This window comes from Hippopotamus amphibius, chromosome 7 (assembly GCF_030028045.1).
Source record: "Hippopotamus amphibius kiboko isolate mHipAmp2 chromosome 7, mHipAmp2.hap2, whole genome shotgun sequence".
NCBI classification, from domain to species: domain Eukaryota; kingdom Metazoa; phylum Chordata; class Mammalia; order Artiodactyla; family Hippopotamidae; genus Hippopotamus; species Hippopotamus amphibius.
This window is the reverse complement of record NC_080192.1, coordinates 71,809,276-71,878,481: the sequence shown is the minus strand read 5'-3', so window position 1 is coordinate 71,878,481 and position 69,206 is coordinate 71,809,276. Positions and strand designations below refer to the sequence as shown.

Below are 69,206 nucleotides of genomic sequence, written 5' to 3'. Positions count from 1 at the left end.
AATTCCCAAATACCAGCTCTTTCCACAGCCGCCAGTCTTCGCCACCCCTGGGACATTTGGTTCCTGGCTTCTCAGGGGCTCTGGGTGCCAAAGACCAGGCTCTGATCCCTCAGAGCTTTGCAGCTTTGAAGGAATGTTTGCAGGCCTGGAGAGGAGAGTTCTGGAGTGGGCCACGCCCTGGGGGGTTAGAGGTGTCCACAAGTGGCCCTCCCACCCTGGATGTGCCCTGTGTCGAGAAAGCCCCAGCCCCTGCTCTGATCCACATGCCGTCTCCTAGCCCTGATCAGCAGCCCATTTTACCATCTCCTTACTGACCCCAGGCTAGGCCAGGCCCCTGGATCCCCGGGGGAGACATCAGATCGGTAGCCTGTGAGAATATAGCTCATATTCAAACGATGCTTCCTCCGTCCTGAGCACCTTACGTTTACTAGCTCAGTCCTCCCAAGCCCTCCACGAGGGGGCCACAGTCTTACCCTCATTTTCCAGATGTTCCCAGGATCACACAGATGTTGTTCTTAAAGCCAGGGATCTGAACCTCCAGGCACCAGAGCCTGCCTCCCAGAGTGGCCCTCCTGATGTAATACCAGACACACACCATGCTGGGCTGCCCCAAGGCCCAACTTTCCGGCTTTACAAAATTGAGTTCCTGATTCTTTAGGAAACAAGCACTTCTCTACAAAAGCTGCTTCAGAAATTCCCAGCCCCAGCTCAGAGGTCCTGGCATTCTAGGTGGTGAGGCCGGGCTGCCGAGAGCAGGAAGTGAGGCCCTGTGGGAAGTCCCTGTGGTTGGGGCACCAGGATGGGGCCCTGCCCAGCTCCAGCACCCTGCAGATCAAGGCCCGACTTCAGGCCCCATGAGCTGAGCCAAGGAACATGCCCGGGGGGCAGAGACAGGGTTAGGGGACAGTGAACTGCTCCTCCCAGACCCCTCTGGAGAGGATCCTGAATGATGGATGCTTCCTTGAGTGACTGGTCTGTCCTTCCCCGACAGAGAAGACAGGCTTGAAGGTGGCTGGATCAGAATGGGGGCAGCCACTAGGCCAGCCTCCCCTTCACCTGCGCCCTGAGCCATTGCCTAGAGCAAGGCCCTGTTTCAATGCGCACAATTCATAAAGCATTCTACAGTCTGCCCGTGGTTCCTTCTTCCAGGTAGCTCCTCACTTGGGGCAGGGCGGGGAGTGACTGCTCCCTTTGCGGTTACCAGAATGAGGCCTGATGAACAGAAGGGACACATCCAGAGTCACACAGCTCATTAGCTGCAGACCTGGGAATGAGACCCAGGACTCGCAGTCTTGCAGGAAGCCCCTGCCGCTGCTCCCATGCACCAACCTGGGTGGTTTTAAAGATCCCTGAGTTGTCTGCTCGCTGCTGGCAGGGTCCGGGATGTGAAGCTAGCGAGCGAGTCGGTTCTGAACGGCAAAGAGGAGGAGAGAGTTGAGAACACAGAATCTTCCAGAGAAGGCGGGGAGAGGGTATCTGGCCCTGTGGACAGCATCATGGCAGGGTCGATCAGCATCATGCATGGGGCCTGAGGGTAACTGGAGGTGGGTTTGGATGCCCTCTGCTCCGTAACCATATGGGTCTCAATCCCACCATGATGATCCCACCCAACGACCTGTGAGCTTGCTGTTCCACCACCTGGAATACTCTTCCCCTTCCTTAATCATTCAGGTCTCAGCTCAAATGTCATCTTCTCAGAGAAGCTTCCCCTGACCACATTCCCTGAAATCACACCCACCCCAGGTCCCTTGAAAACCTCATGTTTTTTCTTTCCCCTCTAGCACTTACTACCATATGAAGTTAGTTTATTTACTTGTTTTTTGTCTGCTTTCCCCATTAGGACATCAGGGACCTTCTGTGGCTTTTCCCTGAGGCCCAGAAGAGAATCTGGCACAGGGACAAGTCCACCCACATTGGCTACATGAAGGGTGCATGCAGGCACCAATTGGTGGTCATTGGGGTTGGGTGGGCATAAAGGTCCAGCCCCTCTAAGCCAGCTCAGCTCCTCACACGTGACCTTCAGTTTTCTGCAGGTAAGAACCAGTTTGACTTCTGTTAGTCTGAGTCACCTTTCTGGAAGCTGGCCTTGCCCACCTCCTTGCAGTGGCCAGCCCTGCGTGGGTATGTGGGAAGGCAGGCTGGGGCTCCTCCTCTCACCCTTCTCAGGGAATCAGGGAGGAGGGAGAAGCTCTGCCCTGGGAGGTGCTGGTGGCACAGGTGGGGCGTGGCTGCTCCTCCTTCCTGTGCCACTCAGTCTAAAGCCAGAGGCTGGAAGACCTTGGGAGACCTCGTCTTCTACCAGGCCCTCCTGATGGCTTTAGGTAAGCTCCTTCCACTCCTATTTTTCCCTCTGAAAAGTGGGAATGAAACATATTTACCAAATACGTCTCAGAGTCCAAGAGACTCTGAAGAGCAAGCTTCAAGGGGAATGTCAAGGGCATGGATCTCCAGGTCTGTCTGGGAGACCTGGCCATTGTGTAGGCAACAGCCTCCATGGGGAGACCACGCAGATGCTCTGAGGCAGGGACTGCAAGTCCCGTGCATGCTGGGTGAGCAGGTGAACCAGGGAAGTATGCCTGCTGTGCAAAAAATCAGGGGACACTTGGAGTCCATTGGTCATTTCCCACTGTTGATAGAGATATGGAAAATTGGAGAAATGTTTCTGTAAGAAGAGAGAAAAAATAGTGTGAGCTCAATGAGAAATTCTAATAGAATCTGGTCCTTAACCATAGATCTGAGGGATAATAGGGAAGGGTAAGTACTGTGGAGAATTAGGGGCTGTCACTAGTCAGTTCCACAGGTGGTCTTTCCATTAGAATGCAGGCCCAAGTGGCCAGAATTTCTCATTTTTCTTTTTTATTTTTGGCCACGACATGCAGCTTGTGAGATCTTAGTTCCCCGACCAGGGATGGAACCCATACGCCCTGCGGTGGAAGCACAGAGTCAACCACTGGACTGCCAGGGAAGTCCCAGAACTTCTCATTTTTTCAAAAAGAATCAGATATTCTGATTCTGTGATGTGTAGCATTCTGATTAAATAAAACAATAAAGTGAGAAAATGAGATATTCAATCTATGCCCTACTGGTTTTCAACCTCTGGTTAAGATACATGTAGGGCAGAGAAAAGACCTTAAGGTTGGCGGTCTGAAGGTCCAGTTTTTACTTCTAAGTTGGCCTCTAATGGGTAAATTATTTCTCCTTGCTGCGTCTCACTTTTCTCAATGTCAAGAGGAGGCTGGCAAACTGGGGGTTTCAAGGACACAGTAATACTTCCACAGTGCTTACTACTAGCTGGGCACAGTTTACTTCATTTAATTCTCACAATAACCATATGAGGAAGGATTATTATGTTTCACATTTTCAGAAGAGGAAACTGGGGCATAGAGAGGTTAAGTAATTTGCCCAAGGCCAGACAGCCAGTATAAAGGGAGGAGCTGGGGCTTGACAGCAGACAGTCTCCAAATCATTGGATATGCTCTAGGGCCACAGAGGCCAAATGAAATCATGGAGGGAGAAGTGCTTTGTAAACCACAGCAGTGATTCCAGGAGCAGCAAACCTTCCCCCTTCCTCCAGTGAGTGTAACAATGTCCAGCGTGGTGTGTTAAACTATTAGCCCATGGTCTTATGTATCTTTCAAACTCTCAGAACCAGACGGTGATGTGCCTGTGAAGAAATCACTATAGTTATAAAATGTTCATTTCAAAATATTTTAAGCTGGCACATAGTAGGTGCTAAATAAAGTGTATAACGTGGATTGGATTCAATTCAGGAGACAATTGCATGCAAGTCCAGTGAAGACACCATGTTTCCTGGGAGGAGGAACCACATTCTCCATCTAATGCCAGGAGGATGGGTGGTACCACTGATGCCAACCAGAGAACAGGGCTCTGAGAAGAGAGAACCCAGAGAGATTCATGGTTTGACAGAAGAGCTGGGAAAGTGAGGACAGAGACAAGGATGAAGATGGAACCACCCTGTGTGTATTCTATGTTACCTTGGACAAGCCATTTACCTCACTGGACCTCTGTTTCCTCCCTACACTGCTGACTTCATAGCTAATGTGTGTGAAGGAGGGGGAGGAGGAAGAGGAGGAGGAGGTGAAGACAATGACAATGAAAAGGTAAATCCTTTTTACAACCTAAGTTTGAAAATAATTTTAAGCTACTGGATGGTGACCATATCTTGATTACATAGTTGGAAGAAATTAAATATGAATGGCTTAATTAAAAATGAACTTGATTAGAATGAGAGATATTGATCAACATTGTATCTACTATAGTCTCTTTTCTTGAGTGGAAGACCTACTAAGGTTTTGGGGTACTCTGGTGTGCTTTACCTGTGTGTCTATTCATCTAGTAAAATGGACACCATCTCTGCTACTAGGCTAACTGGCAAAGTACAATGATTGACAGTTAACTGTGCCTGCAATTTGCAGCACTAGCCACCAGATGGTGCCAGCATCTTCTAAGGGTTTGTATGATAAGGCGATCATCTGTTTTCCAGGGACTGAAGGATTTCCCAGGATGCACTGCTTTCAGTACTAAAACCAAGAAAACCCTGAAAAAACTAGGGCAATTGGCCACCTTAGTTTTGGTTATGGAACCAGGTAAAGAGGTTTCTCTTTAACCTGTGTAAGGTCTTAGAATTATCCTTTCTTTGCTAGCAAAAAACCTCCTAAAATTTCCAAACAGTTATGGAATAAATCATTGCTCTATAAGATGTGAGTTCAAACCAAAAGGAACAGCATAAGAACAAATTCTTGTTCCTGTTAACTGTGCATTGAAGCAGAGAGGAAAAAATGTCACCTCCCTCTCTGGCTGGACTGCAGTGCAGGAAGAACTGTGTTCAAATCCTGGCTCAGCCAGGATCTGGGGCAATGATTTAATTTCTCTGAGCCTTGATTTCTTATTCTACAAAGTGAGTGTAAGTATATCCCCATCTTGAGAGTGGGTGCACATATACCTGCCTTGCACCGCTATTATGAAGACTAAACAAAATCTGTAGGAAAGATTAGAATATAGGGGCTAAAACTCTGCAGGCAAGAAACAAAGTTGTCCCCTCCCTCAAGTTCCTGTCCGCCCCCCCCACCTCGTCTCCTCCTGCCTGCAGAGAAGCTGCCTTACAAAGCTAATCAATCATCAAAGCCCAGAAGGCAAGAGCAAACACTACCTTGGAAAACAGAAGATAACTAGATAAATAATGGCTTTCAATGCAGATCCACACCAAACCCAGAAACTGCTGGAACAAAGATCATCTTGGAAAACTCTGAACCTCAGAAAGCATTCACAGTGAGTTTACCATTTACATCTGGGAGGAGAGCAAGCTTCTTGTAAAGCAGCAATCAATCACAGTTGGCTTTACAGACAATTTCCTGACCTTCACCAGACAGGACAACCAACTTGGTCACTCTGATGACTGCAGCTTAGTGGGCAGAGATGCCCAGGAGAATACGGGTCTCCAAATGTGACCTGCTGCTGTAGGGAGTTTCTAATCAACTAATGGATTTGGTTAAAACTAACTTGGCTGCCTGGCAGGGCTGGGTAGGTGGAGACTGACAAAGAGAAGATAGCAGATTATATACTACAGGGGCTCGTATTTCTTGTCCTTTTTCCTCCTCTTGGTATTAATATCTTTATTCATCTCTCAGAGAGAGTAACCAGAGTCTTCATACCATTATCTTAGTAAAAATTTGCAAAGTTTGGACAACAGTACTGCCTGTATTGTGTGGTATGCGCTATGACACTCAGACATTCAAGAATTGGTTGAAGATTCTAAATATGAGATTAAACCATTACAACGTAGGTTGCACACCTGTCCACTCAAAGCCAGCTGCTTAAATGGTCCCAAGAGTACTTGGATGACAACAAATGCAGCTCCAGGAAGCACAGCGGAAAATGCACCAAGATTCATTGATGTTTCCTGATAAACTGGATTTATAGGTAGGGATTGTTTTTTGGGAGGGGGATGGGACTCGTGGGGTGAGCCATTTGGGCTAGGTGGAAGAAGACTGGAGTTGGGAAATGTGGGGACAATTTCTCTCTAGAAAGATGAAAGAGCAGTCAAATCTCCCTGCCCCCTTGGGGTGCTGGAGCCAGCAAGATCCCATGTCTTCCCAACTTCGAATTCATTGATGTGGGTGGCTTGAACTCGTCCATGGTTGCATATTTACACCCGAGAAATTGGCAAATGCTACAAGTCAGAACTCCTTTTGGAGATCCTGCTGTCAACATCCACTGCCAAGATCAGTGACACAACACTGCCCTGCTTTCAGGTTCAGTCACCGTAAAGCTCAGTCCAAGTCTCATCCATCTGGCCACTGTTCCCAGGATGATGTTAATAATACAAATCTGATAATGTCACCCTCTGATTCAGTTTTCTTTTAGATTAAATTCTCTGCTCCTTGGAGTGGATTTAAAGACCCCTGTTCCTTCCTCAACTTTTCAATCACTTCTTTCAGCAGACTCATGGGGCTCGGAGGCAGGGAAGGATACAGTTTGTACTTTATCTCCCACTTAGTAGGAGGGCCGCCCCACACACCCCAGGTTTGGGCTGGGACCCTTGGAGCATTAGGAGTGAACAGAAATGGAGCAGCTCAAATGGTTCACGAAGTCCAGTTCTGAGTCATCTTCAGCCCTGTTTGGGTGAAGTCACCTGGAGCTGCAGTGCTCCTGGCCTCACTGCCCAGTGGAAGCAAAAGTGAATTGTCTCTGGGTACGTACAGCATCCTCCAGAGCCTCAAGTCATCCCTACAGTTTTTGCTACACGGTATCTAGAAGTTAATGAAAAGTAATCAGGCATATGCAAGACAATGTGTGCACCAGAGAAAAACAGATAATAGAAGGACACCCACCTGGGATTCAAACAATGGAGTCAACAGGGGCAGCCTTTGTAAGAACCAAGAATGAATAATAGGATCAAGTATGTAAAAGACAAAATTGCAACTTTTGGCAGAGAACTAGAAACTCTATAAAATAGGAAGCAAATGGAAATCCTAGAATTGAAAGATGCCATTAACTAAAATTGAGAAAGAGCTTGCATGTATTGAACACTTCCTATGTGGGCAGACAGCATTGAACACTTCACAGGCATCAACAGTGATGGTCTCCATGGAGCCTGTCTCGTGTCACTTCTAGAACTCAGACTTGGCCTGGCTGTCCTGTTTCCCTTTAAGTGGTTCTTAGTCATTTCTGTTGTCAGCCGTGTCTAGCAGGGCAGGACTCGGCACGTAGCAGGCACCAGGTACAACTGTGATGCCTGGAGCTTTGGGGAAGCACGAGGTGCTGACTTGGAAGGCAGAGTCCACTTTGTGGCGTGGTCATTAACCTTAATTCAGGAAGGGCTGAGCACCAGAAGTGAGAATATGTTTAGTCAGAGATGCCCCGTGGATGGACAGAAATCACAGGGACACAGACTGATTTGATGAGACGGAACCAAGAGTAGAACTGTGGCCAGAAGTGTGAGGAAAGGAAGGGGGATTCTCCTCCCCACTTCCTTCCTTCCCACCCCTGCACCCCTCCCCACCCCTCCCAGGAGTGAATCCCTCCCCTTTGGAGTCAAGCAGGCTTTGCAAAGTATGTTGGTGGGATGGGGGCATTGTGACTGCCCCCTCTCACTTTACCTGGGGTGATGAAGCAGACATCATAGCTCCCTATTGTTTGAGCAGTTCCTCTGTGCCACGTTCGGGGCTAAGTACATCACGTGCAATGTCTCCATCCTCAAAGCAACCCGTGACAAGGCTTCCTTCTATTATTAGCCCCATCTAATGGATAATGAAACTGAGACCCGGAGAGCTTTGGCCCGTTGCCTGGGTGGCCCAGCTTGTAAGTGACACAGGAGGATGCAGCCCTATGTCAGCCTGACTCCATAGCCTGGCCCCAGGGACTCCCGCCCCCATGCCCAGAAAGGCCTGTCCAGCCACTTTCCAGGACACAGGGGCGAAAGGGCACAGATCTGGGAGATGGGGTGGGGTGCAGACCCAGGGCCTCTGGTCTCAGGGAGCAATCTGTCTCCTTGAATTTGGGCTGGAAACAGAGAAGCATTTACCCAGGCACTACAATGTGGGCAGAAGCTTGACCCCTAGGTCTCACCTTAGCAAGTCACTACTCTTCTTCAATCTTTAAAGACAATCTTTTTTTTTTTTCTTTTTTGGCCATGCTGCACAGCATATGGGATTGAACCCGTGCCCCCTACAATGGAAGCACAGAGTTCTAACGACTGGACCACCAGGAAATTCCCTTGAAGGAGAATTTTTGAGGGACACTGATTTAACAGTCAAGGAGGACTTTGGAAGTAGCCTTAGAAAGACAAGTAGGAGAGAACTGATCCCAGGGGGTGACGAGCTGCCTTCCCTTACAGCAGGTGTGATGACCAAGTTTCGTACCTGATGATTAATAAGTGTTCCAGAAATCATACACCCCAATTCAGCAAATACTGGAAATGGCAAATAACCAAGCAGGTTCATGCACATCACCTCCTTTAGCCAGTCCCCCCAAAAACAAACAACCCCCCCACCCCCCCACCCAGCCCTCAAAGGTAGACATGATTTCTTACATGTGTTTCAGAGGTGAGTAGGAGCCCTCACGGTCACATAGCTTGTGAGAACAGAGCAGGGAATGTGCCTACGTGCCGTTCTGTCCCACTCAGGGAGGTGACCCAACTTTTGCAGAAATGTTTCCTTTGCCCTGGAAAAGGAGCTCATTAAAGATCTGAGAAATTCATCTGCAAACTTCTTCTTTAGAAAAATCTTTTATCAAGGTATCATTGACATATTACATTATGTGTTTCAGACGTACAACATGGTTACACAATGATTTTTTGGCTTGTGATGAGAACTTTTAAAACCCACTCTCTTAGTAACTTTCAAATATGCAGCGTACCCTACCTCTTTGACAGATTTCACTGTCATTTGGACACAGCCTCTGATTGGTTCGTTGAAAATAAAATCAGACTCCTCAAGATCTGCTGCTGTAAAAAGGATGACCCCTAGGTGGGAGTCAGGAGACCTGGATTTCTGGCTATACCTTTGCCACGGACCAACTGTGTGACCTTGGGCGGGTGCCCTCCTCTCTCTGGGTCTTTCTGGGTCATCTTTAGAAATAGTGATGGGGTGACGTAGAATGATGCTAAGCACCCCCCGAGTTCTCAAAGGCTACAATTTGCGCTTCTGCACGAGCGTTACATTCTCCTACCATTTAGATCATGTAAGACCTGCTTCACCTCTTTTCTGTCCATAAATAGGAATATGCTTTCTTTTTTTCCTGTCTAGAATGTAATAAGAAAGGAAGTTAATGTTTCTTATGCCCACTATGAGCCAGAACTTTTGCCTTCCAATCTTCCTCCCTCCCTCCCTTCCTTTCTTCCTTCATCTACCTATGAAGACGACATAATCAGCCTCGTACTGAACGTGAGGAGGGAGAGCCAGACACCCAAATAAGTGACTTGTTCAAGGTCACACAGGTAGCAAACAGCAAGTGCTAGAGGTAGGTTTTGGATTCATTTCCATCCCACGCTGAGTTCACTCCATTTTCCTGAGACCATAACTTCAAAGACGTCAATAACAGGAATAGAGTTGGTTTCAAAGCCCCTCTCGGAAAGTTTTACTCTAGAGCAGGAGGCAGCAAACTCCAGGCCAAATCCAGCCACCGCCTGTTTTTGTAAATTAAGTTGTATTGGAACACAACTAGCTTTGTTGGTTTACAGATGATCTAAAGCTGCTTTTCAGCTACGACAACCGAGTTGAGTAATAACGACGTATGGCCTCACAAATCCTAAAATGTTTGCTATCTGGTCCTTGACAGAATGCGTGCCAGCCCCGATCCAGAGTCCAGAAAAGCTATCCCTCCTTCAAAGAACACAAAGTGGCCTGAGTTGTCACGTGTGCTGGGAGCCCTGCCACTTGGCTTCTTAGGAGAGGGAATGTTTCTACTCAAATCTTGTTTTTTCAGTCGCAGGGTACCTGTCGGGCAGATGAGGGGCTTTGGTGTTCACTGTGCTCTTCTTCCCAGGAACTTGGTGAAGGGGAAATAGAAATCTCAATTTTGGGGAAATTGCACAGAGGAAAAGGGGAGGGAATGGGTTACGACATCCCATTGCGACACTCAGCAGGGTTGAAAGTGACAACAGCAAGGTTTCTCGTTTTGGAAATGTGAGGGCGTTTCCGTTTCTCACAGTGGGACAGGGTGGCCGCAGCCTGGTCTGGGTGAGCGACTATTTTCTTTATAAGCAGCTCCTCTGGGTCTGGAATGGCAGTCTCCCGTTGCCTCGTGGTCACAGGATGGAAGTCTGCAGGTGTCTCCACGGTTACCTAATCTCTCTCCTCCTTTTCCTGTTCCATTCAGAGACAGCCTGCCACCCCTTGGGAAAGAGACCCTGTGAGATGCAAGCCTTCAGGTAAGGCCGACCCCAAGGAACTGGGGCTGGATGGGTAGGAAATGGAGACAGAATGCAGCCACCTGGGGATGCCAGGCTCCGCGACGTTTGGGCTGGAAAGGGATGCTCGTTATTCTCGTTAAGAGGCTGCCACATCGTGGTCTTCGGGGCTTGTATTTCAAAATATCCCAGTTGTGCAAAGCTTGGAGGCCTGGCTGACTTTCCCAGACACCCTGGCAACTTGGTGACAGACAGACACGTGCCCGGGAGCCATGCTGGGGTTTGGGTCCAGCAGAGCATGCTGGCGAAGAGGCAGAGAGGGGCGCTGTGGGCAGGGCACAGCCCAGAGTTCCAGACTGATGAACAGTGCCTGTCTGGGGCCTCAGTTTCCCCATCTGTGACGTGGGGTTAATGCCAAGCCTGCCTGCGTTACGGGGTTGTTGTGAAGGTCAAATGCATATGTAACAGTGTGACAGTGTTTTGTAAGGAGTAAAGTGCCTGAACTATTATGATTGTTAAAAATTGGGTCAGGAACTCTGTGAGATGTCATCATCCCTGCTGTAAACATAGAAGGCTGTTATGCTGATAAAAACAGAGTGCTGTCTATGTGTGGCCTCTGGGCCGTGATGTCCCCGGATGTGTTGGGGTGACCTCACTCTCCAGCTCTCTGAGTTATTCTAGCTCGAGGCTACAGGCTGGGACTCTGCGTGCCTGTGTGTGTCCCAGAGAAGCCCCTTCCCTTCTCAGGGGTCTGCCTCTGCCTCCTTCCACCTGCTGGGGGCTCTAGGAGAGGCTCCAGGGATGTTTAATCCCTTCAGATGGGATTCAATTCATCCAGGAACTAACAATAATCACGAGAGGTCAGATGCTCACTCACGCGAAGAACCTGACAGTTTGCGTGACCCCTTCTCACTGGGCTCAGGGGCTCCTCACAGCCACGTGCGGAGGTGGGTGTTGCTCGCCCCCTCTCAGAGATGAGGAGATGAAACACAGGTCCAAGGGCACGTGGCCGGGCGGCCGGGAGCGGGGCGTCTGCGTCCCGGCTGGGGCTCTGTTTACTGCATATCACAGCTCCCAGCCCTGCTCTCAGCCGGAGGGGCCCTTCACCAAGCAGAAAAAACTAGGAGCCAGAAGCAGGCCGCTGGGTGAGTTGGGAAAGAAGCTGACCTGTTCCTGAGGACAGCAGCGGCGGACAGACCCAGCGCAGACCCCTGGCTGATGGAGGGCAGGCTCTGGGGACAGGCCTTCACCGGCTAAGGCTTGGAGCCAGTTAGCGGCAAGGGGCTCTGACCCTCAGAATTCCTAACTCTGTGCCATGGAGGCCACTAGTCTCAGATGACTCTTTACATGTACATTTAAATTCATACAGTAGAAGGAAAAAAAAATTCGGGTCCTCAGTCGCGCCACATTTCAAGAGCTCAACAGCCGCCTGTGGCTGGTGGCTACCATATCGGACATGCAGACACAGGACATTTCTGCACCCAGGAAGTTCTGTTGACAGCGCCACTCTAGAGCCTGCTTTGCTGAAGGAGAAGGTGGCTGCCCTGGGACTCTGCGGATGAGGAGCAAGGCCAGGAGATGGGGAGAAGGCGGGTGCACGGCTTCCCAGCTGTGGGAGTTGGGCCTGTCTCTTTTGTCTTCATATTCAAAATATGTGTTTTATTTAAATGTTTTTAAAGTTGTTGTTTATTTTATTTGTGTTGAAATTTTTATTTTTATTTTTAAAATTTTTATTGGAGTGTAGTTGATTTACAATGTTGTGTTAGTTTCCGATGTACAGCAAAGTGAGTCGGTTGTACATAGACATATATCCACTCTTTTAACCAGCATTGACCTCAGTCTCCACATCCATGCTATGGGTGTGTTGAATTCTCCACCTCTGGCAGAAAGTTAAATGCAGATTCAGCAGACTCTGGGGAGCACAGGAAGGGGCTGGGCATGCAACAGCTGTCCACTAGAGCTGGGTCCATCTGCTTTTCAGAATCTGGGATGTCAACCAGAAGACCTTCTACCTGAGGAATAACCAACTAGTTGCTGGCTACTTGCAAGGACCAAATACTAAATTAGAAGGTGAGTAGTTGCTAGGAAGGCCAATGCTGTGCGGGCACTGGTCACACTGTCTGGGGTCTGCAGCACTGTGGCCTGATCCTGGGAGCTTCAGGTGCCATGTCCTAATCCCTGTTGGTGCTTTGTGGCCGAGTTTGAAGCTTGAAGAGGCCTGGCCACTGTAGGACATGTACAAGGGCAGCCTCAAGAATTTGGAGAGGGGTAGAGCCTAGGTTGGGAGCCACTACCTACAGGCACCATGGTCCCGGGGCCACAGCTAGGAGGGCAGGGCCCAGAAGGCAAGATCAGCCTTTTCCTTCCTCCGGGGCCTAGGAGACCCCTGTATTCCCAAGTGTCCAATCTCTCACTCCCACACAAAGGTAATACACCATCAGCGAGACTGGGTTATGTCCCTTAATCACAGACACTACATTTAGTGATGTTCCAGGTCCGTGTCAAGCTGGATGAACTTGAACAAGGTTCACCTGCTCTGTTCCTCAGTTTTCCCTTTAGTAAAGGAAGGGCAGCTGGATGATGGGATGTGGGATTCTTTCAGCACTAGCTCTCTAGGGTGTTTTCACGTCCCTGCTGGCTGGCTTAGTATTGTAGGATGGCATTATCCCCATCCTCTTGTTCTCTGCCCCCGTGTCACTCTTGGGGTGTGAGACCCACGTTTCCTATCCTTTTGTTAATTCTCCTAATGAGGGTCTAAACACAGAGAGGCTGAGATGCTCACTCCCTCATGAGGGCATGGAGACCACCGACCGGAAGAGGCAGGTTCAAAGTCACCCAGGCTTCTGTGGACCAAGCCCTGGAGCTCCACTCAGGACCTCATGTGCTGTTTTCCCAGCCCGTGGGCAGCACACCTGTTGGTCTAGAGCACAGGGGTCCTGGGGAAGGGAGGGAAGGGTAGAAATCACCTAGGGCAGAATCTAGGTGCTTTGGTCCTTGAGGAGCAGCTAGTGTGCTTAGCTTGATCTTCTGTTTGGATGCAGACCAGGAAGATGGGGCCTCACTGTCCTTCTGACCTTGGGGCTTTAGTTAGGTGGGTGGAAAAATCCCCAGGGAGAGTCTATGCTGCTGTGTCTTCACCATCTCTGCCTCCTCTTCCCTACAACCTGAACTTCCCCTTTGTTCTACCCCAGAGAAGATAGATGTGGTGCCCATCCTGCCCCACGCTATGTTCCTGGGGATCCATGGGGGGAAGCTGTGCCTGGCCTGTGTCAAGTCTGGTGATGAGATCAAGCTCAGGTTGGAGGTAAGGACTCGTCTCAGATAACAACCACCCTAAACTCAACAGCTTAAAACAAAACGAGCACAGTGTGTTCTTCCTCATGAGTCTGTGGGGTGACTAGGATCAGCTGGGCAGTTCTGTGCCACGTGGTGTAGCTGGGGTCCCTTCCGCAGCCACGTGCAGCAGGCAGCCTGGCTGGGACTCATCCTCCAGACTCTCTTCCCACAAGTCTCTCTGAGTTCAGCTGTCAGCTTGAGCTTCCTTACAACATGCCTGCTGGCTTCCAAGTGGGATTACTCCAAAAAGACAAGCCTCAATGAGCAAGCGCCTATTAAACATCTGCTTGTATCATACCGCTAACGTCCTATTCACCAAAGCCAGTCCCCTGGTTAAGCCTAGCCTCAGTGATGGAAGGGACCCCGAGGGCGTGGACTCTGGGAGGCATGGCTCCTTTGGGGACCTCAATCTCTGTATGCTGCTCCCTTGCCCAAGGGTCTCCAACCCACTTGGACTTGCCTTCTTTTGGTAAAGCCAACCTTTGGGACCATTCTCTTCCAACCCTTATCTACTCAAACCCATGAATTGGCATCCCATTCAGGGCTCTGTACTCCCATGCAATATATATGTATGTATATATATATATATATATATATGCACCATGTGGCTTGTGGGATCTCAATTCCCTGACCCGGGATTGAACCTGAGCCACGGCAGTGCAAGCCTGGAACTCTAAGCACTAGGAAACCAGGGAACTCCCCTGTGCAATATTAATGGGCTGCCAGCCCTGAGAAAAGAGGGTTTTGTATCTAGGGATTGTTGGACAAAATCTTAACCTAAATGTGAGTGGCCGTAACTGTGGCACTGTCCCTTCCGTCCACTAGTGGACAGGCACTTTTTTGGAGAGTGACTGCCTGCTCTGTGTGGAGTAGGAATGACCAGCATATGGTGTGTAACATGTTGCATGGACTGCGATACACTGCCCACCTTCTCCACTGCCCCCTCTCTTGGAGGTACAGACACGACAGAGTCCTCTGCAGGCCTTGGCATCTGCCAATGCTGCCCTGTGTTTATCAAACGTAGTGACCCAGGGCTGGAGTGGCCAGATTTCTCCAAATCAAGGTGTAACCATGGGACAGCTTCTTTGTGTCACGGCTGTCCTAAGAGACCTGGGGCACTTGGTGTTCTGCCGTGGTCTCCAGGCCACCATTTCTCCAGCTCTTATTCTGGGCAGTCACGGGGCCAGTCCTGCAGGGTGGGGTGCAAGGACCTCTCCGCTCCTCGGCCCTCAGCTGCTCCTCTCTTGGCCTCCAGCCGGTGAACATCACTGACCTGAGCAAGAACAGGGAGGAGGACATGCGCTTCGCCTTCATCCGCTCCGACGACGGCCCCACCACCAGTTTTGAGTCGGCCGCCTGCCCCGGCTGGTTCCTCTGCACAGCGCTGGAGGCCGACCAGCCTGTGGGCCTCACCGACAGGCCCAAGGAGGCCATCAAGGTCACCAAGTTCTACTTCCAGCAGGACCAGTAGTGGTGCTCAGCCTCCCTTGGCCCCGCTCCCAGCACATCCATGACTCCAGAGACGCCTCTCCATCCTGCCTGGGGTCTCCTGGTTGTCGCGGGGCTCAGCAGAGTGGCCTTGGCCGAGGGGACCCTCGGAGGGAGAGACAAGAGCCCTGGGAAGAGGACTCTGTCTCCAGCCTCCTCCGCTCACCCAGCCTCTATGCTGCCTCCATGAGGCCTTTCTAAAGTGCAGATGGAACCATAGCCCTGCTCAAAGCCCTCAGGGTCGCCTTTGCCTTTCGGGATAAAGTCCAGGCCCCCTGGCCAGTCCTGGCTCCTCCTCCTCCCTCACTCCATCTGCAGGCCCCAGATCCCTCAGGTCACTCACTGACGTTCCCGCAAGGGGCTCCTCTTCCTCCTTTTGCAAACTGGTGCTGCTCCAGGGGCAAGATTTTTAGAGTCTGTGGCAAAATGGAAAATAAGGATTTCCTGGTATTTTTCTGAATTAAGCCAACTTTGAAGGAGAGCCCTTTATTTGGAGATGATGTCCTTTCTGGAAGGGGGCAGAAGATTAAAATAGTCCTATCTTTAGGAAATGATGGTGAAAGGCGGTGATAGCTTTTCCTTTTTTCTTTCTTATTTTTGTGATGCCCTAACCTGTAAAAAATGAAAAATTAGTGGACTAGGTTGGTCCCCTAGTTGTTTCCTTTCTGGAATGCTCTTGGAAGTCTAGACCCCTTGGCCCAGGCCCCAAGCGCCCTCTCCACTCCAGACCTCCTGCACATCCCTGCAGTGCTGTCCTCTCCCCCGCCCTCCCATCAGCATCCCCAGCTCCCAAGACACAGCACAAATATGACTTCTCCTGACCTCCTGGGAGGAATGAATCGCTCCTTGACCATTTTAGCACCTCCGACACTCTGAGACTTTTTTGGAAGATGTTGTGCCTCTGTCTGTCTCCCCACCAGCCCGGGAGCCTCTGAGAGCAGGTCTCAGGTCGCCACAGGGCTGATCACAGGGCCTGGCCCTCAGCAGGTGCTCCGTGAATGGGTGTTGTCTGTGTTGAGTGGAAAGTTTCCTAGTCTCTGTGACTTAAGCTTTGTTTTACAATAAAACCTTGAACACTCACCTACTTTGCGGGCTGTGTCTGTGGCCTTGCTGGGCTTGGGGCAATGAGAGCTGGAAAACGGGGGGTGGGAGTGAGGGGTGGGCCATGGGCCTTTTACACCCCAGGGCCGGGCATGGGTGCCTCTCCTCTGAGTCCTTTCCTCTTCAGGCCTCACTCTCCTTGGGTAAGAGGAGAGCCAATCTCTCTGCCAGGAAGGTGTGCGGCACCGTCGTCCATAGTAGCCTCCAACCCAAACATCCACCCTAGAAGGATGAACACGTAAATCGTGTACATTCATACACAAAAGACAATGCTCGAAAGCAAAGAAAATGGATAAACCACAGCCGGCTGCTGCCACAAGACGGGTGAACCTTACAAACATCGTGTGGGGTTCAAGAATCCCCAAAGTGGGCGTAGAGCACGATTCCATTTACAGACAGTTCAAAACAGGCAGATGGAGCAGGCGTGGGGAGGGATGCAGAGGCAGGTGTGCACACAGAGAGCTGCCCTGCCTGAAGTTCGGGAGGCAGCTGGAGGGGCCAGGCAGCGTTCTGTGTCTTGGCATGGGTGTGGTTAGGGGGTTTTCTGTATGTATGTTATACTCACAGTTTCGAAATGTCTAAAATTAAAAAGCCTTGCCACCCCCGCCCCCGCCCCATCCCGGGATGGGAGGGAAGGGGGCACCTGAGACATGGTGAAATTAACAGGTGGAATGTTGAATTTGGGCCCATGAGATGGCAATGCAGGGCTGTAAGAATGACTGTTTTTATCAAACATACCTCGGCTAAACAGAGTCAGTCCAGCAAGGGACGCTGTGCCTTCTCGAGATTCTGCTGACTTCTGGGCTGGGTCTTGGGAGTCCTAGAGTCAGGCCCGGCTGGGCCCAGAGCCTGCTGTGTGATTTTGGCCAAGTCGCTTCCCTCCCAAAGGCCTGCTCCCTCCTTGTCCCAGGAGAATGTTGACTTAGATTGGGGTTTTCCAAACAGAGCTCCTGGGACACCTCTCTGAGCTCCCTGGAAACAGAGCCCATAAAAAGGAGGCTGAGAGGCCAGGCTCCATCCCTAAAACCCCGGTCCTATCCAGCCCTCTGCTTCCCAAACTGGACTTCCACTGCAGGGCTTTATTTGAAGAGGAGATGTCATTGCTAACAACAGACGAACCTGAGCAGGTTAAAAGGCAGCTGGCTGGGAATTCCCTGGTGGTCCAGTGGTTAGGACTCCATGCTCTCACTGTTGAGGGCCTGGGTTCGATCTCTGGTCAGCGAACTAAAATCCTATTAGCCGTGCAGGAAGGCCAAATAATAATAATAATAATAGTAATAATAATAAATTTTAAAAAGACAACTGACTAGAGAAAGTCTTTGAGCTCTCGCCTAGATCCCGGATACTAAGACCATGATGAGGTCGTCCCACATCTCAGCTTTCTCTTCCTTGTGTGTAACATGGAAGGCGCCACCTGCTCCTTGGGATGATACAGGATGAAGTGAGACGATACAGGATGAAGTGAGACGATACAAGCCAAACGCTGTGTGTGATAAAAGTGTGAGTATGGCTGATATATTTTCAATCTTGGTAAAAAGAGGAAGTTCAAGACAGAAAACCCTTCCAGGCTCCAAGGTGGCAATAGCTGCTAACATTTGTGAAGCTCGATAGCCATCCTCCCCTCATGGAACAGGAGGTGAAGCCCAAGGCTCAGACACCAGGCGGTTGGGTCAAGCAGCCAGCTGTAGGTTAGTAACAGGCAAGGCAGCCATACAGCTTTGCACGCCAATGAGCCCCAGGACTCTGGAGACACTTCCCAGCTCTCCTGTTCGCAACTGTGCTCATGGATGAGTTAACGTCATGGAGCCTCAGGCTCACCTGGTGGCACAGTGGTTAAGAATCTGCCTGCCAGTGCAGGGGACACAGGTTCGATCCCTGGGCCAGGAAGATCCCATATGCTGTGGAACAACTAAGCCCGTGAGCCACAACTACTGAGCCTACATGCTGCAACTACTGAAGCCCACACACCTAGAGCCCGTACTCCACAACAAGAGAAGCCACAGCAATGAGGAGCCCGTGCATCACAACGAGGAGTAGACCCCGCTCTCCACAACTAGAGAAAAGCTCGTGCGCAGCAACGAAGACGCAAGGCAGCCAAAAAATAAATAATTTTTAAAAAAAGAGAGAGGAAGAGCTTTAAGCTGCGCTCCTCCTGCTAGAACGCTATCTCCACACACGCAGAGCTTTCATCTGTTTTGTTCTGTGATTTTTCCCAAGTACCCAGCTTGGAAGACACTGAGTGCTCCATAAGTATTTGGTGAATAAATACATAAAGCACTGACATCTCAGTAGGGATTAAATATTGCATTGGTCAGAAAATCTGAGCAGAGGCCTCGGACCAGGGAAGTTTGAAAAGAAGCCTAGAAAAAGGGAAAGGCCTCGGTGTCTAGGAGGCTTGAGAGATTTGGAGGAGGATCAGGGGAAAAGATCTGACCACCAGGTGGCAGTAGCACACACAACCTTTACTGGGTGATGCTTTCCAGGAGGCACCTGAGAGCAGAGGTCTGTCCAGAGGCTACATAGTAGCGGGTCCCTACGTAGATGGAGAGGAGGGCACAGGGCTCCTGTGCGTAGGTGATGTCACTCAGTAGCACAGCAGGAATCTCTGGGTCAGAGAGCTCCAAAGGACAGCAGCAGCTTGAGGGCTTTGTGGCCTGGGGCTCATTCCTGGCTAGCAGATGTTGAGTACCCGTTCATGGGGTATGCAAAGCAGCTGGGCTTGAAATGGCTCAAAATATGCTGCTTTGGGTGATCCTTAAAACAACTGGATGTGGAAACATTGGAGTTAGGCAGTGGTGGACTTCTGAGTTCACAGATCTCGGCCTGAGGTGTAGAAAGCACAGCACCAGGCCAGGATGCAGAGGCCATCCTTGGCTCATGGCGAGAACACTGGGCACGGGACATGGCTCGGGAAGGCCAGGCCTGGGCGGCATGTAAAGTCAGGCTTCTGTACAATTCGGAGCCAGGCAAGGGTGACTGGGAGGCTGGGGGCTCAGGTGAGAGAGAAAACTGTCTAAGAGGAACGCAGCCTTTCTGCCACGTCTAGCCTGGCTCACTCTAAGATCACAGAATGGCAGACAGGCTAATTCAAAATTTTGAAACTGAACACACATGGTTCCCGTCTTTAAGACTTTCACAGTCTAGTTGGGGTTTCCCTACTAACTAGACGGTCACTTTGGTCAAGCAAACCCTTCTTGCTAGACCTCAATTTTTTCATGTAAAAAAGGAAAGGATTAGATAGATCTGTGGTTCTCATTAGGTTCACAAGCAGAATTTTTTTAAAAAATGATGCCAATGCCCGGCTCCACCCCCAGAGACTGGTTTGGGGGTGGCCTAAGGGTGGGACCAGGACATCAGTGTGCCAGGGCCAAGATCCCCTGGACCAGAAGGCTCCTGCCTCAAGGACCCTGAAGAGAAGTCAGCTCTGCTGCTTCCTCAGAGTGACCCCTGCCTGGTATCTGGTGGCATCTGAAAATGCAAAGAAGGGAGATGGTCCTTGACTTCAGAGAAAGGATCCTTACCAAGTCAGCAGAATATTTTGACTCTATTTTAATTTGGGTTGAAGATAGTGTTACTGAACTGAACTTGGGTCCTCTGTTCGCCTGCACATAGTAAAGCCAATTTACTGATACCCGGTTGTGGTGAAGGAAAAGTGCAGTGTTTATTGCAGGGCACCAAAGCAAGGAGTCTGGGTGGCTGATGCTCAGAAGGTCTAAACTCTCTGAAGACCTTCAGGGAAGTGTTTTTAAAGACAGGATGAGGCAATGTTCATTGCAGCACTATTTGCAATAGCCAGGACATGGAAGCAACCTAAATGTCCATTGACAGAGGAATGAATAAAGAAGATGTGGCACATATATACAATGGAATATTACTCAGCCATAAAAAGGAATGAAATTGAGTTATTTGTCATGAGGTGGATGGACCTAGAGTCTGTCATACAGAGTGAAGTAAATCAGAAAGAGAAAAACAAACACCGTATGCTAACGCATATATGTGGAATCTAGAAAAATGGTACTGATGAACCTAGTGACAGGGCAAGAATAAAGACACAGATGTAGAGAATGGACTTGAGGACAAAGGGGGAAGGGAGGCTGGGAGATAGTGAGAGAGTAGCATTGACATATATACACCACCAAATGTAAAATAGATAGCTAGTGGGAAGCTGCTACAGAGCACAGGGAGGTCAGCTTTGTGCTTTGTGATGACCTAGAGCGTAGGGATGTGGAAGGTGGTGGGAGGGAGGCTCAAGAGGGTGGGGGTATGGGGATAAATGCATACATATAGCTGATTCACTTTGTTGTACAGCAGAAACTAACACGACTTTGTAAGGCAGTCATACCCCAACAAAGATGTATTGAAAACAATAAAGACAGGTGAGGGAGAGGGTTATGGGGTGTGTGATCAGCTCATGGACATTCTTCTGACTGGTTGGTGGTGAGGTAACCAGGAGTCAGCATCCTCAACCTTCCGGTTCCAACCCACCTTGGGTCTATGTACCTGTGGTCAGCATGTAGTTAGTTTCTTCCACCTGGTGGGGGTTTTAGTATCTGCAAAACAGCTCAAAGGACATGGCTCAAAATATTAACTATAGCCCTTAAGGAAGAACTAAAAGTCCTTGATTGTATTTAATGGTTACACTATTATTATTTTGTTTTGCTTGATTGTTTTCCTTTGTTTCTGCATTTTCTAACTTCTCTTGTTAAGTTTCTTCTTTGGAACTTGGGGAAGGCCTCAGAGGCCAAAGTTTTTCTATAAATACGTGGCAGGCAGAGGACACAGGAGGGGGGGGTCTATCCCAAGAAGGCCCCATAGACTCCCTATGGGGTTACAAATCTCCCCTTTTCTTTGATACCCCTCAGTCTTGATGAGGGAGAGGTTATGGGACAAGAAATGGAATAAAGTTGTGGATAGAGAGGTTACTCATAAACTCGGCAGAGATACTCAGTTTTAGGTGGGTTTGGTTTCAGTAGAAGAAGCTTTTCTATTTTCTCAGTCTGATTAAGACACTCTGAGCTTAACTTTTTGGGGACATAGATTGTTCTATAATAGTAGGTGTTAAATCGGGGCAAAATTCTTTGCAGATCTTTGGGAAACCAAATAATTTTGTTTTTTCTCTCCATACAGCTATGAAATCTCTAGGTCATAATGGCAAATCTGAATGTGCTTCATATTAAACCCAGCTCTCAGAGAAGTTTGGAGAGAGAGTGAAATACTCTGTGTCTGTTGGGATTCTTAGCCTGAGAAAACTTAAATAGAGGGATGTTCAGCTTTCAAAAGAAAGTTTTGCCTCTGGGTCTGCTGCTGTTACCCAGACTGAGGGGGTTAAACACGCAGTTCAAGAAATGTCCACCGGGGGTCAGCATTTTCCTCAAGATAATTCTATTATTCTCTTTCATCTTAGTTTTGGGAAAAATCTTGAGACAAATAACTATTTCAGTTTATGCTCTCAGGGATGAAGATTTCGTCTTTCAAAGATTCCTTAAGAAAAAGCTGGTTTTTCACTCCAGGGAGAGTTTATTCTCATTCACCCATCAATTGAACTGTAGTTTAGTCCTGATTCGGGCTATTTACATGTAGGGTCCGACCCCTGGCAAGTAACCAGCAAATGTTGTCTTTTATCCATGTCTGTTCTCCAAAGGGTGTGACCTAAGAGATCCTAAGGGTCTTCTTACACCTGCTTCAAAGCCAACATACTGTAGTCTGTTTCCAGCTGAGGACCTCTTAGCTGGATGATGGATTGACACGTGGAATTAACCCCACCCGACCCGCACCTCCAGCCAGGAAAGAACACACACCCACCTTGCCAGAACTCAACACAGGAACCCCAGCGGCATGTCTGCAAGGGAGATGTGCACTTTTTCATGTTGGTGGGTGGTGGCTGGAGCTCTCGATAACAAATAAACAGAAAGGCCAAGACCCTCCTGACCACAAGAAGTGGATCCACAGAGTGGACAGCCTCACCTGCATCCTCTCCCCAGGGAAAGTCCACGCAGAGTCAGATGACTCAGGAAATCTGACTTGGAGTCAGAGCAGAGGAATGATGTTGGTGGCCAGTGAACTCAGAGTGTTGCTCCTGTTACTCCACCTCCACTCTGAGGGTCTCCCTGCAAAGGGAGGGGAGGTCCATGTCCTGGAGTCAGGCACCCCCTTCCATGGGCTATGATGGAGTCACTCTGCCACTTTCTTCTCTCTCCTTGGCAGCATTCCTTATGAGTCGTGGATGTTTTCTTTCCTTTTATCACAGGCCATGTGGCTGGAGCACAGGGACAGGGGAGAGGTGAGCAGAGGCTAGATCCTGCTGGGCTTGGCCAGTGATGGCTAGGATTGTAATGTGTCCTAAAGGCAGGGAGAAGCTTTGGAAACTCTGCACCCTACCTCTTCACCATCCCACACCTTACTCTGGAGGGCCTGCTCCCCTCCTCTGCACCACCTAATTCCTACTCAACTTTCAAATTCAGGCTCTTGGGCAACTTTTTCTGTGAAGGCACTGAGGACCATCCATACCAGCCCACACTAAGCCCACTTTCTTGAAACTTCCACTAGGATTTGTGGTCCAGAACCCTGATTTGCATAGTACTGATGCGGCCTTTCCAGGTGTGCATGTTTTAACCCTCTCCTGAACACAAGGTAGGGACTCAATGTTTTGCATTTTGCAACCCCCAGAGCACTTAGCCACTTACCTGAACCCGATTATAGGTTTCTCCCCTGTCTGGAAGTAGAGCGTTCCTATGAAAACTTTCATAAGCCTGAATGGTATAAAATGAAGAAGCGATTACCTTAGGACACATCTTGCTAACAGATGCACAAGATAAATCAAGATGAAGCGCAGATGCTCACAGACACAGTTCAAGGCTATGGTGCCTTGATGCTGAGATGCTGAGTATAGTTCCTGGGGAAGGAGCTTAGGGGTGCTTAGGTGCTACTCCTGCTTCTGGGGTGCATGCTGCCTCTGTAACGGCTGGCTGCAAAACAAATGCTGATGTTCTTTTTTGCTTTTCTCCTTTTCTCGTAAAAGCAAAAATCCTCTTTGGATTCCATCGGCAAAAACAGGTACTAGGTAAGTCTTTTGTAAAAGAGAAGTGGTGTAAAGCACAAACTTTTGAAAAGTGGGGGATACCTGTAAAACTTATTGCAAACACATTCTGAAGTGTGTTAATTTCATGTGCATTTCCCATTTACTCTTCCCTTTTCTTACAAGACTTCGCCCTGGAGATCTGCCTGCCTTGTTTCATCTTCTTCACTGATACCTCTGCACAAATGGCACGTTATCCGAGAGGTCTTTTTTGACTACCCTGCCTAAAATAGCATTCTATCCCCCAAAGCTACCAGTATCTCTTTCATTCGCTCTCTCTGTGCCCTGTTTATTTTTCTTTCTAGCAATGATTATCTTCTGAGATGTTATGTATTTTCTTGTTTGCTTATTTAAGTCCATTCCCCCACTACATCTCAAGCTCCACTAGGGCAAGGACATTTCCCCACATCAGTGCTTGATTATTAATTCAACAACCTTCTTCATGCAGCAGGAACTCCGTGTCACTTCAGGTGATGGAGACGATGCACAGAGCGCCCCCTAGCGAGCCTAGCCAGGAGTGAAAACCAGTTCAAATACATACGCTAATTGGCAGTGTTTTCCCATAGTTAATTTGTATTTCCAGTTTTTGTCTTCTTTCTTGTGTGTTGTGGGGCGAATTGAGAAAATTACGGTTCCTTCTCCTGGGGTAGACGTGGGGGCCTGCGGAGGTTAATTGGGTGTCTCTATGTCCCTGTTGTGAGAGCCACACAAATCTCAGTAGAGCTACTTAAGTTTCCTGAAGCTCATTTTATTCATTTGGAAAACCAAAATCATAATACTTCTCAGAGTCGTTTGGACAATTAAATAACATATGTGAAAGTACTCTGTATAAAAACTCTCTATAAAAACCGTTTTAATAATGTTATAACCCAAGTGTCTCCAGATGCCTTCAGCCTGTGGAAGCAAAGCAGAACATGCTACCTGAGTGTCGTGGTCCTGATCCAGCTCCTCTGAAGCCCCTCACCATCCATCCCCAGCCAGTATTTCTGGATGACCAAGTGGGGGACCCTCACTCATGTCTGTCAGAACCTTCGCCCCCAGTCTCCCTCCACTTCTCTCCTCTCCTTATCCATCAAGGTCTGTGCCAAGGGCAGTCTCTCCAGATAAGCCCAGAGTCTCCACTTCTCCAGGTGCCCAAGTGGGTTCCAAGAAAGGGAAAGAAAATCTATTTTCCCAGCTCTTGTACCACAAGGTGACACTGTGTCCCCAAATAGCACTCGATGCTGCCCTTATGTCCCCAGTGAAAAACCTGGCCTGTCATCATTTGTTTCAATAATATACACATTCCCAAGGAGAAGCAACATTTTGCAGGTATAGTAAAGTCTGATCCCATTTTAGAGAAGAAACACAAGGAAGCTGTGTGCAGAGATGGGGCCCCTGGTCTTCTGTTCATAGTGCTGCTATGAACATCAGGGTGCATGTATCTTTTTGAATTAGAGTTTTCATCTTTTCCAGATATATGCCCAGGAGTGGGATTGCTGGATCATATGGTAGCTCTATTTTTAGTTTTTAATGGAACCTCCATACTGTTCTCCATAGTGGCCGCACCAATTTACATTCCCATCAACAACGTAGAAGGGTTTCTTTTTCTCCACACCCTCTCCAGCACTTGTTATTGGTAGACTTTTTGATGACAGCCATCCTGACCAGTGTGAGGTGATACCTCACTGTAGTTTTGATTTTCATTTCTCTAATAATTAGTGATGTTGAGCATCTTTTCATGTTGGTCATTATTTTAATTGAGCAGTTTTTTTTTTATTATTGTAGAAGTTGAATATACTCTGAATACGATTTTTTTGTCAGATATATATTTTTATAAATATTTTTTCCCAATTTGGAATTTGTCTATTCACTTCCTAACAGGTTATTTTGATGAACAGAATTAAAAATTTTTTATCAGGTTGTTTATAAGTTCTTTTTATCGAGTTGTAAGAAATTTTTGCCTCCTACAAAGTTGCAAAGGTTTTCTCCTGTTCTCTTCTGGATATTTTACGGTTTTGGTTTTTATATTTAGGTCTATGATCTATCTTGAATGAATTGTTACGTGTGGTGTGAGGTAAGGCACAAGATTCTTTTGATTTCTTTTCTTTTCTAACAGCTTAATTGAAATATTCACATGCCACACAGTTAAAAGTGTGCATTCCAGTGGTTTTTAGTATTGTGATGATTAATTTGATGTGTCAACTAGACTAGGCTAACAGATACGTAAACCCAGATAGCTGTAAAACATTATTTGAGAGCGGGTCTGTGATGGGATTTCTGGAAGAGATTAGCATCTGAGTGGGTAGACTGAGTAAAGGAGACAGCCCTCATTATTGCCAGTGGACATCATCTAATTTACTTAGGGTCTGAATAGAACAAAAAAGTGTAGGAAGGACAAATTTGCTCTTTTCTTGAGCTGAGAGATCCATCATCTCCTGCCCTTGGACATGGGCTCCTCTGGTTCTCAGGCCTTTGGACTCAGACTGGGACTTATACCAATGGGTTCCTGGTCCTCTAGCTTGCAGATGCCAGATCGTGAGCAAATTCCTATAATGAATGAATGAATGAATAATTAAATGCATAAATCCTCTTGGTTCTATTTCTCTGGAGAACCCTGGCTAAAACAAGTATATTTGTGCAACCATCACCAGGATTCCATCATTTTTATCACCCTAAGAAGAAACCCCATATCTTTTAGCCGTCACTCCCCATTTCCCCTCTCCCCCAGTCCTAGGCAACAATTAATCTACTTTCTGTCTCTATAGATTTGCCTATTCCAGACATTTTATATAAATGGAGTCATGCAATATGTGATCTTTTGTGTCTGAGTTTTTTTTTTTGAGTAGCACATTGATATTAATTTTATTAGTTTACATTTTTCCACATTTAATATATACAGTTTAGTTTCATAGTTCTTTAGGAGTTAAGAGCATGAGGAGTTCATACCAAGAATTCTATTTGAAACTATTTTTAGTACAACATTATTATAGTTTATTGTCATGTTTTATATATGTGTGTGTGTATGATTTTATTATACCATTCTAATAAGAAATAACTGGAGAGAAACCCTCAAAATTTTTTTTCTTAAGGTCAGCTCTACCCATGAAATACACTAAATTTATCAGTATTACAAACTTCACATATAAGAATCTTACAACAATGTGGTTTCATTTAGCTTCCCCTCCTGTACTTTGTGTATTTCTTGTCATATACCTTACTTCAGCATGTGTTGTAAATCCCCCAAAGTTTTTAGTTTTTATCTAAATCGTCAGTTGACTTTTTAAAAAATTTTGTATTTATTTGGTTGCACCAGGTCTTAGTTGAGGCAGGCAGGCTCTTTATTTGCAGGATGCGGACTCCTAGTTGCAGCATGCATGTGGGATCTAGTTCCCTGACCAGGGATCAAACTCGGGGCCCCCTGCATTGGGAGGGCAAAGCCTTAACCACTGTGCCACCAGGGAAGTCTCCTGTCAGTTAACTTTTAAATCATTTAATACAAGAAAGAAAATTGTCTTTTATATTTACCCATATATTTATCATTTCCAGTTCTCTTTGTTTCTGTCTGTAGATTCTAATTTTTAACTTGTTTCATTCCTGTCATCCTAAATAACCTCTTCACTTTTCTTGCAGTATGAATCTGCTGGTGGCAAAAACTCTCAGGTTTTGTTTATTTGAAAATATCTTTATTTGGCTTTTTATTTAAAACATGTTTTTCACTAGATACAGAACTATAAGTTAGTAGATTTTTTTCTTTCAGCACTTAAAATTGATGTCCCATTGTCTTTTGGCCTGCATTGTTTCTGATGAGAAGTTAGCCATTATTCCTATCGTCGGGTCGCTGTATGCAATGTGTATTTTTTCCCGTGGTTCCTTATAAGATTTTTTCTCTTTATTTCTGTTAAGTCAGTAAGTGTGAAAAAATCTGAGATTTGATTTTACTCTGCTTGTAAGCCAGCAAGTTAGGATGTCACAGTTTTCACAGATATTGGCAGAAGATTTGAGATAATTTATGACTCATAGCAGTAGGAATATTGGTGCCTAGGTCCCCCTACCCCAATTCCCACAGGGCAACATGATGAGGGCCAGATGTTGCCTGCACCCAGTGGGCCATGCTATAGCAGAGGAACCCCAGTGTTGGAATGCTCTGATCTTATGTAGAAGGTGACAAAGTTGCCCGTCTCCCACCTGGCAAGTAAAGACTGAGGTGTCTCTTCATTCCAGGATAATAGAGATGTTTCCCTATCTGGAACAGATTTATTTATACTCCATTTGGTTATTTTAAAAATAATGGGGATCATATTTCTGCTGAAATTCCCTCTTTTCACCCATTACATCCATCTTTTGCTATAGGTTCTCTAACACCTTTATCATAATTTTCATTTTTAATTCTCTGTCCTCTGATTCCAACATCTTATTTGTCTGTATGTGTGATATTGTGGTATAATAAGAAATACATATTTGGTCTTTGCCCCTGGTTTCTGACACAGAACTCCTAAAACTTCTTGTAATTTCCTGAGTGAGAGGGTGATAGGAGCATCTTTTATTGTAATATTTATGTGTGTGTGTGTGTGTGTGTGTGTGTTTGCCCCCAGTTTCTGAAATAGCTCTGCAGTGACAAAGTTAAAAGGAGGGTTTTTTGTTATTTATAACAAGCAACTTTCAACAACACCTGAGTTTATGTTAATAAGGTGACTTTTGAAAAGCTCCTACTGATGGGGGCTGGTTGCCAGGGGAACCAGTCATGTGATTAGAGGGTTGGAACTATCAGTCCTATGCCTTGACCTCCAGGAAGCAGAGAGGTGCTGGAGATTGAATTCAGTCACCAGTGGTCAATGATTTAATGAATGGTATGCCTACATAATGGAACCCCCATAAGAACCCTAAATAGCTGGGTTTGAAGATCTTCTGGGTTGGTGAACACATCCATATACCAGGAGGGTGGTTGCCTGGAGATGGTAGAGAAGCTCTGCACCCTTTCCCCATGTTTTGTCCTATGTATTCATTACACTTGGTTGTTCCTGAGTTATATTCTTTATAATAAACTGGTGACAGTAAGTAAGGTGATTCCTGAGTTCTGTGGGTCATTCTAGCAATGAACCAGCCTGAGGAGGGGGTCCTGGGAGTCCTCACTTTACAGCCAGGGGGTCAGAAGCAGGGGTAACTACCTGGGACTTGTGATTGGCACCTGAAGTGAGGGGCAGTCCTGTAGGACTGAGCCCTTAGCCTGGGGGGTCTACACTAACTCTGGGAAGTGTCATAATTAAATGGTGGGACACCCTGTTGGTCTGAAGAGTTGGAGAATTGCTTAATATGAGGGGGAAACCCACACATTTGATGTCAGAAGTATTGAGAGTGTAGAGGGAAACAGTTTTCCTTTAGTTAGCAAGTTTTTTTGCTTTCAGTGGGTATATTTTAATTGTTCCCTCCCCCCCTTTGACCACAGTTCACATTTTCTGTTCACAATGTCTACTATTTTTTTTAGTGTTGTTGTGTGGTAGACACTGTGAATGATGCATTGTAGATGCTCTGGATTCCTTTATATTCCTCTGAAGAGTGTCACATTTTTTTCCAGCAGGAAGCTAAGTTACTGGAAACTCACCTTGGTTTTGTGGGGGCTTGGTTTTAGATTTCTCTTGGTTTGTCCCTAATCCTGAGGTATATCCCTTAACCCTGGAATGCAGTCTTAACTCAAGTATGGTCATTCTGAGGTTTCAATGGACAGTCCAAAATGTTTACCAAACCCCTCTAAGATGGCAGGACTTGAGTCCAAATTCCCCAGCTCTAATCTCTGCTCAGCTATTGCTTTCCTTTGGGTGGACTCTTGCCCCATGCGTGTTCACTCAGGAGAGAGCCAAGGATGTGAGGGGAGTGTGCAGACAGATGTTGGACCTCTCCTCTTTGTGTATCCCTCCTGTCCGGGATTTTCCCCCTCGTGGAGTGACCCCTCACCTCCCAGCCCCAGTTTACATCACACCACTGCTTATCTCTCCTGCTAGGCTGCAAACTTTTGGAGTATTTGGCTCACCTTCTATGTCATAGTGCCTAATTGGTGTCTGGCATACATACAGTAGGTGCACAATAAATGTCTGTAGCATTAACAAATGAATTACTAATAAGCTGTAGGATTGCTGACCTAGCATCAGGGGCTCATCCTAAAAAGACAAAGCAGCAGCCTTGTGCGGTGGTGGAGAGCGTGGCTTCTGGCTCCTGATGGTCTCTGTGGCCTTGGTCAGGTTACTTCAACACTCTGTGCCTCAGTTTCCTCATTATATAGAAAGCTTCCTACCTTGTAGGGTGGTTATAGGATTAAGTATTGAGACAGGTAGAGAGCTAGTGCCTGGCATATCGATAACACTCATAAATTAAATATTAGCTGCTGCTGTTGCTTGTAGAGGACCTGCAGCATCCGATAGAGATGGACTTCCCCACGTTGTCAGTCTCTAAGGAAGCAGAAATATCACTGGCTATACTAAAAATATGGAATCACTTAACTTCGATTTTCACATATAGTGCCTTATATGGTTACAGAAATAGAAACCAGAGTGGCATCAAGTGGACATTGAAAAATAAGAGCTTCTTGCCAATATCACTGCATCTGAGGATATGTTTGCGAAAACAAATTTAAGTTTCAAGACACAACTATTTGCCTACAAACCGCCGATCCCCAAACCAGCTAGTGAGAGTTCACCGTAAGTCAACAGTTACAGACAGCTGAAATGCTGAGCTCAAAGAATGCAATTTTTTCTTGCGCCTACGAAAGAACCAGCACAGAATGGGTTTGGAGGGACTCGGATTTTGACCCGGCTCGGGGCGTGCACACGTCTGGGGCTGGCCTGGGTTTCCGGCTGGTTTCTGGGCTGGAAGAGGACACGGGATAGGGGGCTCGGGGTCCCGGCGGCCCGGCGGGGACAGCGCAGGTCGTGCAGGAGGCTCCCGCCCGGCCGGCCCAGCGCCGCCGCCGTCAGACCAGTCGGACGGCTTTGCCCGCCCCGCCCCGCGCCGCCGGCCCGGCCGCCTCCCTCCGTCTCCGCGCCGGAAATCCAGCGCCTCCCGCGAGCCGCGCGCCCGAGCTGGACCAGCCCGGCCCCCCGCGCAGCCGCCGCCCCGCAGCCCCCACTGTCCCCGGCCCGCGCCTGGGCTCCGGGCCATGGGGTTCCGGGGCGGGCGGGTGGCCGGAGCAGGAGACCGGCGGGACACGGGTAAGGGCAGGTGGGGCCCCCGCGCCGCCCTCGATGGGGACAGTGTGCCGCGCACTGGGGGCGCCGCCGAGCGGGGGGCACCTGCGCCGCCGGGAGAGCGGGAAGAGGCTCCAAGGAGCGAGAGCGAGTGTGTGTGTGTGTGGGGGTGGGGGTCCTCAGAATTCAACCTCATCAGGGGGCGGGGCCACGGACAGCAGGGGGCCGCTAGGCTGTGCCCCACTGGGAGAGCCAGACTGACCCGGCCTGGGGTGCGGTGGCTCCACCGGCTCCTCCAGCTGGACGCGGTGCATCTGGGTGCAGGAGGTGCCCTTGAAACCATCCAGCAATGGAACTGGGCGACACCAAGGGCCTACTCCTTCTCTCCCATTGGCCTCAGTGGCCCCTGGGCCGGGGACCCTGCCAGGCCCTCCTCTCTGCTCCCTGCTTGCTGGGAGCCTAGCAGGCCTGGCAGGCGCCCGCCCGCCCGCCCCCGAAGCGCACTGGGATGGAGAACCCAGCTCTACCCCATTCCCTCCGATGCTGGCCCCTCTGCTTGGCCCTTCTGGGTGTGTCTGGTCAGAAAACACCAGAGATTCCTAAGAAGGTAAACAGCGTCTGCTCAGCTGACAAACTCATATTTCCCCCTAGGGTTCTTTCTGGCCCTAGGATTGAGTTTAGCTTCTTTCAGTAAAACCGTGGAGCCAGGGCTGTGAGTTCCTTGCAGGTGTTTTTTCCCACTTTGCTAAGTGTGCTCACCCAGAACCCTGTGTCCGTGGCCTGCATGTCTAGGTCAGGTGGGCAGCATCCACATGAAGGCCAGGGCAGCTGGGAGCTCCACCTGCCTTTGAACCTCATTAACCCAGTCCTTCCCCTGGCTCAGAGCTGATAGAATGTAATTAGCAACTAATTGGATGTCTCTGAGCCCCTCTACATAAGAAACACACCAGGGTCAGGTTTAGATGGCATATAGTGCTGAGTGATTCATTGTTTTCTTCCAGACGTGGTGTTTCCTCTATGTGAGGGGTCTGAAGAAAGGTCATTCATTCATTCATCCATCTATTCATTCAACATGTATTTATTGAGTGCCAACTACTAATCAGGCATGTAAGCACTGGGAATATAGTTGCTCTCATTTACATGAGTTGCGGGAAAGAGAAAATTAGCAAGTAAACAGATGAATCACATTAGTTCAGAGAGTGATAAGTGCTGTAAAAACAAAACAAAGCAGGCTGATGATGGGCATGATCATGAAACAAATCAGAGAACTTGGCCTTGAGCTAGAAAAGGCAGCAAGCAGGCTTTCTAAATGACGTGGGAAAATGGTACCGTCTTCAAGCCCTCAAACTCTGGGGGCACAGGATAGGATGTCCTCTGTGACCATAAGCAGGGATTTATGAGCTGCCTACAAGGGATTAGTGAGTAAAGGATGAGAGGTGAGTAGCCCCTCTGTGGGGTCCTGGGAGTGTCCTTCTTGTTGGGAGGCTTAAATCTCAGGCAGGTGTTTTTTCCCTGGTGATTTAAGCTTCCCCAGAAGACTCGATTCTTCATTCATTCAACAAATACTGAGGGCCTATGTTAGGCACTATTCTGGGTGTTAAGGATACATCACTGAACAAGACAGCCTCTCCCCTCAGAGAGCTTATTTTCTGGTGGAGAGAAATGGACAGTAACAATAACAGCAGTTTTAATATCATGTCAGATAAATGCCATGAACAAAAGCAAGGCAGCTTAAGGGGTTACAAGGTGATGGGGGCTCCTGGGTTCAATAGGGTGGTCAGGACAGGCCATGGTGAGGAACTGGATGTAGACAAAACACAGCTGGGGGAAGAACATTCAAGGCAGAGGGAGTAGCAAGTGCAAAGGCCCTGAGACATGAAGAGGGCTGGAGCAGGATAGGCATTGCTGAACGTGCTAGAGGAATGGGAAGGAGGTTATGGTAGCTCTGGGAGGTGAGCAGGCATCTCTGAGGCTCTCATTAGAGGAGGCAGGGGTGGGGCTCAGCCTGCTGACCGGAGGCATCCGGGAAGGCAGGTGATGCTCTCAGCTGCTGTGGCAGGAACATTTACATGTTCCCAAGAAAGCTCAGGGTCAGGCCTGGAGATTTACACTAGCAGGCGAACAGGCAATCACTGGAGATGGAGAGCGTGTCTCTTGGCAGGAGAGGTACCACTTGCTTTCCTTACACCCAGCATCCATCAAAACAACATGGGCTAAAGTGGGAGGCAGACCCCGAGTTTTCCAAATCAGTAATGACTGGAAACTGCACATGGGGAGAAAAACTGTTGCCTTCTAGGAAAATTCCAATAATCTTTTATTCTTAAAAAGAATGATCTCATTTGTAGGCTCAAAAGAAAAACAGGAGACTGTATTGAGTATGTACTACATGCTCTCCTTTGAGCACCTTATGTGCAAACACAAATCCTCCTCACAGCGTGTCTGTGATGTATGGACTACCCCTTTTCACAGATAAGAAAAGTGAGGCTCAGTGAGCATTAGAAAGTTGCCCACTTTTACACAGCTAGTAAGTGAAGAATCAGGACCTGAATAATCAAGTGGTGCAGTTTTAGAGCCAGGTGCTCTGAGAGAGAGAGAGAGAGAGAGAGAGGTTTTGGCTGAAGGGATGTTTTTCTGCAGTAGAAAGGGGCTCCATGGTATCTCACAACAGGGGGTGCTTAGACGACAGTAGGGCTTATGGGTGCATTCCACTTCTTTTCTTCTTTTTAAGATAATCTTTGCATGGGTTAAAAATTCTTTAAAAAATATTTTGAAAGGTGCTGCTTGTCTGTGTTAAAAGTCTTTTTACAAATGTTCATTCAAACAGCCCTTAAGGAACACAATGAGAAATCCCCCTCCTCCTGGCCTCTGATTCCCAATCCTCTTCAGAGGCTGTTGAGAATACTTGCAGACATGTGTTCTATTTGTAAATGAGCACGTATGTAGTATGCTTTTTTTTTTTACACAAATAATAAGAATACTCACGTCTCTACCTTGTACTCCCCCCCCTTTTTTTTTTACTTAATATACTTTTTCTGATTCAGGACATATAGATACACTTCATCCCTTTTAAATAAATGTGTAATATCCCATTGAATGGATACCGTATTTATTTAGCCATTCCTTTAAGGTCTTCTAAACTGTTTCCCCCTTTTTTGTTTGTTTGCTGTGATAGACAGCTGTGCATTAAGGATACTTGTACCTACGTCTTCTCTCACTTCTGTGACTGTTTCAGCAGGAGAAATACATACATGTGTAATTACAGATTGAAAAGCTTTGTGTATTTTAAAATTTCAGTGGATGCTGCTGGGCGGGTTTCCAAAGCCACGGCCTGACTTACTACTTCCAGGGCTGCGGCCTGATTACTACTTCCGGGGCTGTGGCCTGATTACTACTTCCGGGGCTGCGCGTTTGCTTCCCGGTGGCACCGCCGGCTCGATGTTATGCACTGTTCTTGCCAATTTGACAGACAAAAAGTGGCATCACGTTGTGGTTTTAGTAGGTATTTCTCTATAGTGGGCGGCGTTGTGAGTCTCCTGTATGTTTCAAGCCTTTTGTCTTTTTCTTTGGACTGTTCATGTCCTTTGCCTCTGATTTAACTTGGATTATTGTCTCCTTATTGAATTATGAGATGTCTTATTATGGTTTCCTCTCTGTTCCTTACCTCTCGTCTCACTGACTTCCCTTCACCTGTCCTCCCTACCTTTGTGCGCAGCAGCTAGTCTGATATATTTGTGATGTGTTTGTCCTGGGATCTGGGCTATTTTAGAGAAATATATGACGTTGATTTATATATGCATGTATTTCAAACTTATATACGTTGTATTTTGCTACAAATCATGATCTTACTTTTAAAACCGCTGCTATTTTTTAAGAAGATTTATCTGGCTGCTGTCTGGACACTCGATTTGTTGCTTCCTATTGCTGCACTGCATTCCGTGGCTGGGATTATGGAATTATTGTAATGGTTGATTCTTATTGGCCTGCTCTAGAAGGCTGGTTTGGAGAAATGGCGTGATGGGGGTGAGCATTGGAAGATGCAGAGGGTCGGGTAGGTGGAAAGGAGGATGGGGAAGGGAACAGAGCTGAGCAGGAGCAGGGCATGAGGACATGCCAACGTGTGAAAGTTCCAGGAACATTCAGGGGAGCCCGATAGACTAGGGGCGTGGTTCAGGGCGGGCATGTGTGGTCCTAGGAGAGGCTGGGGGTCTCAAATGCCAGTGTCTGGCTTTCCCTAAAGGGGAGAGGCAGTGGGGTGGAGGTCAATCAGGAAGGATTTTGAAGGTCAGGAATGATCTCCGGGAGGAGAATTGGGGTGGACTGTGGACCTGAATCTGAGAAGCAGGGGAGGTCCTTGGGGTTCCCCAGATGAGGAGCAGTAGGGCTTCCAGAGAGGGAGAACCAGCAGGAATGGGTGCTGGAGGCATGAACGATGCCTGCTAACTTGGGAAACCTGGCAGATGCAATGCACAGACAGGACCAGAGGGCAGGCCTGGGTACAGAGATGGGGAGGCACACTCATGGGCATGTGGACAGGTTATCGGGCACCTACTGATTCTGAAGTCCTGCTCATTGGCAGCTAGGACTTGGGCTAGGGAGGGTTCATGAACCTTCAGCAAGTGGGTAGGAGATGAACATGTGGGAGTGAGTGAGGTCACCATGGGAGAGCATTAAGGGCAAAAGAGGCCCCACTGGGAAAAGCCTCGGGGAAGCTGCACAGGGAGAAGTGGATGGACAGGCTGGGCCAGTGAACAGGCACGGATGCACTTTCGAACTCTGCCCTTTGCTGGCTCCACAAACTCAGGAAAGCATCCTTTCAGCATGGGAACCTGGGTAGGGGTGGGGCAGGGGTCCTTATAAACAAGGATGGCCAAGGAGGGGTCCCCTACCTTCTTGGAGGAGGTTGAAAGGGCTGAGACAGACAGGAAGGAAAAGGCCTCAGGAAGCACAGGTGTGCAGGGCTCTCTACTCAGGGAGGAGCTCGGGCCCCAGCACTGTTCCTGCTGGAAGCTGCCTAGCCAGTCTTCCCCCTCTGTCCCTGTGGGCAACTGTTGATAGACATGAGCGACTCCAGCTGGCACAGAGAGGGCACTGGGGAGCCCAGGGCTTTGCTGCTCTGGGCAGGCTTATGTGTGGGCACACCAGGGTAACACTGACCTTTCGGAGGGCCCCAGGAAATACCTTGCTCTGAGTTTTGTCTCCCTCCTTCACTATGTCAGCGTATACCTGATCTTTTTTTTTTTTTAATTTATTTTATTTTTGGCTGTATTGGGTCTTGGTTGCTGCACGTGGGCTTTCTCTAGGTATGGCAAGTGGGGCCTTCTCATTGTGGTGGCTTCTTTTGTTGCAGAGCACGGGCTCTAGGCATGTGGGTTTCAGTAGTTGCAGCTTGTGGGCTCAGTAGTTGTGGCTCGTGGGCTCTAGAGTGCAGCTCAGTAGTTGTGGTGCACGAGCTTAGTTGCTCCGTGGCATGTGGGATCTTCCTGTCCCAGGGCTCGTACCCGTGTCCCCTGCCTTGGCAGGCAGATTCTGAACCCCTGGCCCACCAGGGGAGCCCCACCTGCTCTCTTTTTTATGTAACACTAGAGCGTTGCTTTTTCTGCCAATTTTGGGCCTGAATTTCCTATTCATCAATCAATGGCTGATGATGGCTAATTAGCACTTTAAGGAAGATCCCCCAGTACTTCCTCCAAAAGAGTAAGTGCTTGAAAAGTTGGATTCAGCCGTACAAAGTGTCTACTCATTTACATAGCTTGTCATGATTTCTGACATGTTTTCCACCTATACTATGTTATTTCATATTTTTCCTTGAACACACACAATTTGAAAAAACAACATGAAGTAGGCATTGTTTATTTTAGCGTGATCCTTAGCAACAATATCTGTGAAATCATGGGGTTTTAATGCATATTCAAATACATACTTAACTATTAAAAATGTTTATTATGTGTACCATATGCCTACTTGGGCAAACACAGCTTTAGATTAGTGGATTCATGGAGGAGATAATCTTTGCTATGTGGGAGGGGGAAAAAAACTTTTCCTCTACCCTCTAAGATTTTGTCAGTGGGACCTGCGAATTAAACTGGCGAAAGATTAACAGTAGAAAAATTTTATTGGCCTACACGTGGGAGCCAATCAAAGAAGTAGCTAGCTTGTTAAAGAGTTAAAGGTCTTATATACCTAAATTAGTAGGGGAAATGGAGCGGGGAGAAAAAGCCTTCTCTGGGAAAAACAAATAGATTTCTTTCCCAAAGACAAATGGGTTTTGAGAACGAATGAAAAATGAGAAGGTAGTGATATTGTTGGTCTCTACAGGTATGAGAGTTTTTCCAGTCTCCTTCTGGGCCATAAGTCTCTCCTAGAGAAGGGGTACAAGGTTAATGTTATTGAGTTCTCCCTTCTGGGAGTAGATGTGCCCTGCAGAAGGAATTTATGGCAGCCTTATTTCTCAGAAGCTGCTGCTTTTAGTCAGATAAGGAAAGCTCTGAGAAGGCTTCTTACTGTATCTGTCAAATCTCACATGCCTTCATCTCAGACTTCATACAGGTTCTGGGGCTCCAAGTAGGTCCCTACACCAACATCAGAGAGGTCACCCTGCAGCCAGTTGAGAGGGATCAGAAGGAACAAACACCCACGCAGACCCCCTTCACCCCCGCCGCCCGCCATCACATGAATCCTCCACTGGCCACCAGGGGGGTGGGAGCAAAGAACCTCCCAGTCTTTAAAGTGAGCAGAGAGATTCAATCATTATTTAATTCAACAAAATTAATTTATTATTGCTGATGACATTTTTTTTTAATATTTATTATTTACTTGGCTGCACCAGGTCTTAGTTGCAGCACATGGGATCTTTTAGCTGTGTCATGCAGGATCGAGTTCCCCAACCAGGGATCTAACCCAGGCCCCCTGCACTGGGACCGCAGAGTCTTAACCGCTGGACTACCAGGGAAGTCCCCATATATATTTTTTAATTGCAGAACTTTTAATTCAAATTATCCATATAAAATATAGAATACCAAAACTGCAATTTATCCTTATATTAATTTTATCATATACCAGCATCTTTTACGATTGTATATTTATTGTAAATTCTCTAATTACTTATCTCACAGATTTTCAAGCTTTATTATAAAATGTCTTTCTTTAGTTTCATCCCTAACTTGTGTACCCAATAATAAATTTGGTGGTTGTATCAAATATATATTTGATGGTGGTTGTTCCCATACATATTTATTTTTAAACAGCAGGTACACACCAAAAAACCACAAAGAACTTAAAATCAAGTCTATTGTTGCCACACACAGATAGCCACTATCAACCAGTGTTTCGGTATTTCATTGCCTAAATCCAGACATTTAAAAAAGCTGACCATACTGAATATATAATCAAGTTTCTAACTTCATAACATGCCATGAGAATCTTTCCACTTCATGAAATACTCTTCAAAAACAAGATAGTTAAAGGTTGCTGAGGTTCACCCTATGGCTTTATGGCTATACATGTCGTGATTTAATTTATCTGGTTCCTGGTAGATGCTGAGGTTGTGAGGATTTTTGCTTTTATAAGTATCTTAGTGCACATGTATTTCAGTAGATGTTTGTAAGCATCTTCTGGGTACCAAGGGGGCTCAAGGACAGAGGTGAGTAACTGCAGAGCTCTGCTCTCTGCTTACCTGACAAGGACAGACCCGCAACAAGTGGCTGCAGGGAAGATGCGAATCTGGAAACGCAGGGTGGTGTTGGGAGAGAGCAGTTGGGGCCGGACTTTGGTGCCAAAGAATAAGAAGGCCAGGGAGCAGTGGCCTGGGCACCTGTCCACAGGCCAGGTAGGGAAGCCTCCTAAGGTTACTGTACCCACCACGGAATTGCGCAACCAAGTCCAAGAGATAGAAGCTTGTCACTCACTTTCATAATAATCACTTCCTTCCCTTGCCTAGGAAAACAAGGGGGTGATGGCGTTACCACTGGCCCATGGCCCCTGTCCTCATTGCCCTGCCTCTGGGAGACCTCTCCCTCCCAATCTAAGACCACGGGACTTAGGAGACACCAGGGGCCCCTGCCATGGACTCGGTCCCTAGAAGCCCTGACCCTGGCCCTCCCTCCCAGCTGTTGGCCAGAGGGACTGTCACCATCTAATCTGGCAGAGGAATATCTAGGAAGGCAAGTGTCCTCCTGTCTGTCCTCCCTGAGGGCCCAGGCTTGTGGAGGCCTGAAAGCGAAGAGGGAAAAGGGCATTTTCTGGAGGAAGGAGCATGTGACTGCCTTACTCCCAGGTCTCCCTAAAGCACGGAAGCTCTACAGAGACAAATTCAGGGACATGGGGGCCCAGTGAGGTGCTTCTGGCCTCGGCTTTCCCCCTGCCTGGTAGCTGGTACCCCCGGAAGGATGGCAGCGAGCTCTGTGAGCATCGGATTTTTCATAAGCTTTGCGTTGTAGGAATGAGTTCAGACAGGGCTGTCAGTAGCCCTGCTCGTTTGAAAAGCAGTCCTGCTGCTTCATATCAGCAGCGTGTAGATGGCAATGGGGCAGAGCAGAAAGTGCGCTTGGTTTGGCAGTCCTGGGTTCAAGTCCAGCCTGAGTGACTGCTGGGACCCTCGGTCTCCTCACCTGTTCTGTGGCATGGAGTTTGGGGATACTGCTTGTAAAGGGCCTGGTGAGTGTCAGGACCTGTGGGCCCTCTGTGGAAGGTAGTAGAAGTCAGGTTTCCATTCCCTCCCTCTGCTGCCTCCCGCCTCTCACCCCTCTGCCTCTCAGGAGGGCAGGCTGTGTGCTGAAAGCCCCAGAACTCCTCTCCTGGAAGGTGGGCTCCGCTCGCTCATTTGCGCTCCGTTTGTGAGATGCTGCCTCCCCACCTGTGTTGAGCAGCTTCCTCTGCGGGCAAACAGGAAGTCACTCACCTCGAGGGAGGCAGGAAGGCGCTGCTTGGCAAGGCTGCCTGCCCCTGGGCTGTGGTTGGGTCAGGAGGCTGCATGTCTGCTGGGCCCTGGGGAGGGGGACGATGGGCGGGGACCCCCAGAAGTGGGAGGGGGCAGAAAAGATCAAAGCCCACCGCCAGCAGGGGCTCTGGGAGCAGGAGCTGGTTTCCTTGTGTCTGCCCACACTGAGCCTGTGCCTGTGGACTACCCCCTGCCCCCCAATCCAGTTCTGCTCCTTGCATCTTGGGAATGAGGTAAAAGTTCTAGGAGGTGGAACAGAGTTAGTGGCTGCAGGAGTCAGGGAGTCTCTTCTTAGAGTTTGCTGTAAGCAGGAACCACCCCCTGGCCACACCCCAAATCCCCCCAAACACACACACCAGACACATACAACACCCGCTGCCTGCGAGGAGAGGGGAGAGGCAGACTCCGTTTTCCATGGTGTCGCTTGATGTGATCAAGGGACGGAAGATGAGCAGCTTTGACTCATTCATTCATCAGAAGGTTTTGGAGCAGTTGCGAGCCAGGCCCTCTGCTGTACAACCTGCGTAGCAATAGAGGCGAGTGGACCAGTCCTCGCCCTTGAGAAGTCCACAGTCAGGGAAAGGATGGAGACTCATAAATACACGGAGGAGGCGGGTCACTGGTGCCTGGCCTGACCTGCAGCCTCTCAGCCCCAGGGAGCCCAGCACGCCCAGGGGCCCTGGGATGCTGCAGAGCCGGGACTAGAGGGGGCGGATCCCCGTCCTGGGCTCCTAATCAGTCCTCATCTCATGGTCGCTGGGCTTACGCCCCCATCATGCCTCCACCCCCCACCCCCCGCTTGTCCGTAAGCTCCGTGTGGCCTCATTCGACGGTCACTGCGCTTTATCTTCCTCTACTTTCTAGCTGTGTTTGACACAACCGACCACTTCCTCCTTCTGAAGTTATCTTTCTCCTTTCTTGTCTTTGGTGACGACACACCCTCTCACTGTTTCTCTCACCTCCTTGGCAGCCCCTGCTCACTTTCCTCTGCAGGCTCCTCCTGGGGAGGCTCCGCTGGCCCCCAGCACAGGCCACCTTCCTGCTGTGTCACACACAAGCTCCTTTCTCCAGCTCTCCTTCCTCCCATCAACTCCAGGTGCCAGCTACTCCTGCTTGAGTATCTCGCAGAAATCTCAAACCTAATATTTAGTTTTTAATTATATCTTTTTAATTTTAACCTTCCAACATATTGTTGTTACTGCTTTAGACAGTTTTCATGTTTACTGCATCTTTACCACTCTTTGCTCATAATTTCTTCTTACAGCTCAGACCTTCCAGCTGGGAACATTTTCTTTCTTCCTAGAGTATATCCTGTGGAATTTTCTTTAGTTTGGGATCACACTCTCTTAGATTTTTTGTATCAGAAAATGTCTTTATCTCATCCTTGTTCTTAAAAGGTGTTTTCACTATGTATGAAATTCTGGGGTGGCAGTTGTGTTTGTATCACCACACTGAATATTTTATTCCACTTTCCTCTGGCTTCTATCATTTAAGTTAGGAATTTGCTATCAGCTTAATTTCCAACCTAATATTTAAAGAATGAAACTCTTCGTTTTCTCCTCTAAGCCTCATCTCCCCAAATCTTTCCCATTTCAGCAAATACCATTACCGCCCATCCAAGCTGCTCAAGCCAGAAATCTCGAAGTTGATCTTGATTTCTCTCTCATCACATAAGTGGCAGATTCTACCAAGCATCCCCAATATAGATCCCACATCCTCTGTCTCACCTTCTCTGCTACTTCTGCCCCACTCCAAGCCACTGTCCCGCCTCCCTTGAGCTGTCCCAGAGCCCCTGCCTGGTCTCCCCGCTCTCACTGAGCCCTCCACTGTCTGTTCTCCATGCAGCAGCAGGCGATCTTAAAAATAAATACACCTGTCACTTCCCTGCTTAGCCCTGGGAACCCCATGGGATCCAGCCCCATCCTCTTCTCCCACCCTCCGCAGGGCCAACTGCACCAGCCACGCTGGCTGGCTTTCTGTTCCCCTCACTCCTGGAGACCTTTCCGGTCTCAAGTAAGAAATCAGACATGCAGTTTCATCTGCCTAAAATGCCACCCCATGCACTCCCCGTGCTGGCTCCTCTTCACAGGGATGTGGTGCTCCTGGTCTCCCCTGCAGTGAGCTCCCCACCTGCTCACTTCCCTCTCTCCCCACCCCTTCCCCCGCCAGCATGCGTCACAGTCTATAATCACACGTTGATTATGATTACGTCCCTGCTTGTTAAGTTTCTGTCTGTCACGTGATTCAAAGCTCCTGAGGACAGGGGTCCTGTGTTTTGTTCCTGACGGTCAGCAGCTTCTCGCATTGGGACGGCTCGGAGCTGGTGCTGGCTGAGCCATGGCCACGTGCCACACGCCCTGTGAGGCTGGAGGCCTCAGGGACGGTTTGCCTTTAGGCCGAGGTGACTTTAGGTTTCTGGCTCACCTGGCTGGGCACAGTGTTGTAAAATCCTCCACGCAGAAGGAGCAGCTTGGGGAAGGTAATGAACCGGGTTTGTGTTGCACTGACCTTGCGCTCAGCCTGCCTCTAACATTTGTCAGCCCCAGAACGTGAACAGCGGAGCTCCCCGCCACCTCCCGCCCCAAGGTGTGTTTGGATATGTCAGTGTTATAACACGGCACGTGATGAACTGTTCTATAACGTATGTCCTCTTTTCCTGCCTCCCATTTTTATGACAACCTAGAGACCCAGGTTTGGACTGGAATTCTCTGCTGAATGTGGCTGCTGCATAGAGCCTACCCCATCTTTAGCCCCTTCCCTTTTTCTTCCCCAGCCTGGCTTGGTACCACACATGCATGGAGGAGGGCAGCCCACTCCCAAATCCACCCCATCTCTCTCTGTCTCTCCCCCTTGCCCCAGGTCTGGGGCTGCACAGGGCAGTGATGCAGTGTCCCCAGGGAGGGGAGAGGCCCTGTGGGCCCAGGAAGCAGAGAATCCCAGGCTCCTGGGTGCCCAGAGTGTAGTGGAGAAAGGTAGGCACGTTCCAGGCCATCGGACTCCTTGCTCTGTGTGTGTGTGTGTGTGTGTGTGTGTGTGTGTGTGTGTGTGTGTGTGTGTTGGGTGGGGGGATGCAGCTGGAGGAGGGCTCTAGCTGGAGCCCCGCCCTCTGTGCTGTGGGCCAGGCTGGCCTGGGTCTGAGGCCCTATGATTATGGGCCTTGCAAGTGGAGGAGTCTTCTGGGTGGTCAGATTTATGAAGACCGAGCTGAGGATGGGGCACGGGTCTTTGGACCCTCAGCAGGGAAGCTGGTGGTCAGTGTGGCTGGAGAATAGATTGTGCAGAGGGAGGAGAGGATGGTATGCTGAGTGTCGTCCCCCCAGCCTCAGACTCAGGCTCCTGGACACCTGTGTCCTGCAGACATATGTTGGGAATTCAGCCATGGGAGACGGATGACAGTTGGTTCATGGGGTCAGATGCTGTGAGTTCTAACCACAGTTTTGTGATTTCCCAGCTGTGGAACCCTGGGTCGTGGCTTAACCTCTCTGAGCCTGCCTCTGGATCTGTGTAATGGATATAGTAACGCTTCCTAATGTAGGTGAGAGAGGTGGCTCAGGGGCTCTTGGAGGACCCTTTGTCACTTCAGGACAGTTGTACCAGGTGCCTTTATTACTTATATAAGACATAGCCACACACACATCGAGGGACGCAGAAAAGTTGCCAGCCCCAGGGCCTTCCCGAGTTTCACTGGGTGCCCTGCAAGGAACCAAGAGCTGGGCAGAGATGAGGACCTGGGGACAGGACCGCAGGGAGGAGGGGTGGGGCGTGCTCACAGTCCGGGGCGCGGCGCCTTCCTCTTTCTCTCTCCCAGGCCCCTGACTCTGGGCCGTGGAGGGTGGAGGCCCCCTGGGAGCAGGGCCGCGGGGCCGGGGACCAGAAGCGCTGGGCCTGGGAGTGGGGGCTCTCGTCTCAGGACAGGAAGTGTGAGGTGCAGAGCCGCTGGGGAGCCTCGGAGGCCCTGGGGGCGCAGGGGGGTGAGTGTGGTGAGGGGAGCGGAAGTCGGAAGCTGCAGGCGCCACGTTCACCGCTCACGGGGCAGACGGACCCGGCGGCAGGACCGCTCCTGGGGAGCCGGGCCCACGCATCCCTTCCCGGGGCCTCTGGAGGTGAGCACGGTGGGCCCGCGTGGGGCGGGGGCTGGGAGGGTGCTGGGGGGCAGGGGATGCGGAGTCACGCGCGGGCTCTTGTGGCGGCTGCTGGGGCAGGTGGGCAGGAAGGAGGGCTCTGTAGGCCTCTGCGTGTGCGCCTGCTGTGCGCTAGGCCTTGGGCTGTAGCCCCATCCTCTCTCCATCCCCCTCCTCCGTCAACGCGCCCCCTCCCAATCTGGCCCTTTCTCTGATTCCTGCTCTGGCTCCCCCTTACCCCAGGCTTCCCGGAGCCCCTGGGGCTCTGCAGTCATGAAGGGGCCAAAGAAGCCCCTTCCTAAAGCTCCCGCGAGCCTCCCCAGGTCCCTGGTGACTTCTGTGACTGGTACCCAGTGGGGACTTTTGTGGCCAGAGGCCCCACGTGAGCCTTGACCCCTCGACCCTGGAGAGGAGGAGGCCATTCGGGCTGGGGCTTTGGGGCGGGGGCAGCTTTGGGTGTGGTCACCGCAGGAGCTCAGACTCAAGCCTCCAGCCCCGTGTTGCCTGCAGGCCCCCGGCCGTGGGGCTGGGTTAGGGGGAGGGGGCCCAGCTTGCTGGTTTGCCCAGACAGCGCTGGTTTAGGCCTCTCGACCTGATGGGTGACAGGAACCAGCCCTCTCTCAAAGGCGTCCCCGTGTGGGACCCTGTCAGGCCTTCTAGCGGTAGCTGTTACCCTCAGCCCTGTCCCCTTATTCTAGGGCCTGAGAGCCTACGGGTGGAGTTACGCTTCTGCGAAAAGTCTGGGAAGGGTGACCTGTCATCTGCTGATACTACGTCCCCCAGAGGACTGTGGGGCCTTAGCCAGGAGGCCTGTCTCCTGGGGCTTTAGGACATCACAGGGCTGCCTCCTCCACAGACAAGGAACCACCCCGCCTAGGGATTAGAAGCTGGGCTCTGCACTCTTCGTAGTGGGAGGGGTGAGGGAGGCCCAGCCTGGCCCTGAGCCTTTGTTGTCCTTTGCAGGCAGCAGCTCCTCTGGAGACCCATTGGCCCTCTGCGCCCCCCACCAATCCTCTCTCTCTTCCATCCTCTCTGCCCTCCCACCTCTCTACCCCCACATGCTCTCTGCCCCACCGCCATCCTCTCTGCCCTCTCCATTCTCCCTCCCTGCCTGAGTCTCAGCTGACCCCACTTCAGGGTTCTCACCACCGCTGGTGTGTGTGTGTGTGTACGTGTGTGTCTCTCTCTCTCCACATTTGCATGAGGCCTTCTTCCGTGTGGGCAGGATGTGGGGTGGCCCTCAGTCATGTACCTTGGGTGCTCTGGCCCCAGGTTTAGGCAGGGGTGTCTGTCCTGAAGCTTCAGACAGGGGATGGGGAGGGGAGAACTGTCCTCAGGGACAATACCCTTAACCTGGCTTCTGCCCAGGGCTGCTAAGGGACGGGACAGGTCATCTCCTAAATCCCTGGTTGGGCCAGGAGTCTTGGCTTTTTGCATAGGAAGGAAACATTTCCAGGATGAAAGGAAGCAATTTTCTGAGTTGGAAACTTAAAGGGAGAGAGAGAGACACACACGCTCCAGATAGAGCATCGAGGGCTGACTCCCGGGAGAAGGAGGGGGCCCACTGGGCTGAGCCCGTGCTATCAGGGAGGGTGGTTTGCTTCTTTTCGTTTATTTTTGCTTCTCTAAATGAACCTGCAAAGCAGCCAAGCTAATCTGAGCAGGACGTGGTATTTCTGAGCACCTCCCAGGGGCTGGGCCCAGCCTTAGCACTCAGGCCCGCTCCCATTTGATAGCAAATCTCTTGAGTGGCTTTATCCATCTTATTTCCTTCTTTCACAGACAAGGAACCAAGTGAAATTTTGGACCCGAGTCACATGGCTGGGCCATTGTAGTTAGGGTGTAAGTCTAGTCTGTGAGCCCCCAGGTGTAGGGCGAGTGCGGGACACTCACGCTGTCACCTGTCCCGCTCAGGCAGGCTCTCCCCCGGCCTTCAACACCTCAGGGCACAGGCTCTGTGCCCAAGCAGGGGGGGTGGAGAGCAAACCCACTTTCAAAAGGATGATCCACGTGCCATCTGGGCTCCTTCCTGCCCCAAGATCAAAAAGACCTTGCCTTGCAGTCTCAGGGTGGGGGGAGCATCGGGTGGTGGTGGGAGGGACTTATGTTTCCCTGGTCGCCCAGCCGTGGGTTTCTGTATCCTTTACCTCCCATCAGCTAACACAGGCTCAGCCCCTGCAGCGATCACTCTGCTCAGGACAGGACCCTGGGAGTCACCCAGTGGAGTACCGACTCTCTCCCCCCACCCCATCCTCAGCACCCGCGCCCCCCCGCCCCGCCCCCGTCCTTCCTCTCACTGCTTCTGGACTCAAAGCCTTTTCTTGGATTCCAAAGAGCCATTGCATTTCTCCCAGAACTTTTCCTTAAAAGTTCTCTCTTCCTGAGCCATCACGTTGCTTAGAAAAAGGAAGACCACTCATTTCAGAGGTAACAAAACCTATCTAAGAGGCCTGTGGCAGACACTTTCTCCCTCCTTTGTTCTGGTTAAGATGCCTGAGTGATTTCAAAAGCGGTGTCACTGAACATGAAGGATGAAAAAATAGTAAACCAAGAAAATTCTAGACACATGAGACCTTGGCTCTGCTCCCCAGTTCCTGGCCCACTTCTACCTAAGAGGTGCCAGCCTACTTCCAGGAAGCAGAGGCTGGTCTCTACCCTTGACCCTTGACCCTCCACCCTTGCTGCCTTCATCCAGGTGGCTGGTGGGACTGCTGTGTTGCCTGTAAGAAGTGACCTCACCCCTCAGGTCATCCTGCCCCTTCATTTGGGGAGGAGTAGTGAAAGAGGAAAGAGAGAGGTGTGTGTGTGTGTGTGTGTGTGTGTGTGTGTGTGTGTGTGTGTGTGTGTGTTGGGGAGAAAGTGGGGGGGAGAGAGAGAAAGGGAGAGAAACTTCTTAAACTCGCATTTCTAGTGGAGAGCACAGACGAGGTGGTTGAACAGGTCCTGAAGTCTCCTCCTCTCTGTCCAGTTACTGCCTCAGAGCCAGAACCCAGATGAGCATTTTGGCTGCTGGGCTGCCCTGGCAGGAGCCACCTCTGGGAAAGCTCTGCCCTTAGGGTGCTGGGCTTCCTGGGAGGACGGTGTGATTGGCTCATGGCCAGACTGGCCCTCAGGGGGAAGTCTTCTTGTCATAATGATGCTAAATCTCCTTTTCCAAGCCTCAGTTTCCCCAGTCCTGTAGTAAGGTTGTTGAGGAGGGGGCTTTCTGAGGATCCATCCACCTACCCACGTACCCATCCATTCATCCCTCCCTCCATCCACCCCTCCATCCATCTATCCCTCCCTCCCTCCCTCCCTCCATCTTTCCTCTTACTTTCACAAACGTTTCTGGAGTGCCACCTCTGAGTCAGGCAGGCCCTGCCCTGGACAGTGCGGGAAACAGGTGAATTCAAGGGACTTCACTTCAGAAGAAATTCATGCTTCATTCATTCCATGAATGCCTAAAGGAATTGATGTATGGGTGGGAAGAGAGCGTAGAGTGCTGCTGAAGGGAGCCACAGACCCGGTTTGGATCCCAGCTCCCCCACCCACCAGCTGAGCTACCCATACACATTTCTGAAGCTCTCTGAACCTTGTTTCCTTGTTAGTAGGAAGGCGATGTCACCACCTGTGGGACTGAGCTCACAAGACTGAGCTCTGGTCTGCAAAGCATGAGCTGGGTGAGTGGCACACTGCAGGGGCGGGACACTCTTGACATGGGGTTGGGTAGGCAGCTACAAGACAGAATGCAGAACTAAATTTAAATTTCAGATAAATAATGAGTCAATCTTTGGTATAAATATGTCCCCAATATTGTGCATCCTCTATTGTTTACTTGCTAAATGTGATAACTCTACTGAGATGTTGTGTCTGCCCTTGTGGACCAACCTGCCTGCCTTCCTGGAACCAGGACACCTGTCACCAGGCTCTAACCCCAGGTGTCTCATGGGCGGTCCTAAGCTTCTCGAGTCAACACTAACCCTCAACTTTATTTTATTTTTTATTTTTGGCTGCGTTGGGTCTTTGTTGCTGTGCACGGGCTTTCTTTAGTTGTGGTGAGCGGATGCTGCTCTTCGTTGTGGTGCACGGGCTTCTGATTGCAGTGGCTTCTCTTGTTGCAGAGAGCAGGCTGTAGGTGCTCAGGCCTCAGTAGTTGCCGCACATGGGCTCCGCAGTTGTGGTTCACGGGGTCTAGAGCGCAGGCTTAGTAGTTGTGGTGCCCCAGCTTAGTTGCTCCATGGCATGTGGGATCTTCCCAGACCAGGGCTCAAACCGGTGTCCCCTGTACTGGCAGGCGGATTCTTAACCACTGCGCCACCAGGGAAGTCCCAACCCTCAACTTTATAATCACTGAAACTAGAGGATAAAGATATACCCCGAGAACTTTGTAGTTGGAGTGGGTATAACACAGTCACCGAAGCACTTGTCGGTCAGTGTTTCCATAGCGAGACAGCGGTAGCAAGAAGTGCAAAGAACCTCCTTCTTGGCGCTTACATTCCGGGAAGGGGAGGCAAGCTAGAACCAAGTGGGTCAACACACTGGAAATTACACTGTAGAGTAAATGCTGTGAAATAAGAGAGAGGAATGGCATGCAGACATACCTCTTTCCCCACCACGTGCTGGATCTGTCTGTCTGTCCCTGCTCCCTATGCCCCCCGCCCCCGGTCTCCACCCCACCTCCCTCAGGCCCTTCCGTTCCCCTTAGGCCCCAGACATCCGTTCTCTTCTCTTTGGTCTCTGGAAAGCTGCTACAGCTTCTCTGACATTTTTTCCCTTTGAATCCATGGAGGAAGACCCCATTTCTTCTGGGAAGGCCAACCCAGTCCGCGTTTATGTCTAGCATGGTTTAACGTTTGCCTGCTTTGTTTCATATACGTTTTTATTTATAAGGACCTGTTGGCAAAGAGGGACGTGTGGGACTCCTATTTTGTTAAAAATTGCAGGGCACCCTTTCCACCGGCCCGCCCACCATTTCCCGTTCCCGCTATTGGCATTGGAACTTTCTTGTCAAGTGATTCACTGAAGAGAGGAGGGGAGTTGATGTCATTTGGGTGGAGTGCTGTGATGCCTACAGGAGCATGCTCCTAAGGCGGGCACACGTCGGATAGAATGTGTAGAGGAGGGAGGATGGGGGGAGAGTCTCCAGAGGGGAGCCAGCTGGGCACACGTAGACCAGATCTTGGCAGGGAGGGAGAGTCAAGGGGTCTGGGAAGCGAGCAGGAGATGCCCTGTGTTTAGGTGCGTGTAAAGTAAGTGCTTCCCTACACCTCTCCCTCCATCTCCTGAATGGAGCCGTGTGTCTTCCCAGAGTTTCCTCTACCCTAAGGGGTGGTTGCTTGAGAAGCCTGCGGTGGGGGCAGGGGGGTGTCTCACCTTCTAACTCACACTTGGTCGTTCTCCAGAGAGGCCTGGGAAGGGAGGTTTGGATCCAGAGGGGTTGCCAGAGCATAGACAATGGGCATACTCGTTCCCTCGCCCTTGGGATGAGGACCATAGCAGGTCTCTCACCCAGAGATGATGGAGAGTAGAAAACGGACAGCAGCTTAGGGGAAGCAGGGTAGCCAGGGATTGGCCCTGAGGCCAGCTGAGGACTTAGGGAGCGAACCGTATGAATCCTCAGCCTGTAACCTGGGGAGGGTGTGCGGTGGAGAGAAAGAGCTTCACATGATGACTGAGGTTGAGCTAAAAGAGATGGAGAGCCATAGGGGGAGCAGAGTTCAAACTGATTGGATTCAGGGCATCAAATACAAGATTCAAAGTAGGAAATGGCCCCACCTCTTGGGAAGTCCCAGTCTACTGGGGAGGCTGGCTGAGACCTCACGGTAGACGGGCCCCTCCTGGGGGCTAAAGCTTTAGAATCCTGAGGCCTCCGTTCAGCAGTTGCAGATTCTTGCTATGCCCACAGTGAGGAATGTGGGAGTTGGGACAGAGGGAGAAGTAACAACCCACAATGGGATTCTGGTTTTGAGAGACGTTTAGGAGGATGCTTTCAAGGGGAATAAGAAACTGAAATTCGTGCTGCTCCTTTCTCATTTCTCTCCGGCGCCTCCTGAAAGAAGGAACAGTGCCCGGCTGTGCTTTCTTGGTGACCTTAAACAGTAGGACCCCACCCAGCCTTGATTTCCCAGCTATGAGTGTTCCTGTGTATTGAGTGTCTCGTGGTGGGCCATGCAGTAGGTGGGAGGTGAGTGTCAGGAAGCGATGCATGGTTACAAGTCAGGAGCAGGGGCGGGTGTGGGGGTGTGTGTATGTGTCTTTTTGCTCCCGCAAATATTTCAAAACAGCTTACACGCACACACAGTCCTCAAAATAGAGGTATCTGAGTGAGGAAAGTGAGACAAAGGGAAAATAAAAGCTGTGATGTGGTCTGAGGTGCCCTTAATACTGGAAATGCGTGCATAGGGCCTGCTGACTTAACCTATACTTCCTGAAGGCCAGTCCTGAGGGGAAACAGGTCGAGTTACAAGTTTCACCGTGTCCACAGGATCAGACCAAGCCAGTGATTCTGAAGAAGCAGGGCCACCCCGAAAGCCCTGTAACCTGGGGACCACATACAAGGAATGGAGATGCATGCTTCTCGAAAATGCCCCGTGAGGATGCTTGGCTGCATCCCATCAGGCCCTGCGCTGAGTGCCAGTGTGGCCGATGCACCGGGCAGCTCTGAGCAGATGTCGTGCCGCCCCAGCGGGACACGGCTGTACATCCCCAGAAGGCAGCAGTCTCCTCCCTGTGCAGCCCAGGTCCGCCCCGTGGGCTGAAGCATCCCCCTGCAGGAGCCCAGGCTGAGCTTAGCCAGCGCCCCTTCCTGCTTCCTCCTGAGCCAGGCTGCATGGCTGTAACGGAGAACCAGCCCGTGAGCTGTGGCAGGGATACAGGCCCCGAAGACAGGAGCCTTGGGAAGTGGGAACAAGACCTGCTGTGGCCTTTCTTTCCTGGCTGCCTGCTTCTCCCTCGAGTCCGTTCCATTCTCCCCACCTCTCGTCCGGGTCTGTTTGGCTCCCACGCACGTTGGTTTCTGCGTCATTTTTTGGTTTGCTGCTGCTTTCCCTCTGTTTTGAGACATTTCCGCCTTCTGCGCCTGCTACCAACCCTCTTAGCCTCCGCATTCTCCAATCCAGGCTCCCCAAAGAAGGATCTGGTTTGCCCAGTTCACCTCTTTCAGCTCAGCCACGCAGGCCACCTTCAGCCCACAGATGGGTGTCTCTGGGGCGGGTGCCGCCCTGGTGCCGGCGGTGGCGACTGTGGGTCAGACGGTGTGTATGGTACGCGCCTCACCCTTGCAGGGCTGTGGAGGCCGGCGGCCCTTGGCCCCGGCTGTGGATGTGGCAAGAACTTGACACCACGTGTAACTTGCTAGGTTTGTGCTTCCAGGGGCTGACATCCCAATGCTAACCTGCACTTGCTTTGGGTACTTCCAGGGTAGATGCGCGGTCCCAGGCGCCCCCCTGGGCGGCGCTCCCTCTAATCCACACAATGGGCTGGTGAAGGCGGATGCTTCCGGGGGCTCCCGCGCAGCTGGCACTCTGTGGACGATGGGTGACGACGGACTCTGTGAACACCCCAAACCTGTGGAATTTCTTGACATCTATTTGGGAGACAGCCTGCGGCCCCACCCTGGAGCACACCTCAGGGAGACATGTGGCCGCCCCGACCCGCTCGAACCTGGCGGGGAGCTGACCGGGGCCTCGGACCCTCCTGATTCCACGAGGCAAGATGCTCATCTCAGGGGCTCCAGCCCAGACCTCATGCACCTGGGGAGTGGCTCTTCCCAGGAGGGGGCCAGGCAGAGAGGAGGATCCCCCGGGTCAGCCGGGGACAGCCACCCTCTGGGGAGCCCAAGGCAGAGCCAGAGCACGTCCACCCAGGTGGTGTTCTGGGCGGGCATCCTGCAGGCCCAGATGTGTGTCCTGGACCTGGAGGAGGAGCTGGAGAAGACGGAAGAGCTCAGAGCTGAGCTGAGATGCTGCCTCCCCACGGCCCCTGCCAACCTCCCCACTTACCCATCCAGCCCGGTGGGCCCCCGGGACTCAGGCCTCCGCCCCAGCCCACCCGTGGACGTGGATGGAGCCTCGGGGGAAGACAGCAGCGGGCCTGAAGAGGAGAACCAGAACCCGGTGTGGCCGAAGGAGGGCGTGCCAGACGCGTCCCCAGAGTGGGGTGCCGAGGAGGAGAGCATATTCTTTGACAACCCCCTCTTCCTGGAGAGCCCTGGCTCGGATGCCAGTGCAGCTGAGGCACGCTTTTCCTGGGGGTTCTCAGACTACTGCGCAGATGTGAGGACAGGGCCCCAGAGCCCACAGACCCCGGAGTCCCCACCCTCCGGAGGCAGAGTGCCATGGGAGCTGGGCAGTGAGCCGGATTTGGGGGACAGCACAGCAGATTCCAGCGGGCACACCACGCCTCCGTTCCCCGTGCCCATCTACAGGCTGCACTCCTGCTGGTCTGCGGTGGACGCCACCGAGGCAGCTCCCGCACCGCCTCCTGGCCAGGAGGAGAGGGAGGTAAGCCAAGCCCTGGGAACCAACCCCAGGCTGTGCATAGGGACACGGAAGGAAGGGCCTTCCTCTGCCATCGCCGGGCCCAGAACTCTCTTCCCAGATGCTCAGGCCTTTGGGTGCAGCAGAGCAGAAAGGCAGGCCCAGTGTGGAATCAGAGGAAGCTTTACGGGTACCATGATGTCAGCTGAACATGCTGGCAGTTAACGTTGAGGCACCACTGTCTCCCGTCTCGCCTGCTCCAAGGGGCTGCATCTGGACACATTTGGAGAACAAACAGCTCCCCCAGTTGCAGTCTGTTCCAGGCCAATCTCAGACTGCTCACCTCCTACATGGAAGACATTCCCAACTGTTACAGGACAGGAGTCAGCCTGCAGGGGTGACCTCTGCCCCTGGTGGGAGATGTCTACTTTAAGAGTTCTCTCTTTCGAGGAGAGAGTTCAGCATTTTGTTACTTTCAGCTCACCATCTTTCATGGCGTCCAGTGTCACCTGATCAGGCCCGTATGACAATGGCAGAGGTCGTTGATATCAACTAGGACAAGTTATGTGAGCCCATTTTTCCCAGGGAGGCCTCTGCTTAAGAGATAAGGAGACTCAAGATGGCAGAGCAGGGCTGTAACTTTCTCATCTCTGTGATCCCAGAGAACAGCGGGGGAGAGCGCGTAATTCGAGGGGCTCTCTCGCCTGACCCCAGGATCAGAGGAGCTGCCTGCACAGCCCAGGCCCTCCACCCACCGGCTGGGGTCCCCGTGCAGGGCCGCTGTGGCTCTGTCCTGTGACATGCCTTCTGGGGCCTGGCGGTGGCTCCAGGGCCCCTGGGGTCCTCGGAGGAAGGCCTGGGAGCCCCGTCCTGGGAGCCGGCCGTTTGTGCCCACCTGGGATGACAGAGCCCAGCCCAGTGCCTGGGGGCTGTCGCCCTCCCTACAGCACAGCCCCTCCTTCCGCGGATGCTGCAGAAGACAGGGCCATCTGAGCAGGCAGAGCAGAGCCTAGAAGTCAGTGAGCATGGATGAGGCCCCGAGGCCAGAGGGGTGTAGGGAAGGCCCCGGGAGCAGGTTCCTTCAGGGCAAACCTCTCTCTTCTTTTCTTCCCTGAGACTCCTCTGGGAGACCGTCTTCACCCTGCCCCGTCGGCAGCATCCTGTGTGGACCAAGCATTGACCTGGGAAACGGAACGTGTGGGATCTGATGCCAGCCCTGCCACACATCCCATGCAACCTGGGGCAAGTCACGTCCCCTCTCTGGGCTTCAGCTTTTCCATCTGTAAAGAAGGAACGTGAACCCAGTGATTTCTGGGGCCTAGCACCAGCCCCCCTAGGATGTGGGTCCCATCCAGGGTGCCTCTTCTGAACTGAGGTCCAGATGGGGCGTGTGGTCTGGGTGGGAGGACAGCAAGGGAGGGAGGGGCCCTGTATACTCATAGTCTGTCTCCCCCTTCGCCTCTCAGTGCCTCCGGGGCTCACGGATGCACCCGTGTCTCTCTCAACAGGCCCTGCCCAGCCTCGAGGGCTGGCAGACCGAGGATGTTCCTTCCTGGCCCCAGCGGCCTCTTAGCTCCCAGGACAGAGGTGAGATCCAGTATGGGGTCTGGGAAATTGGGTGGTTGGAGGCTTTGGAGTCTGGAGAGGGGACAGAGATCATTCTTGCATCCGGGTGTGTCATTAAGCGGTCCCCTTGTATTTATGTTGGAGCCAGACCGACGTGGGCTTAAATCTTGCTTCTGCCTCTGTAACTTCATCAGTACAATGGGTTTTAAAATACTCATCTCATCGAGTAAATGGAGAAATGTACAAAAGACTCAGCCTTTTGGATGCCTGGGTCTCAGCGGTTTAGCAAGTCCTGAACCCCTGGTTGCCTTGGGGCTGAAGTTCTGGGAGTCCTCTGCCCGCTGACCCTGCGTGTGGGAGGTCACAGCCCGACGAGGGACAGAATGTGCAGCTCCAGGGAGGAGCCCCGGGGGGAGCTGCTGGGGGTGGCAGCCCAGGCTGTTCTCTGCCAGGCCCCTTGGCCCTCAGCCTGCTCGTCGCCCCGTGCCAGCTTCACTCCACGCTCTTCCTCAGGTGACAGGGATGCAGAGTGTGCCCAGGAGTCTGCTCCCTGCACCGTGGCCCCTGGCCCCTGGGGGAGCCCAGCCTCCTCGCCGGAGCCGAACAGCCCTGAGTCTGAGGGCAGAGGCCCCGGCCCCTGGCCCAGCCCTGTGTCCTCCCAGGAAGGCAGCCCGCAGCTCCACCCGGGCAGCGTTCTTCCCAAGTGGACGCTAGGTGCTTCCAGCCCTTCATTCCTGGAGACAGATGGGGCAGAGCCAAGTTCCCTGGAGAAAGAGGAGGCAGGAACGGTCCCAAGCCCAGAGAAGGAAGTAAAGAGTGAAAGCCCAGCCAGGACTGCAGAGGCTGGAGCCGGCCAGCCTGACAATCTCCTGCCTTCTACAGAAGGGTAAGTGCCATTCTGACCATCCTCTGCTTCCTAATTATGTGGGCATTTAAGAATACCCAGCATGATTCTTTTCCCTTATAGGTTATTACATAATATTGAGTTTAGTTCCCAGTGCTATACAGTAGGTCCTTGTTGGTTTTCTATTTTATATACAGTAGTGTGTATATGTAAATCCCAATCTCCTAATTTATACCCCCTCCCCCTCCTTTTTCCCTCTAGTAACCAGAAGTTTCTTTTCTCTGTCTGTTGGTCTATTTCTGTTCTGTAAATAAGTTCATTTGTATTTTTTTTTAAGATTCCACATATAGGTGATATCATATGGTATTTGTCTTTCTCTGTCTGATTTACTTCACTTAGTACCATAATCTCTAGGTCCATCCATGTTGCTGCAAATGGCTGTATTTCATTTTCCTTTTATTGCTGCATAGTATTCTGTTGTATATATAGACTATATTTCTTCATTCCTCTGTCGATGGACATTTAGGTTATTTTCAGGTCTTGGCTATTGTAAATAGTGCCACAATGAACACTGGGGTGCACGTTTCTTTTCAAATTATAGTTTTCTCCAGGTATATGCCCAGGAGTGGGATTGCGGGATCATACGGTAGCTCTATTTTTTAGTTTTTTAAGGAACCTTCATACTATTCTCCATAGTGGCTGCACCAATTTCCATTCCCACCAACAGTGTATGAGGGTTCCTTTTTCTCCACATCCTCTCCAGCATTTATTATATGTACACTTTTTGATGATGCCATTCTGACCAGAGAGAGGTGATGTGAGAAATGCACATTGGGACTTAACATACTAATATACATAAGCTGGGATTGTAGACTGCAGGGCTTGGAAGTACAAGACGCCAAAGAGCAGAGAGTCACGCACGTGGGGCAGGACTTGAATGTGCTGAGGCAGAGCCAGGGAGACATGTCCATGGCTGGACCCTAGGAGAGGACCGGAGGGGGTGTGCAGCGAACCTGACCAGGGTCATGTGCCCAGAAAAATGGGGGTCATGCTGGGCAGGCCTGGGCAGAGGGAAGGTCAGAGCTTGTGCTGTGGGGATTCCACGCCGCTTTGAATTTGCGGGTGTGTCTGGGAGGCCCAGGGTGCCAACTCAGATCTCAGGGGAAGCCGGAGCAGCAGGGGCAGGTTTGATTGGGATCAAAAGAATGGTGGGTCTTGAGGTCTATTGCAGGATTTAGTAACCCCAGAACTGTGACCACGGGTAGGAATAGGCCAAATGGAAAACCAGCCTAGATGCCCACCTGCCCCAAGGATGCTGTGTGAAGGTTGTCAGCCCCTAGGATCTCTACACGGGAAAGGGGTTTTGTTGGCTGAACAGAGGTCATATGAAAGAGACCAGAGGGCACCAGTGATGGCTCAGGTCGTGGACCTCGTGTTGCACTAACTGGAAGGTTGACTCCACTCCCATCTCAAAGTCATTGGGTGACGGTGAACGTCAGGCAGTGCCAGAAACCAAAGAAGCATCTTCCTTGCGCAGCTGGAAAGCTACACTGTCCCTGGAGATGTTCAGAGTAATCAGAAGAGTCTCTAAAAAGAGAGGGTTCATTATACCAAAAATTAAAAGTTAATTCAACCCCAGATAAAAGGAAATTCACCTAAAATGAGAACCATACTTTCATAATAAATAACAAAAAAGGTTTAATTGATGCTTTTCTTGGTAAATGACACTAAATAGTACATAAGTACATTTATTTAATCTTATATTCAACACAATACAGGAGGTTAATTTTCCTGGCCTAATTTGGTGGCTCAACGAGATGTCTTTCATTCACCCTTAACTTTCACAGTGAGGTCATAAAGGTCTATTTTTTTTTAATAAATAAATAAATTTATTTATTTATTTATTTATTTTTGGCTGCATTGGGTCTTTGTTGCTGCACACGGGCTTTCTCTAGTTGTGATGAGCAGGGGCTACTCTTTGTTGTGGTTCATGGGCTTCTCATTGTGGTGGCTTCTCTTGTTGCGGGGTACAGGCTCTAAGCTCGCGGGCTTCAGTAGTTGTGGCACATGGGCTCAGTAGTTATGGCTTGTGGGCTCTAGAGCACAGGCTCAGTAGTTGTGGCACAGGGGCTTAGTTGCTCCACGGCATGTGGGATCGTCCTGGACCAGGGATCAAACCCATGTTCCCTGCGTTGGCAGGCAGATTCGCAACCAGTGCAACCAGGGAAGCCCCCAAGGTCTATTGAATTTATTGTTTTATTTTAATAACATCTTTATTGAGCTATAATTCACATACCATAGAACCCATCCATTTAAAGTATACAATTCCATAACAATTTATATTTGCCTTATGGGTTCTTTCCCCTCAAAGTGCCTCCCCATCTAGATACTAGTTTAGTAACAACACTAACTGACTAGGTCATTTTTGTAAAAGTATTTGAGGGCTTTGTCAGCTGATTATCCAAGTAGTTCTCTTAAGATGTGACAGGTGTGTCATTATTTTTATTTTCTCCTCTTCAGTTGTACGCTGGGCTAGCTCTTCCAGTTCCTCACTTGGCAGTGGCTTCCCAAGTGATCCCTGGAGTCCTCCAGTGTCACTTTTATGGCCTTCATAAAATCCTGTGTTTTGGGGCAAGATTTGTAATTGCACTTTTCAGTTGGTTTCCGCTATGTTTGCCCTGCCTTGTTGGACGTGGATGAGCCTCAGGAAGCAGGGAGAAGTTACCAGCAAAGATGCTGACCCAGTTGGGGGGTAGAGATGTACATTCGTGTTACATGGAGAGGGCTGTCAAGTGCAGCTGAATTATGTAAATGGGTAGTCCACCGGTGAACATTTTCACATCGTGATAAGTTTTGCTTATCTGTACGACTCCCTAACTGCGGTAACGTGGATGATGACTGCTCCCATAATGAGGATACCCCAATACCTGGTTGCAATGTTGCAGGGAAAATGCGAGAGTCAGGTGGAGACTGGGCTGAGTGCCTTCTGAGATCCTGAGTGTTTTCTGAGTCTACCTGGGGGTTGCCTGGGCCTGTGCACCCTCTGTAGGTCACCATCCAAGCCCCTGTGGGAAGGCCCTTCTATACCACAGGGCTGCCATGGTATCAGAGGGCAGGGGTTGGAAGCCACCTCTGTGGCAACCCCGGCTGTCACCATTCCTAAAGCCTGGTCTAGGGTTCCTTTCTCACCTCATCCTTGCACCTTCCTTGGCTCCAGATCTGGGAGTGGAGGCTGGAGGCTGGAGCTGGGGGAGGGGAAGGGGGGCAAGGAGGCATGATGGGGAGGGCAGGACAGGTGAGGGACACAAGTGGCTGCTGGGATTTGGGGAGGTAATCCCCCCCTCCTTGGGATGGACTGAACACAACACTGGGGTCTTCAAAGGGCTGCACCTGCCACCCGAGGTGACCTAGGCCCAGAACATCCCCGTGGAGGTGCTCATACCAAGCTAGACTCCAACCCTTGCCGGCTTTGAGTGCATACGTCCTCGCTGGGTCCCCCTGGTGCCCAGCCCAGGCCAGGTCAGGCCAGGCAGTCTGTGTCCCTGCCTCTTCCCTGGGGGAGGCCCTGGTCCAGTTCCTCCCCCACCACTGAAGGCCCTGGAGCTCCAGCTCCTGCCCTGAGCTCTGAGCACGGGCTCTGAGCACCAACCCCTCCCATGACTGACCTCAAGGACAATTGACCCAGAACCCCTTCGTGTCCATCCCACGTGGGAGTCTGAGGACGCCGATGGAATTTTGCAGGCTTCCCGAGAGCCCCATGCCCCAAGCGCAGCCCCCAGAGGAAGGCCAGAGGCCACCGGCTGGAGACAAGCTGGCGAATGGCATCGGGACTGACAAGGTGGCCTGGAACTTGGCCTCTCGCCTCTATCACTTGGAAGGCTTCCGGAAGTCTGAAGTGGCCGCCTACCTGCGGAAGAAGTGAGGGGCTTTGAACCTGAGCAAGGCTGGAGGTCGAGTCCGAACAGAGAGGGGCTGCCAGTGGGCTCCCTGCACCAGCCACCCCCGCCCGCCCGCGTACCTGCAGTCCCTCCACTGACCTCTCATGCCTTCATTCCCATCCCATCCACCACACCCCTCTCCTCTTTGCCCCCAGAACCTTGCCATGGCTGCCTCTTCCTCTCCGTCATACTTGTGTCACCCCTGATCCCTGCTTAGAGCTGCTGGACCCGGCCCCTGGCTCCCCGACCCCAACCCCATGTCCCTCCCACTCAGCACCGGATGGGGTGCCAGTGCCCTTTCGGGCCCTAGGGGCCCGCCTAGCTGTGCCTTTCACTTGATCGCACCCCTTAGCCCCTGTCAGGCCCCAGGATGTGTGTGGGCCCTGGGACCCCCCGCCCGGGCTTCATCCCCTCTTCCCTCCACAGCAACGACTTCTGCAGGGCTGTGGCTGAGGAGTACCTGTCCTTCTTCCAGTTCGGAGGCCAGAGCCTGGACCGTGCGCTCCGGTAACACCTGGGGGCCGTCCCTGGGAGGAGGGCTGGCTGGGGTTGGGGGCCGACACCACCAGCAGAGGCTGGAATCTGATTGGCCCTGAGCTCTGGGGCTGCTGGGCTTTGCCTGGACTCAGGCCCTCCTTCCAGGGGCTTCCTCCAGGCCCTGGTACTCAGTGGGGAGACCCAGGAGCGAGAGCGGATCCTCTACCAGTTCTCCAAGCGCTTCCATCACTGCAACCCTGGGCTCTTCTCCTCAGTAGGTAGGGAGGTGCTGGCCCTTCGCGGGGACCGGGAGAAGGATGGTGGGGAAGCGTCCCCTGTCTGCTCGGGGGCTCGCTGGGTGGCGGCTGGTGGGAGCGTGCGGGGGGCTGTGGGGACCCAGAAGCGTTCGGGGGTCACCCCGCCCAGGGTGGGCAGAGGAGATGCCGGAGTCACGGTTCCAATGAGCTTTGTCTCTGTGGGGCAGACTGCGTGCACACCTTGACTTGTGCCGTCATGCTGCTGAACACGGACCTGCACGGACAGGTGAGAGGCTGGGGTTCCTGGAAGAGGGCAGCCGAGACTGAGGCCGGGCATGGAGTCAGGGAGGGCCCTGGGGACCTGGGGAAGGCTCGGAGTGGTTGGCCGGGGGGTGTCTCTCCTGGGGTGGGGTGTGGTGCCAGCTGCCCCCCTCTCCACATGGCCACAGAACATCGGGAAGAGCATGAGCTGCCAGGAGTTCATAACCAACCTGAACGGCCTGCGGGACGGCGGGAACTTCCCCAAGGAGCTGCTCAAGGTACGGCCCAGGGCCGCTCCAGGTCTGCAGCCTTAGTGCTTTGTCCCAAGGGCAACATGAGCGCAGGCCTGGCTCTGCCGAAACGTCCTCGAGCGGAGAGGCCTTCTTTACTGGAAGGCACTAAGTGTGGGTCCCGGCCAGCAGGGGCAGCAGCACCTCGGAACTGATCAGCTTGTGCGAATGCACAGGCCCCCTGCCCGGGACCTACTGGATTGGAATCTCTGGGGCTGGGCCCCTGCCTTGTTCTGTTATGCTTCTGGCTGATTCTCAGGCCTGTGAAGTCTGAGAAGCACTGGATTTTGGTTCTCAGGGCAAAGCTTCAAGTGGCAAAAGTCTAGAGCTAGGATTCGGGAGCCAGAGGTCCCAGGGGTTGGCTTCTAGTCTTGGGCAGCTTACTCCTTGGCCAAGGCAAGCTCCTCCAGGGCGAGGGACCATTTTACGGGGTTGTTATCACAATGAAAGAATGTCAAGTGCTTAGCCCAGGGCCTGGCATGTAGCCTGCTTTCAGAAGCAATTAGAGCATTTATTCTCTCATCTATTCAGTGAACCTTAATTGAACACTTATTATGTGCCCGCCGCCCCACTAGGCGTGGCCAGGGCTACAAAAACCAGCCAGCTGCGTGGACATGATACTCTTGATCATATCATTTCAAAGTCACAGCGCCTTATTTATTCGTTCACTCGCCATACACCGACTGCCCCTGTGTCACCTGTTCCTGCTGCGTCAGATCCCTCTGGGCAGGACGGTATGCGGGTGACTCATTTCCCCTTCAAGGGGACTAGTTCAGGCCTCACTAAGCGCAAGCAAGGAGGAGGATGGCTTTGATCACCCTGTGTCTCCAGCTCCCGGCACGTTGCTCGGCACACACAGATGCCCCGTCAGCTGCTGTGTGCGGGCGCGATGCGTGGATGCATGGGCTGCTTCCTGCTCAGGGCAGAAGGGCAGCGACACTGGGGCGGAGGCGGCAGCACGCCCATCCCACCTCTGCCAGACGGGGCGTGGGCCCCACCGCCCGAGGCTCCCCAGCCCACCGGTGTGTTTCTGTTCCAGGCCCTCTATTGGTCTATCCGAAGTGAGAAGCTCGAGTGGGCCGTGTAAGTGAGACCCATCTTTCCTCCCCTCCCTCTCCCCTGCCCTCCCTCCACCCTCCCACCTGCGTTGGAGAGTTCGGGGTCCTGGCCTGTGCTCCCCTCTGCGTGGGTGGAGCCAAAGCAGGGCAGCTGGCCGTCTCAGAAGAGGGTGCAGGGGGCCGGGTAACACCTGGAGGAGCCAGAGGCAGCGAGGGAACGGGAATGGTAGGAAATGATGGGTTGGCTTTGAAGAAGGACTTCTTTGCGGGGGGGCGGGTCTTGAGGTGTGGCTGCCCAGCAAGAGAGAGAGTCGGGGGTTCTGAGGCGGTGGGCCTCTGCCCAGTCAGCAGCCCCAGCCTGATTCTCTGATGTCCAGGGATGAAGAAGACGTAGCCAGGCCCGAGAAGGCCCGGCCGTCTCCCCCGGCTGGCAAGATTAGCAACCCCTTCCTCCAGCTGGCCCAGGACCCCACGGTGCCTACCTACAAGCAAGGCATCCTGGCTCGGAAGATGCATCAGGATGCAGACGGCAAGAAGAGTGAGTGTCTGCCTGCTGCCACGAGGGGGCATCTGTCTGCCCGTGAACAGGGGGTGTGTGCAGAGTGCCCTGCTCAGGGACACGGCCGATGTGTGCACGGGTGTGCAGAGAGACGGCGTGGGTGGAGGACAGGCAGCCCACGTTCCTTCCTCAATGCTGACCCTGCGCTGTGTCTGTGTAGGGTGCTGGGGTGGGGGAGGGGTGCAGAGACAAGACAGACCTAGGGATCCCCGCCCCCAAGCCTGTGGCTAAAGTGGGAATTAGACGAGCACAGCAGTGTCTGGGGTGAAAGGAAGAAAGAGCTGCGTAGTGTCGCGAGGTCTCGATCGAGTATGGGGAGTGGAGGAGGGCAAGGCTTCTGTTTTTGTTTTGGGGTGGAATGTGGGGGACAGCAGAGTTAAGGCTTCTGGGACGCGATGGTCTCTGAGCTGAACCTTGGAGGAAGAGAGGGTCTGGTTTTTTGTAGCTGGGCAGAGGGATCCCCACCGAGAAAGGAGCACGGGGTGTGTGGAAGAGGATGGGGCCAGGTGCACTGGGCCTCATTCCACAGACGGTTGAAGGCTCTGGCGCAGGGCAGCCACGTGACCAGAGCAGGACTGGGACCCTAAATGGGTTGAGGTGTGGTGACCAGCCAGGACACTGCCCTTTGGCTGTGAGAAGCCACATGAGCAAGGCCAGGAGGTGACCGCAGGGAAGCAGGCCTTCTGCTGTAGCAGCTGAGCCCCTGGGCCTCTCTGGATGGGACCAGAAAGATGGCTGAGAAAAGCTGTGCTTGTGGGTGGGCGTTTTTGGGGGGGGAGGGGGGGGGTCTGTATCATGCTTATACAGGCTTTTGTTGTTGTTTGTAAATAGTTCTGTTTTGGTGTCTAAGCGTGATTGCCTGTGTGTGCGAGACATGGTACTGCCTGTTTGTGACCGGTTGTGTTTTGTTGTGTTGATGTGTTTCTGTGCACCCTGGGGAGGGACTGGAGTTGGTGGGAGGGACGGGGGTGGGGGGTGGGCAGTGTGTGTCTGAGTGTCTGGATGGGGGGCCACCACCCACCTTCGTGTTCTGCTCCCCGGGCAGCGCCGTGGGGCAAGCGTGGCTGGAAGATGCTCCACACCTTACTGCGAGGGATGGTCCTCTACTTCCTAAAGGTAGGGGAGGAGTCTGCACCCCTGCTAGGCAGCACGGGAGGATGGGCAAATGATGGCAACCTCTTTTCTGAATCCCTGTGCGCTGTGGCAGGGAGAGGACCATGGCCTTGAGGGGGAGAGTCTGGTGGCACAGATGGTGGACGAGCCGGTGGGGGTGCACCACTCGCTGGCCACCCCGGCCACGCACTACACCAAGAAGCCCCATGTCTTCCAGCTGCGCACAGCCGACTGGCGCCTCTACCTCTTCCAGGCACCGTACGTTTTGGGGGGGACAGGCAAGCTTCAAGGCCCCGGCTTTCCTCCCTGACCCCCTCTCATCCTCTGAGGGCTGCTGGCCCGGCCCTGGAGGGAGCTGCCATCTTGACCAGGACACCTGAGATGTGTCGTGGCTGAGGTCCCGGCTACAGGTGAACGGGGGGCGTCCTGCTTCTGTTCCTTGCCTCTGGCCCACTTCCCCACTGCACCACCTCTTCCTTGAAAGCCCGACTGAGCCTCCCAGTTCCAGAGGATTCCAGGAAGTCACTAGCAAGCGATCATTTTTGGCATTTGATATAAGCTCTGTTGCCTTCCCAGATATGCCTGTTTGTCCGGTGAGAACCACCACCGGCAGGGGTCAACGACCTCGGCCAGTGGCAGGACTTTCGGCTTCTGTGGGCTCTGAGTCCTGGGCTCCCGGGCTGCTGTGCTGACCACAGGAGGCTGGGGGCGGGAACGGGTGACAGGACCGACTCTGTGGTCCTGGGGACAGACGGCCGCCTCTGCCTGCAGCACTGCCCAGGAGATGACTTCCTGGATCACGCGCATCAACCTGGCCGCAGCCACGTACTCAGCACCGCCCTTCCCCGCCGCGGTGGGCTCCCAGCGCAAGTTCGTCAGGCCCATCCTGCCCGTGGGCCCCGCCCAGAGCTCCCTGGTAACACTCGGTGGAGGGGCAGGATGCGGTGGGGGATGGGAGTGCACCCTGGAGGACTAGGAGGGAGATGAGAAGCTGTGCATCTGGCCTAGGGAAGGGGGGGTGGAGGGGGGCAGGCTCTGGGATGGGCTGAACACCTAGGTCCGGGATCGGGGATGAAGCTGTACACCTGGGCCCAGGAACGGAGGAGGGGGTGCTCCTGGGCTGTGCACCTGGGCCCGGAACGGAGTGGGAGGGCTTGGAACAGCTTCTGCCACCGCCTCCCGCTCCCAGGAGGAGCAGCATCGATCCCACGAGAACTGCCTGGATGCTGCCTCCGACGACCTGCTGGATCTGCAGAGGAACTTACCGGAGCGGCGGGGCCGCAGCCGCGAGCTGGAGGACTACCGCTTGCGGAAGGAGTACCTGGAGTACGAGGTGAGGTGCCTGCGTCTCACCTTCCGTCCGGACCCTCTGCCGCCCTCTCGTGGCCGTGGCTGTCCCTGCAGCCTTGGCTCCTCGGCGGCTCAGGGCAAGGGGAGGTGCTCCTGTGAGAACACGGGGTGCTGTGTGCACTGTCTGCACACGAGTGTGTTCACACGCGTGCACAGAGTGTGTGTGTCCATGTGCACTCAGGTCTCTTCACCTCTTGTCCTGGGGGCACATAGCAGCCGCTTGTCTGGAAACATTTTTAGGGAATATTATTTTCATACGTATTTTTTCTCCTAAGAGTGTATTTGGCTTTTTCTAAATCGAAGGAAAAACTATATGTGAACAGAAATATTTCTCCTAATACCTTTCTAGTAATTATACTAGGCGGTATTTCTGACGCTTGCGTTGCATGGATTATTTTATCATCTAACATTCTGGGTTCGGGATGGTGATCCTCATTTTACACACAGGGAAGCTGAGGCACAGAGCGATCAAACAACTGGCCCAAACCTGCTACATTTTCAAGAGACTCCAGTTATACCCGCGCCTCATCTATGGTCGTAACTAAGGAATGACATTTATTAGCTCTCTGATCGATTGTGCAATATTTGTTCCCGCCCAACACCTGCCCTGCACCCAAATTCAGCAGGAGGGTAGGTGAGGGGCAGTGTGAGAATAGGAGGGATCAGAGGCCATGCAGGGGCAGAGAGGAGAGAAGGGGATGTCAGCGTCACCTCCTGGCTGTGCCCTGCAGCCCTGGCGCTGCTTTCTTTCTGGCTTGCCCCTTTGGCGCACTGGCTGCACCCATGGCTGTGAGCGCACCACTTCCCAGAGGCCCCAGGGTGTGGCCCACAGGACCCGGCTCTGCCTGCAGCATTCCAGCCTCTCCCCGCCACCGGCTGGCCAGCCGGGACCTTTAGCAAGGGCCCAGCCCTCCCTAGGCCTCACTTCCCTCTTTGGAAAGCAGAGCAGCGACTCCCACCCAGCCTCCTAGGGCCGGAATGAGGATCCAGCAGCCTGGAGGGTGGGAAAGCACTAAGTAAACTGGGAACTGTATCCGAAGATGCTAGTTAGAGAGGCCCGAGGAGTGCTAAACAGATGAGAGTAGTTAGCGTCGTACTCTCCAGATGCCAATTGTTAAAATGCTATTCAGACTCAATTAGGGTTGAGTACAGATGTGCGCTGCTTGTGTGCAGAGCTGCACAGATCTCAGGCCTAGTGGGTTACGGATCTTTTAGTGTCTCGGCGATGTAACGCACTCCAGAGATGTTAGTTACAGTACTACACGGCGTTGCCTGTTAGAACAGGGCCGGGCTGATAGGTGTAACCATAAGACACCCAGGGAACAGCAGGGTCTGCAGAGACGGTTGCTCAGGCAGATGCTAGCCGTTGGTAGAGCCCTCTTTCTGCAAAGTCTTCATCGTTGTAGCATCAGTCACATGCGAGCTGTCTGTCCTTCACCATCACAGCCCCCTCCCCACCTGGAGGCAGGGTGGTGCTAAGGCGTTGGGGCCTGTGTGTTGCAGAAAACCCGCTACGAGACATACCTGCAGCTGCTGGTGGCCCGTCTGCACTGCCCGTCGGATGACCTGGACCTGTGGGAGGAGCAGCTGGGGAGGGAGTCTGGAGGCCCGCCGGAGTCCAAGCCCAGCCTGAAGAAGTCCCACTCCAGCCCGTCCTTGCACCAGGATGAGGCCCCCACCACGGCCAAGGTCAAACGCAACATCTCGGAGCGCAGAACCTACAGGAAGATCATCCCCAAGCGGAACCGCAATCAGCTGTGAAGCCGGTGCCGCCTCACCGACTCTGCCCCCACGGCCTGGGCCTGGGGTGGACTTGGGATGAAGCCCTGAGGAAGAGCCTTATATCAGCGGGTCCCTGATCGTGAGACCCCGCCCCTTCCCCCCTCTGAAGGACAACCTCGCTTCCCTGTGGTCCTCCCTCTCGCCCTCCAGCCCTGGAGTTTTCCTAATACTGCTGCCCCCGCCCCTGGCTGCTCCCAAGGCGGGAGGAAGGTCAAGGATTTGGCTCTGCTCCCACAATTTGTCCCATGTCACCCTCCATCCCTCCAGAAGCCACAGAGGATACCTTTCCTGGGTCTGGGGGCAGCCAAGCGCTTGTTGGAGAATCGGAGTGCCCGAGGGCCCCTCGGCCTCCGGGACAGGGGCTGGGGCAGCAGAGCCCTCTGGGCAGGCAAGCTAGGAGAGCCGCAGCCCTGAGGGTGGTCTTGTTCTGGGAATCGGGTGGCCTGCTGGGAGAGGTCCTGGGGGACCCCAACCATGCTCTGCCCACTGGGGCGACAGCCTTCTGGGCAGGGGCAGGGACTCGGCAAGTTCAAGGGCTCAGTGAGGCTGACTGTGGCCCCCTGCCTTTGTCTCCTCTCCCCCACATCATGCACGCACGGCGGGGCAGACGAGAGAGGCCCCGCCTTCCACTGCCGAGAGTTGATCATCAGAGCAGAGCCCGTGGCGGTCAGTGAGGGCCGGAAGGGGTGGGGGCCTGCAGAGCTCAGTGCAGAGCCCTGCAACAAGGGGGCTTTCTCCTTGGAGTAGAGAAGGAGGTTCTCCAGGTCCAGGGAGGCCGAGGGTAAGAGCTGGTGACGCATCCCACATCCCCTGGGGGCCCTGGAGAGTCGCGAGGGGCGGGTGGAGGCCTGGCCCCCTTCCCGCACACCTCTTCCCTGAAGGCTCCATTCTCGAGGGGCTCCAGGACCCTCCCGGACCCCTGCCTTCCCCCAGCCTCCTCCCAGGGGCCTTTGCCACCCTCCCTGGGACGTCCCCTCGGGCTCCCTCAGGCTGCCTCTCGGCTGGGCTGTTCTCTGGAGGAGGTTCCGGACCCTTGCGGATCTGAGGCTCTGCCTGTGGGAAGGAGGCTGGGCCGCCGGAGCAGCCACCATTGTCTCTGTTCAGCCAAGTGTGGGAGCTGGCCGCCCGCCAAGAGGGGCCTCTCCAACGCCCGCCTGCTGGCTGACGCAAGGCCCTGTCCTCTCCTTCATGCTTGTAACCAGCCCTGGGGCCTGGAACTCCACCAGGTGGGGCTGGCCCTCGGGGTACACGACGGGTGTCTGGCCAGTGCCCTGGGCTGGGCCACACACCCAATGGGTGCACAATAAATACAGGCCAGTGAAGAAAGAAGGAGGTGTGCACGCGTGTGGCGGGGAGGGGAGGATCAGGCAGTTCCGGGCAGCTGGGGCCACCTGCAGCGGGGCAGGCTGGGTCCCCCTTGCCGTGTGTGTGTGCCTGTGTCTGCGTGCGTGTGCATGTCTGTGGGTGTCTGTGTAGCACACTGAGTGTGTGCAGGAGTCACGTACATAGGCTGTCACAGCTGGAGGGGACCTCAGAATCATCTGTTCATCCACTCATGTGTTCATTCTTTCATTTCACAAATAATATGAACTACCTTTTATGGGCCAGTACTGTGGCATTCAAACATGAATTAAGCACGTCCCTGGCTTCCAGGAGATGACCATCCTGCTCTCTGGTTCCCAGCTGGCAGTGCAGAGGCTCGCTGGAGACATCCCGTCCTACACAGAGGGATTCGGAGACAGTAGGTCTGGGTCAGGGGCATCAATAGATATTTTTAAGGCTCCTTGGGCAACTCCGACGTGCAGGGGCAGTTAACAGCCACGACAGGGTCCAATTGCCTCATTTGACTGAGGTGGGACCCTAGCGCCCAGTGGACATGACTTGGCCCAGGATTGATGCTTATAGGCTGAATGAATGTGAGTGGGTTATTTGACCTCACTGACCTATATCCTTACTTCTAAAACCAGAATAAAAGGCAGAGGTTTGTTTGCATGTGTACATGCATCTGACCCTTCCATGCTTCTTTGCTCTTGTAGAACGGGTACCTCCCTTTCACCTGGGCACGTGAGGCCTTCAGAGCCAGGTGACCACGGCTGCTGGGTTCCCCCTGGTCAGTGCTTCCCAGGCCTCAGTTGGCCTGGAGGCCTGGGGAGGTGGAGACATTTGTTGGCCTGTGGTTATGACATGTGACCACTGGGGGGCGGGCTTGCATCTTCCAAGCTTTGGAGGCCCAGGTGTCCAGCGGCAGCTGTGCTCCTGGAAGAATAGGAAGTTGGTCTGGGCGCCCCCCCAACCATCACCAGAACCAAGCCCTTCTACTTCCCCAAGCCCACAGTGGCCCAGGCCAGGCCTTCCACCATCTGGGGAGGTGTCTGCCAAGCAAAGAGTTGGGACTTTGACATCTTCTTGCAGAGGGAGAGGAAAAAATTTCTGGAGCCTCATGGGGACAGCCTAGAACTCCCCACAGAATTGTCCAAATTGTACAAAAATGGAAACCAAATGACCCCCCGTGCCAGTTTTGGGATGTGGACCAGGTCAAACCCCACAGGCCTAGACTGACCTTGTCTCCACCCTACTCTTCTTTCCCACCCAGGACTGGGTTGGTCCATCCCTTTACAGGAGAAGGGGACGGGCACAGGTTCTTGGTGACTAGCTCAGACTCCGTAAGGCTGGTTGAAGTTTGTCTTCAGTTCCTCCTTTCCCACCTAGGGAGCTCAGCTAACCAGGTGATACCCCAGATGTAACCGCTTCCTGGTCTCTCAGCATCTCTGCTCCGTCTGGCTTTCTGCTGATGACGTTCGTTTGTTTGTTCTTTGCCGGGCACCAGGGAGGAGTCGAGATCACTAAGGCCCAAGACCTGGGTTCTTTCCTATGGGGGCTCAGAGTCAGATGGAAACAAGTGGGGTGTGTCCTGGTTGGAAGGAGCTGGGCTGGAGGGTTAGGGTGGGATGGGGTGAGAGACACACAGTGGTCAGGATGGGCTGAGGCTGGATGGTAAATGGCCTGGTGTGCAGCCCAGGAGGGTAGGTTTTGAGCAGAAGAGTGACCGGCTCATGGCTTGGGAGATAGTCTGGGAGTGTGGCTTTAAGAAGATGAAATGACTTGATTGAGTGAGCCTAGAATCAGGTCGATTAAGGCCTGGAGATGTTTTATACTATGTACGCAACTTCTCTGTAAGTCTAAAATAAAAAAGGGGGGGAAGGGGGGAGAATGACCTGGAACCTTGGGACAACCTGCCATCCACAGCTGGCTTCTCCTACTCCCCACCTCACCACCTGCAGGCTGCCTGCACTTTCCTGAATGCCACACTCTGCGTAACGGCCCCTCCCCACCGCCCCCTCTGCCAACACCTTTGCCTCCAGCTACTCTGCATCTAACTGGCCCACACCTCTACCTGTTCCCTGCTTCCCAAGGAAGCGGTGCTACCTACATTCCTGGAACTGACCCCTCCCCCGGAGCCCACACCCCTCCCCCTCCCCAATTTCCAGCCCACCCTGACGTGGCCCCCAGGGGTCCCATCTGGGTCTTCAGCCTATGCTCTGCCCCTTCATTGTCTTGCCTTGCAAACAACTAGAAGTATCGCCATCACAAGGAAAAAGAAAATCCTGCGTTTGACTCTTGGCTTCCTGTAGCCGAGACCCACAGATGTGTGGTCTTTGGAGCTGTTTCCCTC

The 69,206-nt window shown here is 51.8% G+C and overlaps 2 protein-coding genes across 10 annotated transcripts; both read left to right on the top strand.

Annotated features, from left to right (window-relative positions):
- The first annotated feature begins 2,193 nt into the window (after nt 1–2,193).
- On the top strand, nt 2,194–16,268 carry IL1RN (interleukin 1 receptor antagonist). Of its 4 annotated transcripts, XM_057743520.1 has the most exons (6): nt 2,240–2,321; nt 3,771–4,121; nt 10,339–10,390; nt 12,351–12,439; nt 13,561–13,673; nt 14,961–16,268. In XM_057743520.1, the coding sequence occupies exons 3-6, from the start codon at nt 10,377–10,379 to the stop codon at nt 15,174–15,176; spliced, it is 432 nt and encodes a 143-aa protein (XP_057599503.1). In that variant the 5' UTR covers nt 2,240–2,321; nt 3,771–4,121; nt 10,339–10,376; the 3' UTR covers nt 15,177–16,268. The 4 variants fall into 4 exon arrangements, with proteins under 4 accessions (XP_057599502.1, XP_057599503.1, XP_057599500.1 ...); XM_057743519.1 differs by lacking the exon at nt 3,771–4,121 and having other exon boundaries at nt 2,194–2,321; XM_057743517.1 differs by lacking the exons at nt 2,240–2,321; nt 3,771–4,121 and adding an exon at nt 8,184–8,359.
- Nucleotides 16,269–30,365: 14,097 nt separating this feature from the next.
- On the top strand, nt 30,366–67,529 carry PSD4 (pleckstrin and Sec7 domain containing 4). 6 transcript variants are annotated; one of them, XR_009054652.1, is made up of 19 exons: nt 43,014–43,564; nt 47,173–47,241; nt 50,980–52,062; nt 53,155–53,280; nt 53,547–53,625; nt 54,118–54,490; nt 58,190–58,366; nt 58,813–58,893; nt 59,029–59,141; nt 59,348–59,406; nt 59,570–59,659; nt 60,711–60,754; nt 61,107–61,267; nt 62,334–62,404; nt 62,496–62,659; nt 63,173–63,317; nt 63,591–63,734; nt 64,199–64,381; nt 65,255–65,371. XR_009054652.1 is itself a non-coding variant. In XM_057741433.1 (18 exons), exons 2-18 carry the CDS (start codon nt 47,233–47,235, stop codon nt 65,510–65,512), a joined length of 3,177 nt encoding a protein of 1,058 aa, XP_057597416.1. In that variant the 5' UTR covers nt 30,366–30,550; nt 47,173–47,232; the 3' UTR covers nt 65,513–67,529. The 6 variants fall into 6 exon arrangements, 5 of the variants coding, with proteins under 5 accessions (XP_057597416.1, XP_057597415.1, XP_057597419.1 ...); XM_057741433.1 differs by lacking the exons at nt 43,014–43,564; nt 64,199–64,381 and adding an exon at nt 30,366–30,550 and having other exon boundaries at nt 65,255–67,529; XM_057741432.1 differs by lacking the exons at nt 43,014–43,564; nt 64,199–64,381 and adding an exon at nt 30,366–30,550 and having other exon boundaries at nt 47,170–47,241; nt 65,255–67,529.
- The last annotated feature ends 1,677 nt before the right edge of the window (nt 67,530–69,206 follow it).

Coding starts and splice junctions, on each gene's coding strand:
- IL1RN (XM_057743518.1), top strand. CDS start 10,275: ATGGAAGTCTGCAGGTGTCTCCACGGTTACCTAATCTCTCTCCTCCTT. Junction 10,391..12,350: donor TGTGAGATGCAAGCCTTCAG/GTAAGGCCGACC, acceptor TCTGCTTTTCAG/AATCTGGGATGTCAACCAGA. Junction 12,440..13,560: donor ACCAAATACTAAATTAGAAG/GTGAGTAGTTGC, acceptor GTTCTACCCCAG/AGAAGATAGATGTGGTGCCC.
- PSD4 (XM_057741433.1), top strand. Junction 59,142..59,347: donor TGGGCTCTTCTCCTCAGTAG/GTAGGGAGGTGC, acceptor TCTGTGGGGCAG/ACTGCGTGCACACCTTGACT. Junction 59,660..60,710: donor TCCCCAAGGAGCTGCTCAAG/GTACGGCCCAGG, acceptor TTTCTGTTCCAG/GCCCTCTATTGGTCTATCCG.